This window comes from Oryx dammah, unplaced genomic scaffold, assembly GCF_014754425.2.
Source record: "Oryx dammah isolate SB20612 unplaced genomic scaffold, SCBI_Odam_1.1 HiC_scaffold_12, whole genome shotgun sequence".
Lineage (NCBI taxonomy): Eukaryota > Metazoa > Chordata > Mammalia > Artiodactyla > Bovidae > Oryx > Oryx dammah.
Window position 1 is genome coordinate 238,918 of NW_024070196.1, and position 72,089 is coordinate 311,006.

Genomic DNA, 72,089 nt, shown 5'->3' on the forward strand with positions numbered 1-72,089 from the left:
ACTTATTGTAATAATTAATTAAAATGCATATGAAAAGTATATAAAAGTATAAAAGCACCCTCTGTCCCCCTTCTGATGTCTGTGTCAGAAGTTTTCTCTGTCCTTTTTTACACTTTAATAAAACTCTACTACACAAAAGCTCCTGAGTGATCAAGACTGGCTCCTGGTCCCAAGGCGAAGTTTTCAGAGGTCATGAATCCAGCGTCGTTCACAGTGAGCTGTCAGATGTTCTGTGCCAAATATATACTCCTTAATCACAACTCAAATTCTTAGCCTGTGACTTGAATTGTAGTTAATTTTTACCCAGTTTATTATTTGTCCTAAAACTTTTATCATGATCACCTTACAATTTTTTCCCAAGGGGAAATTTTAATTTCTATGCAGTTAAATATATCAGACTTTTCACTTATGGCTTCTATGCCAACTCTAAAAGTCTTAGACTTCACCTCTCTGAAATGATTGTAAAAACATAACCATTGTTTATTTCTAATATTTTAGTAGTTTCATTTTAATACATTAATCTTTGAATTAGCTGGATTTAGAAGTTATGAATTTTAAGATAGAGATAATAACCTAAGTTTTTTCTTTGGTGTTTTACCCAGTGGTTTTAATATCATTTAGTGATTGAGCTAAATTTTCTGCGGTGATTTTAAGTGTCACTTTTATATATTAAGGCAGTAAAGCGTCTGTCTACAATGCGGGAGACCCGGGTTCGATCCCTGGGTTGGGAAGAGCCCCTGGAGAAGGAAATGGCAATCCACTCCAAGACTATTGCCTGAAAAATCCCATGGACAGAGGAGCCTGGTAGGCTACAGTCCATGGGGTCGCAAAGAGTCGGACACGACAGAGTGACTTCACTTTCACTTTTCTTTTCTTTATATACTAAATTCCCATACACACTTTGGGCTATTTCTTTATTTCCTATTCCATTTCTTTGATCTGATTATTAATGGACAGTATTTAACTGTTGCTGTTATTATAATAATGAGTCAAGTTTTCTATAGCATTAGTCCTCTCATAGATTGCCTGGACAAAAATAAACATGTTTATGGTGTCAAGACTCTGAGGACATGCCATGCCTTTTCAAGTCTTCTTTTAGTAACTTTTAGTAATGTTCTTAAGTTTTCTTCAAAAGGATTTGGATTATTTAATCTTTTTTCATTGTTATTACAGATGAGGTCTGTTCTTGAATTGTATGTTCTAACTGGTACTTATCTGTATAAAGCAATGAATTTTTATGTATTAAGTTTCCAGCTATCTTACTGCATGCTCCTATTTCTATTGTTTTCCAGGAATTCCAAAAGCATATTTATATACTCACAGGTAGCAAAAACATCATAAAATTATTTTTGTGGTTGTCCAGTCACTGTAATTCTTTTCTGTTTCATTAAAGTGAATATTGATTAGAAATTATTATGGGGGGAGAAAAGACAACCATTCAAAGAGAGGGTCTGAACTAGGCAAGATGCATGAAACAAATACCTATTATGGTCCTGTGAAAATATCCTTCCTTAATTTATTTTTGTCTATGTTTTTAATAACAGTTTTCCTAGTAGGATTTTTGGAGTTTTCTTGGTATTCAATCATATTATTCACCCCTAAAAGATGATGTTAAACTGCTGCACTCAATATGCCAGCAAATTTGGAAAACTCAGCAGTGGCCACAGGACTAAAAAAGGTCAGTTTTCACTCCAAAACCAAAGAAAGGCAATGCCAAAGAATGCTCAAACTACTGCACAATTGCACTCATCTAAAATGCCAGCAAAGTAATGTTCAAAATTCTCCAAGTTAGGTTTCAGCAGTGCGTGAACCAAGAACTTCCAGATGTTCAAGCAGGATTCAGAAAAGACAGTGGAACCAGAGATCAAATTGCCAACATCCACTGGATCATAGAAAAAGCAAGAGAATTCCAGAAAACCATCTACTTCTGCTTCATTGACTAGCCTTTGACTAGCTCCAAAGCCTTTGACTGTGTGGATCACAACAAACTGTGGAAAATTCTTAAAGAAATGGGAATACCAGACCACCTGACCTGCCTCCTGAGAAATCTATATGTTGGTCAAGAAGAACTGGACATGGAACAATGGACTGTTTCCAAATTGGGAAAGGAGTACATCAACACTGTATATTGTCACCTTGCTTATTTAGCTTATATTCAGAGTACATCATGCAAAATGCCAGACTGGATGAAGCACAGGCTAGAATCAAGACTGCAGGGAGAAATATCAATAACCTCAGATATGCAGATGACACCACTCTTATGGTAGAAAGTGAAGAGGAACTAAAGAGCCTCTTGATGAAGATGAAAGAGGAGAGTGAAAAAATTAGAACTCAACATTCAAAAAACTAAGATCATGGTGCCTGGTCCCATCATTTCATGGCAAATAGATGGGGAAACAGTGGAAACAGTGAGAGACTTTATTTGGGGGGCTCCAAAATCACTGCAGATGGTGACTGCAGCCATAAAATCAAAAGATGCATGCTCCTTGGAAGAAAAGCTATGACCAACCTAGACACCGTATTAAAAAGGAGAAACATTACTTTGCTGACGAAGATCCATCTAGTCAAAGCTATGGTTTTTCCAGTAGTCATGCATGGATGTGAGAGTTGAACCATAAATAAAGCTGAGCATCAAAGAATTGATGCTTTTGAACTGTGGTGTTTGAGAAGGCTCTTGAGAGTCCCTTGGACTACAAGGAGATCAAACCAGTCCATTCTGAAGGAAATCAATCCTGAATATTCATTGGAAGAACTGATGCTGAAGCTGAAACTCCAATACTTTGGCCACTTGATGTGAAGAACTGACTCATTGGAAAAGACCATGACACTTCGAAAGATTGAAGGCAGAGGAGAAGGGGACAACAGAGGATGAGATGGTTGGATGGCATCACCGACTCAATGGACATGAGTTTGAGCAAGATCCAGGAGTTTGTGATGGACAGGGAAGACTGGCATGCTGCAGTTGATAGGGTCACAAAGAGTCAGACACGACTGAGCAACTGAACTGAACTGAATCATATAGTCTGGAAGTAATGGTAAGTTTCATTACTTTTTCCATCTATAAAGATCCATATACTTTTTCTCATCTGAATATTTTGTTGGAAACTCCAGAATGATAATGTGTGGACATTGTCTTAATTTTAATGTTAATGGGAACATCTGAGGTTTTCTACTACCCTTGTCTGTTTTCTGTTGCATCCTTTTCAAAATGAAAATGTTAAATAAGCACGTTTGACTCTTACATTGTAAATATTTTCCCCACATATTTTTAATTTTATATATGGCACCAGGATCTTCTATATCAGGGTATATCTGTATATATATATATATAAAACATTATGTTTATATATATATATATACTTAATCCCCTGAAACTATTTCAGTGTATTATGAAATTTTTCACTCATAATCATTACTGCCATGATTTTACATGTCTTTGTGCACTTGTGAATAATGTAGGAAAATGGTTGTTGTTGCTTTTTTTACTTTTATATCTTTGTAACATCTTAAATTAATATGTTACATTCCAGTCAGGGGAGAGAAAAAGTAAGCAAGTAAATTACATAATATGGAAGATGGGAAGTGCAATGGGAGGAAAACAAACAAGCTATAGGGGAAGAAAAATCTTCTCTCTTTCCCTCTTTGTTTTTTTTGACTGGTTTAATAATATAATGGCTATAAGGCCATTAGATGAACAGGAGAAAAAAAATTTAATTGTGTACACACGGGAGCCTCATAAAAACATGACTTGTAAAGAAGTGACCAAGCTACTCTTTTTAAAGAAACATTTACATTTATAAATGAAATCTCTATTTGTAAGGGTATTTCCTTCTCTGTGCCAGGATGAGGCAGATAGTTCTACATCTTATAATCTGACCAATGGAGGAGACAAAGAGCTAAATCTACATAACAATCATACTCTTGTTAGCTGTGCCTTTCTTGTTAGCTGTAGCTTCCAATAACTGGCTTCCCCACCCTTCAACATGTTCATTGGTCCTTTGCTAGAGGTATTTAAGGTGGTAGCTTGAGGCTTCCCTTGTGGCTCAGTTGGTAAAGCATCTGTCTGCATGTGGAGACCTGGGTTCGATCTCTGGGTTGGGAAGATCCCCTGGAGAAGGGAAAGGCTACCCACGCCAGTATTTTGGCATGGAGAATTCCATGGAGTCCATGGGGTTGCAAAGAGTCAGACACGACAGAACGATTTTCACTCTGTGTCACTCTTGGGCCGTTTGGGGATATTACTTAATATTCCTGGGTATCTCCCATGTACACAGAAGGTATACATGCTGATAAAGTTTGGGTTTTTTGGTCTCCTGTTTACTATCTTTTATTACAGTGAGTTCCCAGGAAAGAACCTAATAGGGCAGAGGGAAAATTATTTTTCCTTCCCTAAACAAGGTTTGTTTATTTAGAGCCTTCTTGGCTCCAAATTCCATCTGGTGATAAATATGACTTCTGCTCTCTTGGTGTTACCAGATCAATCCTGGGTCTGCTTGCCCACCATGCTGCAAAGCCAATCTAATGATACCAAGTTGTGGTGAAGAAAGTATAGCATTTATTTCAGGTCCAAGTAAGAATAATGGGTGGCTCATGCTCAAAAGACCCCCAGACGGCTTTCAGGGAAGGATGTTTAAAGGCAACAATTGGGATGAGGGTTGCAGGGTACATGGCTTTCTTCTGATTGTTTGGTAGTCAGGTAACCAGGTGGTTTCAAGACTCTTAATTATCAGCCTACTGGTTCCAACCAGCCTTGGCCTACATACTCATCCTTAGCTTGTAGTTATCATCCTACATGTGGGTGCAGTCTTAGTTCCTGCAGAAAAACTCAAAGATATGCATCAGATTGCTATGTATGTCACTTGGGAAGGAACCAGGACTTTTTTTTATCTCTGCACTATTATTTCTTGGGGCTTCCCTGGTGGCTCAGACAGCCAATAATCTGCCTGCAATGCAGGAGACCCTGGTTTGATCCCTGGGTCAGGAAGATCCTCTGGAGAAGGAAATGGCAATCCTCTCCAGTACTCTTGCCTGGGAAATCCCCTGGACAGAGGAACCTGTTGGGCTAAAGTCCATGGGTCACAGAGTCGGACACAACTGAGTGACTAACACTGATGATGATGATTGTTTCTTGACTGCTTTTCGTGTCTGTATTCCCTCTCTCCACTAACTAGTAACTTCTTGTGCCTGCTCTTTGGAACGCAGGGAAGGGTTAGGAGACTAAAGCATTTTTTCTACATAAACAAGAAACAGGGGACACAGAGGGTCTTTTGAATCCAGGAGGGCCATACAGGGTCCTACTGTTTCACTGCTGAGGGGACGATACCTTTCACATGGCAGTTTTATCTCCTGCTTTCACAGGGACAAAGGAGAGTAAGAGCTTACTTCTTTTTTTTTTTAAGTGACTCTTTTATGAGTGGTGGGTTTTCTCTTGTGGGTTCTTTCCTGCAGGGGTTCTTTTTTTGCTGGGCCATGCAGCATGTAGGATCTTAGTTCCCCATCCAGGGTTCAAACCCATGCCCCCTGTAGTAGAAGGTAGAGTATAAACTACTCAACTGACCACTTGGTCAGTCCCAAGAGTTTACTTTTTTGTAAGTGATTGTTTCTTGATAACTTTAGTTCAAAATAACCAATATGCCAAACTGACAATTTCAAGGGGAAATATATTCAGAACTCCTACAACATAAGGGAGATGGAGGGGCTGAGTGTGAGCGAGAGGCCTTAATAAACAAGAGACGTGAACACAGACTTGAAGGAGGTAAAGTTCCATAGGAGTCGATCTTTCCGGACAGAGGGAACAGGGGTGCAAAGTCCTGAGTTGAGGATGTGTCTCACAGTCCAGAAACAACATGACCGGAGCAGAGAAAGTGAAGGAAAAGCTGAGGTGGGTGGGAGCTAATTTTCTAGAGCCCTGAAGGTCACTGCCTGGGGCTTGGATTTTTATTGAACATTTAGGACTCCCCTGGTGGTTCAGCAGTAAAGAATCTGCCTGCAATGCAGGAGACCTGGGTTCGACCCGTGAGTCAGAAAGATCCCCTGGAGAAGGGCATGGCAACCCACTCTAGTATTCTTGCCTGGAGAATCCCCTGGACAGAGGAGCCTGGCAGGCTACAGTCAATAGGGTCACAAAAAGTTAGAGGAATGAAGCAACTAAGCAGCAGGGAAACATCAGAGTTGCATGGTATATGTGTGCTTTAGCATGACCTCTTTGGCTGCTACACTAAATGTTGATGTTTGGGGTGGGGATATGTGGGGGAAGAGCATTGGTTAGAAGCTGAAAGGCAATGTAAAGAGAATATTTCAACAATCCATGTGAAGGTGATGGATTCTGGCTCTATTTTAAAGGAAAAGCCAGCAAGGTTTGCTGATAGATTCTATGGGCATGTGAGAGGAAGAGGAGTTACCCTGGTGGAGATAGAGAAGGCTGTGTTGGAGGGCTTAGTTTTGCAAAATGCCTTTCAGGCAGTGCAGTGGGGATCTAGACGAGCAGCTGGGGATATGCATCTGGAGGTCAGGGAGGACACATCTGGAAGTGGCCAGCTTGTACACTCTGCTATAGCCATGAAGTCAGCAAGAGCAAGAACATGGAGATGAAAGAGGACCAGGAGACACTAACATCAAGAAAAGTAGCCTGCAAAGGAGATAGGACAGGCCAGTGAAAAGGAAAATTAGGAGGTTGCAGTGTCCTGGAAGCCAGAGTAAAGAAAATCAAGTGAGGAGAGAGCAGAGAACTGAGAGGACCACGGCAGGCAGGTCGAGGAGGTATACTCAGTCCCAGGTAAGAGATATCCTACCCTTTGCCTTGATAAGAAGTTCCAGTAGAGTAGCTGGGTAAAAAGCTGGGTCAGAACAGAAAGAATGGGAAGGGACAATTTAGAGACATGTTTACTACAGTCTTATTTAGGAAACCTAGGAAATGTCTTGAGATTTTTGTGATTTGTGATTGTCGTATATTTGAGGTTTGTTTCCTCAAGAATTCAAGAGGCTGCCAGATGGGAGTTTTGTATCCAAGGCTCACAAGAGCATTTCTGATCAGGCTGTAAGACCACGAAATACTGGTGTCTTCTGTAAAAAGTATCAAGCAGACATAAAGTTCATTTTCTCTGCCATTCAGTTTTCTGAATGTTTATAGGATACTGAAGCTAAATTCTTTCCATAAGTCATATTAACATTAAAATCTCCATGAGGCCTGATTTACAGAAAAAGAATTGTATTCTTCAAACCAGATACTGGCTTGTTTGTCTATGCATTCACTTCCACCCTCCCTCTATCTTACTCCTCCCAACCCCACCCCAGAATGTAGATTCCATGACAACAGAAACCATCTCTGTCTGACTGACCCCTGTTGCAAACACCTACAACACGTCCTGGTGCACATCAGCTCCCACAGAATGTAAGTATGAAATGAAATGAAATGCCTGTGTATAGACATTACAGAATCACAAGTCCATGTGCCTGATACACAGTAAGACCCATCAATACTAAAACATTAGAGTTTGGAACCGAGAAAGGTTTATTACACATTCATACAGGGAAATGGGTGGCTCACGTCCTAAGAACCCCAAAATTACTGAAAGCTTTCCGCAAGCCCCTTTAAAAGCAAAAGGTGAGGAAATGTTGTGGTGAGTTGTTGCAAACTTCTTGGTATCAGAATCTTTGTGGTCAGGTCATGGTTTAGTAACGACTTTCCTGTAAAGCTCTACCAAACGAATGTTATTTGTTTATTGTTAACAGAATAATGTTACTCTGTCCTGACAAGAAAGGGCAAAGTCCCAAGGCACAACTTTCACCCTCCGAGGTCCCAGTCCTGGCTAAGAGGAGGCAGAGCTCAGCTACAGCTCCTGAGGGCCAGGTTCCCCACACTCTGCCTACCTTCACCCCTGAGAGAGCTGGGCATCCAACCCAACTGGCCCTCAGTCTCCTCAGGCTGCCCAAGTAGGGGATACCAGGTCTCACAGACTGTGACCCAGACAAACGGACACTGCTATTAGGTCACAGATAGGTTCACTGCTGCCTCAAGGCCAGGGCCTCAGCATGGAGGGCCTGAGTAAGGGCTCTGGAGCCCAGCAGGACAGAGTGTACAGCCTGCTCCCTGGGCCTGCCAGCTTACCAGTTGGCCCAAGGCTGGGTAAGCTGGAGGGCCTCCAGGAGAAGGCCTGAATCTGCCTCTTACCTCACTCTCCACCTGATGACCACCACACCACTGACCCTGGCTGAATCGCTTCCCTAATGGTCTCTCACTGACAGTTCCTTGTGGGCAGGGCCCACTGTGGTGCTGACCAATAGCTGGGCAGGGCAACTAACAGCCGCTCATTGATGCTTGCTTGTGGGCAGGACCTACTGAGGTACCAACCAACACCTGTTGCCTAGTAACAGGGTATGGAATAATAAGGCACAGCAGTGGCTGCCTGCTAAGGGCTGTGCTCATCCTGCTGTTACATGGAGACATTTTTGGTTGTTACAACTAGAGGTTGCTACAGGCATCCCAGTAGTCATACTGCTAAACACCCTATGATACACAGGGTGAAACAAAGATTTAAAACAAAGAAACAATCCCTGAAACAAAGATTATATAACTTAAAATGTCCATAGCGCCAAGGATGGAGAACCCTGTCTAAGAGAAAAAAGGAAAAAGAATTAACTCAATTCATATAAGACCTCTATTTGAATCTCTGGATGAAGACAAAGGCCTTCAGCAGAAGCCTGTGTGTGTGTGTATACATATACATTTGGCCTTGCTGTGCAGCTTGTGGGATCTTCATTCCCTGATCAGGGATTAAACCTGGGCTCTCAGTAGTGAAAGCATAGAGCCCTAATCATTGGATCTCTAGGGAATTCCTAAGTCTGGGTATATTAAAATTCCCTCAAGATACTCTTGGCTTTCACCCAATGTACTTTAGGGATCTATTTGTGTCAGTCCCACCAAGGCTGCAGGGACAGAATCCAGCCTGTAGTTGAAGAGTACATGGCAAAAGTACCCCAAACAAATTAGAAAATATTCCCAACAAATATAAACTGAAGACTATCCTGATATAGAAAGGAAGATCATGTTTGTTAAGAAAAAGAACATCCAAAAAAAGAAAAAGAAAAAGAATATCCTAGGAGAATAATAAGCAAAAGACTTACACATATATATCACAAAAGATTTGTAAAAGGACAAAGAATGAAAAAAAAAAAGTCAACCTCATTAACATTCAAAGAAATGCAGTAAGTCATGATGCTACTGTCATTTGAAATACAATTTTCAAATTAACAATATAGAAATACATCACAGATATAAACACACACACATGATAAAATGTTACTCCACCTGCCTTTGTTCATTCAGCACCATGTACTCTGCCACCCATTTTCCCATTTCATGCTGACAGTCTGATCCTCCTGAAACTAAAACCAACTGCCACTTCCTTGCCTAGAACTCTTCAGCTGGACCCATGCCAGCACAGGCCCCTTGGCCTACAGGGTCAGGGTGCCCAGAATCTTGGTTGTTCCTCCTCCCAGTCCTGCCTCACACTTTGCGCTCAAGTTATACACAGCACTATGGTCATCAGTAGCTGTCGCACTTCTTCTTTGCTCATGAATTTCCCTGGAATTCCTAAAGCTTTGTCCTCCCCCGTCCCCGCCAGAGAATCCTCTGACCTGGAGCCCCTATGGTATCTTGGGGCTGCTGCCATCATCTCACATAGCACAGAGCCTGGAAATCCTAGTCCTCTCCTTAGAGTGTAAGTTTTAAACTAGGACTGTCTCACTAATTTTTGTATCCATGGTGCTAGCACAGGGTCTCTGGTGCATAGAATGATTAATATTTAAACTGTTTTGTTCATTCTTTTTAAAATTTATTTTATTGTTTGAAATGTTCAGCATTCTGTTTAGAAAAGTGTGTTGGTGATTATACAGATATCTCATCAGAACTTGAGTGTTTTAACTTTTAAACTATACTTTTCTCTGTAAAGCAAAGTTCATCTCATAACCTTAGAAATTGATGAGAGATACAAATTGAATTTTAAAAATAAATGAGCATTAATCACCTACCACCAGTGCTTTCCTTAAGGAAAACAGCTAAAGGCAAAAGCTCTCCAGGGCACAGAGACAAATTTCCACATAATGCAATGGCTTTGAGACATACAAAAAGGAAGGGAAAAAGAAAAAAAGGAAGGAAGAGAAAGTCAGGAAACCTGGATTCAATTTTAACTTTAAAAATACAATTTTGGCTTTAGTTTGTGAATGCTGTCATTTTGGGGGACTCAATGGGGTTGACTGCAAGTGACAAGCAGTCAATCACCTGTCCTCAACAGAAAATTCTTGAGTGCTCTGAAAGGGCTGTATCTTAAGAAAACAGACATTTGCCATTTCATAAGTATGGTATAATCCACTGAAGACATTCCTTGTCAAACAGTTATGCATAGCTCAAAGATTTTTAAATCAAATATTCATTATTCAGCTAAATACAAAAAAGATTTTTAGCAGCATACCAAATCACATACCTCTCTCATGTTAAGCATTCAACAAAGAAATTTGCTGAGGCAGCATGGAACGGTGCCAAAAGCAAACTGATAAATGACAAGGGCAAAGTAGGAAAAATGGAGAAAAAAATGCCATTTACACATAAAAATGCTTCATTTTATCTGAAGAATTAGATATGTTTAATATCTGTATATAAACAGTTAATACATTTTTTCCCATCATAATTTTTAAGTATAATCCAAGACTAAAAAAAAGTTCTTTTTTTTCTTTCAGACAAACTTAAAGCCACAGAAGACTCCTTTTAAATCAGTAAACTTATTGATTCAATGACAACTGGTCAATACTGAAACAGCAATCTCTCAAAGAAGGGTCAAAGTAAAGAAAGAGAAAGCCTAAAGTCCTCTCCATTTCAGCTGCTGCCAATCACAGGCCCTGCTGCTGCCACAGGCAGCACTGGTTGGCCTAACACTGGTCCAGGTAAACTTCAAATCTTACTTCTGGAGGATGGAAAACTGTAAGGTTTGGAAGGTAAATCACCTAGTGGAAAATTCTTTATAAAAACAATAAGGGCCAAGGATATCCAATACCACAGAAGCATATAAATGCATAGGCTCCATGGAAAAAACCACTAACCATGAGAAATGATGACTTCTCTCACCTGTGTAAAAGTCGGAAAAACTCATTTGATCAAAACCCCATTTTAAGTAGGTTGTCATGTCAGACTTTCTTTACAAAAGACAAATTATCACCAGGTTTCAAAGAGTATGGAAGAAGTGTTGGTCAAGGAGATGTTTAAACTACACTTTGACCTAGGATAAACCAAGTGGTTAAATAATTTCAAAAACGTGCAAAAGATACATTTTCCATGAGTTATCAAGGCTCTTCAAAGTGCCTTTCAAATGATCCATGAGTCTTACTTATTAAACAGTCACACAGGTGAGAATCAGATTCAGGTTTCCAACAGAAACTGTAGAATGTTACTTAGCAAAGCTTCAATCTCCTATGACACCTTGTCAGGGAGTTGATCAGTCTTAAGTGACTCTGGTTCCTCTGGAATTGCTGTCAAATCCCACTTGGCTGCGAGCCGAGGTCAGAGGACGAGAAGGCCAGCAGCCGCTGACTGAGGAGCGCGTTGTGCCGCTTCAAGTACACTATGATGTCTCCCTGCTTCTCCACAAGCTCCTCCAGGCTCGAGAGAGGCCTGCATAGAACCAAGGTGGCCATGGTTACACACGTTCACCAACAGTCTCTTTGCTAGTGGAGCCCTACTACTTTTTAGTAAAGCATATTACATTTGTTATTTTTCTTAGACATCATAAGCCAAAGCAATATCCCCAAATGAGATTCTTTCTTTAGACTTAGTTTCACCACAGCTGAGAGGAAAGAAACAAATCACACACAGTTGTAAACATATTCTAACATATGCAGAGTCCTAAACTCCAAGCATCAGAATGGTCTCTAGGTTTTTAGATGAAAAAACTTTTAATTTTCTTTCTCTACTCTTTCACTCTGCACATACCTGAATCCAGTCTCCGAGGTAATATTGTTGGAGTAAGCATAGATTTTTTCTTCTTCAAGTACATCAGGCTTTGGCTTGGCTTTATTAAATTTTTGAATTTTCACTAAAATAAGAAAGTCATTATTATCAGGTTATCCAATCACAAAAAATTTTCTAATTCCATTTATTCAAATTACATTAGGAATTGCCTATTCTTTTCAAATAAAATGTAAAAAAAAAAAAAGCACTTCATAAAGTAAATAAACAAAAATGGGAAAAATTGACTAAAAGGGAATGGAAATGCTGATGCAGAGAGGCAGGAGTAGAATCAGGAAACAGCCATCAGTGGTCACTGCCAGGAGGTGAAGACACCTATATAGAGGAGCCAGAGTTTGATGACCTGGAGGCCACTGATGAACTTGAAGCCCTAATCCCAACATGACTGTCCTTGGAGACAGCACCTTTGGTGAAGTAATCAAGGTAAAAACAAATGGGATTGCTGATCTGATACATGAAGAGACACCAGGGATACACATACACAGAGCCAAGGCCACATGAGAACACAGTGAGAGGGCAGCCACCTACATCCCAAGGGAGAGGCCTCAGGAAAGTCATCCTTGCCCCCGTTAATCTCAGATGTCCAGTCTCCAGAACTGAATAACTAAGTTTGTGTGTCTTAGTCATCCAGTTCTAGAAGCCCGAGAAGACTAATGCCACGGGAAGAAGTCAGCTGCAAAGACAAGACTGCTGCCCCCAACCTCAGATCTGTCTACACATCTGCATGTCTGAATAACAGCCACTGTCCAGGCACTTACTCCAACTGTATAACAACCCCGGGACATGGCTGGAATGAGTACTCCCACCAGAGATGGTACAAGGAGACAGAGGCTGAGGCAGGTCTCTGTGACAGGCAGTGATTGCCCTTGAGAATTAGTTCTGCAGCTCGAAATGGGTGGAATATTCAGCATGTGTGGAGGGCAGAGGAGGTGAGTTAGGCCCTGGCACAATTTTTAAAAACTCCATAGGATTCTTTCCTTTCCTGTAACAACCCTTGAGATATAATTTACATATGATTGCCTGGAGAATCCCAGGGACAGGGGAGCCTGGTGGGCTGCAGTCTATGGGGTCACACAGAGTCGCATACGACTGAAGTGACTTAGCAGTAGCAGTAGCAATAGCAGTTCACATGTAATTCCTTTACTGTGTACAATTCAATGGTTCAATACATTTAAAGAGTTGTGCAACTATCCCCACCATCAATTTTAGAACATCTTACCACCCCAAAAAGAAGCTTGGGTTCCTTGAACAGTCATTCTTCATGTAGCCCAACCTCTAGGACTAGGCAACACTTACACATTCTCTTTCTCTATAGATGTGCCTGTTCTGGTCATTTCAAGTATTATAGAATCATATAATATTTATGACTGTTTTTTCCTGTGGGCATAATATTTTCAAGCTTCATTCCATGTACTCCTTTTTTTGTGCCTGAACACTATCCTCTGTATAGACAGACTATCTTTTGTTGGTCTAGTCATCACTTTATGCCTTTTGGGTTGTTTCTACTTCTGTGTGTGTGTGTGTGTTAGTTGCTCAGTGGTATCTGACTCTTTGCAACCCCAGGGGCTGTAGCCTGCCAGGTTCTTCTGTCCATTGAATTCTCCAGGCAAGAATACTGGAGTGGGTTGCCATTCCCTTCTCCAAAGGATCTTCCCAATCCATACTATAAATAATGCCACTTGGAACACAAAGTGTAGAAGTAGGCAGATACCCAGAAGTGCATGTGCTGAGTCATATGTTCAATCTGTCATGGAACCACCAGGACCCATAGATGATTTTCATGTGACTCTCAGCTGAGAACAAGGCAAAAGAAGCTTAAGCAATGAAGTTAAAGAGAAATGTGGGAAGGTTAGGAGATATGCAGAGGGTTCACCAGAAAGGACCAGAAGGAAGTGAGATGCCAAAAGAACGACGTGAGGGAATGTAACGAGAAGCCCTTGACTTTCAGGAGATGGTCAAGAGAATTAGAAATGAGAAGCCTCTCACACAAAAACAGACACATAGATCAATGTAGCAGGATAGAGAGCCCAGAAATAAACCTACACACTTATGATCAATTAATCTATGACAAAGGAGGCAAGAGAATACAATGGAGAAAAGAAAGTTTGAACTTCAATAAGAGGGGCTGGGAAAATTGGACAGCTACATGTAAAAAATGAAATTATAACATTCTCTAAAACCATATGCAAAAATAAACTCAAAATGGATTAAAGATCTAAATGTAAGGCTGGAGACTATAAAACTCCTAGAGGGAAACATAGGTAGCATGCTGCTAAGCTGCTAAGTCACTTCAGTCGTGTCCGACCCTGTGCGACCCCACAGACGGCAGCCCACCAGGCTTCCCCGTCCCTGAGATTCTCCAGGCAAGAACACTGGAGTGGGTTGCCATTTCCTTCTCCAATGCATGAAAGTGAAAAGTGAAAGTGAAGTCACTCAGCTGTATCCAACTCCCCACGACCCCATGGACTGCAGCCTACCAGGCTCCTCCATCCATAGGATTTTCCAGGCAAGAGTACTGGAGTGGGGTGCCATTCACAACAATTGTGGGGGGATCTATCTCTTACAGTAATGGAAATAAAAACAAAAATAAACAAGTGGAACATAATTAAACTTAAAAGCTTTTGCACAGCAAAGGAAATGATAAACAAAACAAAAAGAAAACCTAAAGAATAGGAGAAAATATTTCCAAACCAAACGATGACACCAAGAGGGATTAATTTCAGTTCATACAGTTCAATATCAAGAAAACAAACAACCCAAACAAAAATAGGCAAAATTCCTAAATAGACATGCCTCCAAGAAGACATCAAAATGATCAACAGACATGAAAAGATACTTAGCATCACTAATTAGAGAAATGCAAATCAAAACTATAATGAAGTATTGCCTTACACCAGTCAGAACAGCCATCATCAAAAAGGCTACAAATAATAAATGCTGGAGAGGGTGTGGAGAAAAGGGAACCCTCTCACACTATTGGTGGGAATGTAAATTGGTACAGACACTATGGGAAACAGTATGCTGCTGCTGCTGCTAAGTCGCTTCAGTCGTGTCTGACTCTGTGCAACCCCAGAGACGGCAGCCTACCAGGCTCCCCCGTCCCTGGGATTCTCCAGGCAGGAACACTGGAGTGGGTTGCCATTTCCTTCTCCAATGCATGAAAGTGAAAAGTGAAAGTTAAGTCGCTCAGTTGTGTTTGACTCCTAGCGACCCCATCCATGGGGTCCTCTGTCCATAGCATTTTCCAGGCAAGAGTACTGGAGTGGGTTGCCATTGCCTTCTCCAATGGGAAACAATATGGAAGTTTATTAAAAAACTAAACAGTTAGCATATGACCCAAAAATCCCATTCCTAGGCATATATCTAGAAGGAAAACATGGTTTGAAAGGGTACATCCACCTCAATGTTCATTGCAGCACTGTTTACAATAGACAAGACATGGAAGCAACCTACATCTTCACTGACGGAGGAAAAGATGTGATACATATATACAATGGAATACTGCTGCTGCTGCTGCTAAGATGTATCAGTCGTGTCTGACTCTGTGCAACCCCCCAGACTGCAGCCCACCAGGCTCCTCCATCCCTGGGATTCTCCAGGCAAGAATATTGGAGTGGGTTGCCATTTCCTTCTCCAATGGAATACTAGTCAGTCATTAAAAAGAATGAAATAATGCCATTTGTGGCAACATGGATGGATCTAGTGATTATCATACTGAGTGAAATAAGTCAGAGAAAGACAAATATATGATATCACTTATATATGGAAACTAAAATATGATGCAAATGAACTTATTTACAAAACAGAAATAGACTCACAGACACAGAAAACAAACTAGGATTTCCGAAGGGGAAATGGGGTGCAAAGGGAGGGATAAATTAGGAGTTTGGAATTAACAGATATACACTACCATACATAAAATAGATAAACAATGAAGACTTACTATATGGCATAAGGAACTATATTCAATATCTTATAATAACTTATAATGGAAGAGAATCTTAAAAAGAATATATATATCTGAATCACTTTGCTGTACACCTGAAACTAACACAACATTGTGAATCACCTACACTTCAGTGAAAAAAAAAAAGATGTGAATAGTCCCTTGGCTTCCAATGGCACAACCACAGCACCCTCATCCAAGAGCAGATAGGGACTGAGCACTGGGCTCCACCATGAAGGCTGGGAGAGTTCAGCGAAAAGATGAGGCCACCAAGGGGGCAGGCAGGATCCCAAGAAGCCAGGGTCCCAGGGGAAGTAAAGAATACATCTCGAGGAGGGAGCAAACCACCATGTCCAGTGCCACTTTGGAGATGAAGAATGAGACCTGACTGTCCCAGGAGGTTTGCTTCTGAATTGGAGTTATGTTCATATGGCATCTCCTTATAATGTTGTCTTCCACATAATAACTCCTAGATAAATGGAGAAACTTGGAACAAGTTTCTTGAATTTGGGAACAGAAATTACACTTAACAGGGTACTAAAATAAAAGTTAAGAGGCAGAAATAAAACATGTAGCTCGACAATATAAAGATGTCCAACTATCAAACTCATCTTTGTAGGTTTTTTTTTTTCCTGAAGATGTTCCACTTTTTAAATTGAAGTATAGTTGATTTACAATGTTGTGATAGTTTCTGCTGTTTGTAGTTTTTAAAATAAGCTGCATGCAGTCAGCATTTTACAGATCGCAGGCCAGGAAACACCATGAGTGCGATCTACATAGAACAAGAAATCTTGTACTCTTTCTTTCTGCTACAATAAGCCCAGGAGAGCTCTCACTAAACTGCAGGACATGGGACATGGGCCTGCAGCCCTTACACTCCTTTCCTCCCGAGCTGAAGCCAGAACATCAGGACTGCTAGAAGACTGGTAACTGAGTAGCATTTTTCAAAGCTTGGATTGTTTTTAAACAAATGGTGAGCTAATCAAATTACAAAGCTTTTAAGTTTCATGTTCCTAATTTTTTCCTACAGAGACAGTCCAGTGCTCAGTGAAAAAGTCCATCTGTATTTCCAGAGATTAACTACTTTACTACAGACAAGTCAGTCAAGTTTAGGTTAGAATTAGTGTATCAAAGAATTATGTCATGAAGAGTTACTATCCACATTACCAAAACTAGGTATCTTTTAAATCTTTTTAATATAGGGAGGAAAAATGCATGTATCAGGAAATTAACCTTAAATTTTTTGTGATACACTTCAGTGTATCATAACAAAAGCAATATTTGCCCTAGAAGTCTCAATCAGAGGCACAAAATAGTAAAACGGAACATGAGTTTTGGTCCATGTGACTTTTCCTTCATAACTGAAGAATTATCTGTTTCAAATAGGACAGATAGGGTATTTTATTGTCACAAAACAACTGTTGATCAATAATACCAAATTAGCTGTATTACAGATTTTGGTGCATGTCAATATTGCAACAGGAATGAAATCTTGATTTCTACCAGCTTTGGATTTTTTTTTTTCTTCAAGAATCCTTCCAGCTATTTTTCCTGTTAACATACTTGAAGCTTACTTAATTTTACCCCTCAGACTTTTGAGAGACAGCTGTACAGAGCAATCCTTAGACAATTCTAAATTTAGAAAGAAGTAGATTCTTAAATGGTTTATCAAAAACAAGTTTGGTTTAAATACAGTTTTCATGTACTAACTTATTTACTTTCATTTTTTATTACGATTTTGACCCCACCAGCACCTGGGATCTTAATTTCTGGATGAGGGATAGAACCCATGCCTCTGCAGTGGAAGTTAAAGAGTCTTAACCAACATGACTGCCAGACAAGTCCTACATTTTGTTATTTTCTAATTTAAAGCCAGATTTACATCTCAGTTGCCTTTGAGGACACAGAATTTATGGATTTACCATTTCTGTTTTTTAATGAAAAGCCTTCATTCTGTTTAATAAGAATTTGTTGATGACACAAATCTAGAAATATGACTCACTGGTATGTTCCTAGTGGTTTGAAATTAGAGGAGTTTGGATGTGGTCAGCAATGAGACATGGGTGCCCAATAGGTTTTCTCAGCCACATAGAAAAGCTTTCCTGCCAGAAAGGTAAACAGGCTGGATGGACTTCAGGTGGGGATGCGACCTGTAGTTAAAGACCTTTCTCAGTACGAACAGGCTCACTGTCATGCTCACCTGTGTACACAAGCAGGCACGTCAGGGAACAGATCAGCTCCAGGGCCAGGGTGGCCAAAATGAGGTTCAGGAACCACGTGCTGGGCTCAGGGAAGGAGTGCTGCAGGCAGAGGAGAAGGAGGAGTGCCGTGCTGCCTGCGGGGAGGAGATGTACACAGGTGGGGTCACAGCCGGGGTCCAGGCACCCCGGCCACCACCACGGCAGGGGCACGCACCCCCAGTAATTCGGCAAGAAGGAAGTTAGAGGGTGGAAATCAAACACACGTAAACAACACTGCCAAAAGTAAATGATGTCCATAACACAAACAGAGAAGAATTTGGACTTTCTTAAAACTCAAGGAGTAAGTTTCTACAAGGACCCAGTGGCCCCTTCTGGTCATGCACCACAGTCAAGGGCAGGGCAAGGGTCCAGAAAAACCCAGGGCCCGCTGCGGACCTTGGACAGATGATCCAACAGCTCTACTTACTGTGACATATGGGATGACGGTACCTTCCTCACAGAGCTGCTGTGAGGAGTAGATAAGTTTGTGTGTGAAAAACACTTAGAATGATGCCTAGCCTGTGAGTATTCAATAAATATGAGCTGTTTCCCCATGCTCAGATATCCATTATTTATTTTTGAAGATCATTTTAACTTCATCCTATACTTTTATTTTAAAGACTGTCAAAGAAAAGTTTGGGCTTCCCAGGTGGCTCAGTGGTAAAGAATCGGCCTGCCAGTTCAGGAGCTGGAGGAGTTGTGAGTTTGATCTTCAAGTGGGGAAGATCCCCTGGTAAAGGAACTGGTAACCCACTCCAGTATTCTTGTCTGGAGGATTCTGTGGACAGAGGAGCCTGGAGGGCTGCAGTCCACGGGGTCACCAAGAGTTGCATGTGACTGAGCATGCAGATGCATCAAAGAAAAGTTTAGGGGCAGAAATCATTCCTGTAGTGTTTTATCTTAGAATTTCCTAAAACTAACACATTTATCTAAATCTGATCATGGCTGGGGACATGCTTATTTGACTTACCTTCTATTTCTTGGTACAATGGGATGATTTTGAGCCATGATTTTAAATAACCTATCAGAAGTCTCTCTACACAAAGCAATAGTCTAGCACAAATCCCTAAGGCCTCTCCTTACACTCACAAATGTCAGTGTCTTAGCATGTTGACCAAGAGCTCAACTTATAAATTAGCTTTATGTACAAGGAAAAGTTAACTTTACAGCTTTAGGAAGAGGAAAAAACTAGGGGAAAACCTCTGCAGGGAAAGTGAACACAGTTTCCAAAGGATTTTTGATGTCCTGAGAAGGCCTATGTCAGCAAGGTGGCAGGACATGGGGCAAACTTGCAGGCAGCAGCAGAGACTACTGAAGTAAGCCATTCTCCTGATAACAAACAGTGTAGACATGAGAGCACCCCACCCACTCTGCCCATGTTTCAGTGAAGGGTTAAGTTTTCAAATCAATGAAAAAAACAACTAAACATGCAACTTGTTATGTAGCTAGTAATATTTGAAAGAGTTCAAGATTAAGGAAGCAGAAGAGAAAAATCAGATAAATACTTTCAGCTTACTGGAAGGAAACCAAAGCCCTTTTTCCCATCTCCACAAAATAAAGTCAAATCAATTTATTTTTCTCTCTGCAGAGAAAAACAAGTGTCAAGATGAAGCTAAACAATACCCAGAAATACTATCATAGGCAAAAAAAAAAAAAAAAGAATGGTTACACCCTTCAGATTAACTGGAAGTTCTATATCCTCATAGATTTATGTTCTTTTTCTTCAAATTAGAAAAAATATATATTTAAAGAAAATAGAAACAAAGTAAACATCTGCCCCAATCTCTCGGATTTTCTGGGTCCTTATATAAGCAACTTGAAAGTGAAGCCTTCTGTGATTGTTTAGAAACAGGTTGTGATTAAGGGTCATACATGTAGCAATAATTTCAAAGTCAAAAGAAAGGTAAAAGATGGCTAGAAAATGGAAGCAACCTAGATGTCCATCAGCAGATGAATGGATAAGAAAGCTGTGGTACATATACACAATGGAATATTACTCAGCTATTAAAAAGAAGGCATTTCAATCAGTTCTAATGAGGTGGATGAAACTGGAGCCTATTATACAGAGTGAAGTAAGTCAGAAAGAAAAATACCAATACAGTATATTAACACATGTATATGAAATTTAGAAAGATGGTAATGATAACCCTATATGTGAGACAGCAAAAGAGACACAGATGTAAAGAACAGACTTTTGGACTCTGTGGGAGAAGGGGAGGGTGAGATGATTTGAGAAAACAGCATTGAAACATGTATATTATCATATATGAAATAGATCACCAGTCCAAGTTTGATGCATGAGACAGCTGCTCAGGGCTGGTGCACTGGGATGACCCAGAAGGATGGGATGGTGAGGGAGGAGGCAGAAGCGTTCAGGATGGGGGACATATGTACACCCATGGCTGATTCATGTCAATGTATGGCCAAAACCACCACAATATTGTAAAGTAATTCGCCTTCAATTAAAATAAATTAATTAATTAAAAAAAAAAGATTAGACAATCTCTTGGTAATTTCAATACTATTTCCAGACCAGCACTGGAGAAACTGAGCATACAGTCAGTATACAGGTCAGTATACAGACAGGATTCCACTTTTGCTTTGTCACAGGCACAGAGTATAAGTGACATCTTCTGGCCAAAAACAAGCACTGCACATTAGCCATGAAGTGAAAGTGAAGGTCACTCAGCCCTGTCCAATTCTTCGGGACCCCATGGACTATACAATCCACGGAATTTCCAGGCCAGAATACTGGAGTGGGTAGCCTTTCCCTTCTCAAGGGGACCTTCTCCCCCAGGGATCAAATCCAGGTCTCCTGCATTGCAGGCAGAATCTTTACCAGCTGAGCCACAAGGGAAGCCAAAGAATACTAGAATGGGTAGCCTATCTCCTCTCCAGGGGATCTTCCCAACCCAGGGATTAAACCAGGGTCTCCTGCATTGCAGGAGGATTCTTTACTGAGCTATCAGGGAAGCCCGCACATTAGCAGTAGAAAGCAGAAACAGCTCTTCCTCTGGAGGCAGTTAAGGCCACCCCCTTGGAGATGTGTCAGGACTAGTCATCCCACTACAATGCTTCTTTCTCTGCAATCCCTGGGCCCTCCACCCGCACTGAGAACCTCACTGAGCAGATGAACTTGCAGCCTGACTTTTAAGAAAAGGCACTACAGAATACAGAAGAAAAAAATAAATAAATTCTATAGAGCTGTTTTTCTGTAAAAAGATTAATTTCTAATTTGGCTTCAAAATGTTTAATCATTTATTCTGGACTCAAATTGAAACAGAGGGCTTTTTTTTAAGAAAAGGTAGAAACTTTGACAATTAGGCAAAAATACATGAGAGTGCAAATTAATTCCATTAAGCCTTTAAAATGTCTGCAGCAATAAAGAAAAGCAGGTAGGCATATGTTCAAAGTCCTCGATGGACTTTCTGATCTTGCATTCATAAACTGCTTTCCATATTTCTGTTTTAAATAATACATCTTATTATAAAACAGTCTCTCTCTTACTGCAAGAAAAGCACTATGCTGTTGTTTAGTCACGAAGTCGTGTCCAACTCTTTGTGATGCTATGGAGCCTCTGCCCATGGGCTTTCCCAGGAAAGGATACTGCAATGGGTAAGAAAAGCATGAAGCTTCATGTAAAATAAAACAACTCTCTCTTATCCTACAAGTATAAACTAGCATCAGCTTTATATCTCCTTGAGATAAACAAGCCTGCTAGTAGCAAGAGGAATGAGGGGAGTCACATTTCACCCAGGGCTTCCTTGCTCACAATTAAGTGGACAGACAGTGCCACAGTAAAATATGCCTTTTTGTTATAAAGGTTGTTTTAAGCTGATTAGTTTTAAGAAATGGTAGACAAAGATGAAGTTCTGAAAACCAACTAGGGGTTAGCTTTCATGAGAGGCATTTACATTTATAAAGGAAATCTCCACTTATAAGGTTATATCTCTCTAAATACCAGGATGAGATAAGAGAGCCTTCCTAAGTGAACAAAGCAAAGAAATAGAGGAAAATAATAGAATGGGAAAGACTAGAGATCTCTTCAAGAAAATTAGAGATATCAAGGGAACATTTCATGCAAAGATGGGTACAATAAAGGACAGAAACAGTATGGACCTAAAAGAAGCAGAAGATATTAAGAAGAGGTGGGAAGAATACACAGAAGAACTATACAAAAAAGATCGTAATAACCCAGACAACCATGCTGGTGTGATCACTCACCAGGAGACAAATATCCTGGAATGTGAAGTAAAGTGGGGCTTAGAAAACATCACTACAAACAAGGCTACTGAAGGTGATGGAATTCCAGCTGAGCTATTTCAAATCCTAAAAGATGATGCTGTTAAAGTGCTGCCCTCAATATGCCAGCAAATTTTGGAAAACTCAGCAGTGGCGACAGGACTAGAAAAGGTCAGTTTTCGTTCTAATCCTGAAGAAGGGCAATGCTAAAGAATGCTCAAACTACTGCATAATTGCACTCACTTCACATGCTAGCAAGGTCATGCTCAAAATTCTCCAAGCTGGGCTTCAACAGTATGTGAACCAAAAACTTCCAGATGTACAAGCTGGATTTAGAAAAGACAGTGGAACCAGACATCAAATTGACAACATCCGCTGGATCATAGGAAAAGCAAGAGAATTCCAGAAAAACATCTACTTCTGCTTCATTTTGTACTCTAAAGCCTTTGACTGTGTGGATCACAACAAACTGTGGAAAATTCTTAAAGAGATGAGGATACCAGACCACCTTACCTGCCTCCTGAGGAACCTGTATGCAGGTCAAGAAGCAACAGTTGAACCGCACATGGAACAACAGACTGGTTCCAAATTGGGAAAAGAGTATACAAGGCTGTATATTGTCACCTTGCTTATTTAATTTATATGCAGAGCACATCATATGAAATGCCAGGCTGGATGAAGCACAAGCTGGAATCAAGATTGCAGGGAGAAATATCAGTAACCTCAGATATGCAGATGATACCACCCTTATGGCAGAGAGTGAAGAGGAACTAAAGAGCTCTTGATGAAAGTGAAAGAGGAGAGTGAAAAAGCTGGCTTAAAACTCAACATTCAAAAAACTAAGATCATGGTGTCCAGTCCCATCACTTCATGACAAATAGATGGGGGAAAAATGGAAACAGTGAGAGATTTTATTTTCTTGGGCTCCAAAATCACTGCAGATGGTGACTGCAGCCATAAAATTAAAAGATGCTTGCTCCTTGGAAGTAAAGCTATGACAAACCTAGATAGTATATTAAAAAGCAGAGACATCACTTTGTCAACAAATGTCTGTATAGTCAAAGCTATGGTTCTTCCAGTAGTCACGTATGGATGTGAGAGTTGGAACATAAAGAATACTGAGCACCAAAGAATTGATGCTTTTGAACTGTGGTGTTTGAGAAGACTCTTGAGAATCCTTTGGACAGCAAGGAGAGCCAACCAATAAATCCTAAAGGAAATCAACCTTGAATATTCATTGGAAGGACTGATGCTCAAACTGAAGCTCCAATACTTTGGCCACCTGATGTGAAAAGCCGACTCATCAGAAAAGACCTTGATGCTAGAAAAGATAGTAAGTAGGCAGAGAATGGGATAACAGAGGACAAGATGGTTAGATGGCATCACTGACTCATTGGACATGAGTTGGAGCAAGCTCTGGGAGACAGTGAAGGACAGGGAAGCCTAGTGTGCTGCAGTCCATGGGGTCGTAAAGAGTTGGACACGACTGAGGGACTGAACAATAACAAATACCACAATGACTCTAATTCTCTAGAAACGCTAATCGTGGAGAAGGCAAGAAATCAATGGAAATCTGCTTAACAACCTTACCATTGCTTATTGTGCTTTTCCTGGTCACCTCTCAGAATTACTGCCCCCTGCAATCTTTCCCATCTTCTTTGGTCTTTAGCTGCAGATGTTATTGAAGTGGGTGGCTTAGGCCATTTTCGAGTCACTCAGTTCTCTTGGGTCTCTCTCTTGTATATTGTTGTTTAGTTGCTAACTGTGTCTGACTCTTTTGTAACCCCAGGGACTATAGCCCACCAGACTCTTCTATAAATGGGATTTCCCAGACAATCATACTGGAATGGGTTGCCATTTCCTTCTCCAGGCATCTTCCAACCCAAGGATTGATTGCATCTCCTGCATTGGTAAACAAGTTCTTTACCACTGAGACACCAGGGAAGCATCTCCCTTGTATACAGGAGGTATAATGTTATTAAACTTGTTTGGTTTTTTTCTCCTGTTAACCTGTCTTTTTTGTGTGTGGATTCTCAGCTAAAAACCTAGCAGGGAAGAGGAAATATTTTTCCTCCTCTATATAACAAATACAGATTTCTAAGGGAAATACAAGAAAAATTTCAAGACATTAAGGTGATATGAATTTTAGTGGCCACATCACTCTCACAGAAATAACAGCATATATTTGATTATAAAACCAAACTTAACACTTTATTCTGCTGTCATTTACGCCACTCAAGCAAGCTGCCAAAGAACTGAGTGAGACAACTGAACTTACCAGTGGAGTGTATCATCAGTGGAAGTCTTTTCAGATGTCTTGTTGACCGGTAGATCTTGTTATAGCCTCGGTTTCTTACTTTGCAATGGTGATACTGGATGTATCGTTCAAGAAGGAAATACAGAATCCACAAAATAACTTTTCCAAGGATTATGACTGTCTGAACTTTCAATGGGTTGGTATAGTTTCCTGGGCACTTGTCCTCCATTGGATTGGGGTAAGAACAAAGCACACCTGTTAAAAATGCTAAAATAACAAACACAAGCTGGTAGAAAAGAAAACAGTAGGATTAACATTCAATATTTGGATTTAAGAAACAATAAGGTCCATGCTCAGCACATACTCTTATACCTATGACTTTCACTATCCTATTTTTTATGAATTTAAAAATGGATTTTTGCTATTTTTACAAACTTTTTAAACAGATAACCTGGAGAAAACTTTGCAGAAAATTTGGGGAACAGACAAAATCACAAATAAGAAAATAAAAACCACCCTAAATCCCATCTGCTAGAGATGAGTACTTCAATGTTAAATGCAGTTTCCTGTCCACTTCTTTTATTAAAAAGAGTAAAATCAATTACTTCAGCACCTCAAAAGTAACTAATAAACATCATGCATTAAAGTTTATTTCTAATTTCAATTTTAAGAGAACTAAAATAATCATCCAATTAGATTGACAAAATTTTAAAGACTGGTATCAAAATATGGGCAAACAGTCTTACAAAATGCTGACTGGTCTGGGATGTGTTGTTGAAAATAATTTGGAAATATCTTGACTGAGAAATTCTATCTTAAGGACCCAGTCACTCAGAAGTAAAAGCAGAAGTAAAAGATATTTTACTGCAGTTTTCTCTGTATTTGAAAACAAAAAAATGTAAACTGCCCAAGTATATGTGTGTATCCATAGCAGAATATTTGAATAAATTAAGGTGTACCCACTCATATAAAAGAATGTTATTCAGCTGTAAAAGAATTAACTAAAGTTCTATCTATTAGTTTGGGTTGATATCTATGACATACTAAGATTTAAAAACACTAAGATATAAAGTAGTAGTTGAAAGTGTGGTCTCCAGACCAGTTAAAAATGCAAATTCTCAAGCCCGAAATCATCACCTCTTGGGGAGCAGCCAGCAGCCTGTGGTGTAATAAGCCTGTCAGGGGGTCTGACGTATGTTCAAGTTTGAGAAATATTGTTTAGAAATAAATACCATAGTACCCATTTTTTTTCCTTGGAAATGGGAGACCTCTTTTTACAATGTGGTAATCTTTTTGTATATATTTGTATGAACTTAGATCATGGCATGCAGTCCCATCACTTCATGGGAAATAGATGGGGAAACAGTGGAAACGGTGTCAGACCTTATTTTTTTGGGCTCCAAAATCACTGCAGATGGTAACTGCAGCCATGAAATTAAAAGACGCTTATTCCTTGGAAGAAAAGTTATGACCAACCTAGATAGCATATTCAAAAGCAGAGACATTACTTTGCCGACTAAGGTCCGTCTAGTCAAGGCTATGGTTTTTCCTGTGGTCATGTATGGATGTAAGAGTTGGACTGTGAAGAAGGCTAAGCACCAAAGAATTGATGCTTTTGAACTGTGGTGTTGGAGAAGACTCTTGAGAGTCCCTTGGACTGTAAGGAGATCTAACCAGTCCATTCTGAAGATCAGCCCTGGGATTTCTTTGGAAGGAATGATGCTAAAGCTGAAACTCCAGTACTTTGGCCACCTCATGCAAAGAGTTGACTCACTGGAAAAGACTTTGATGCTGGGAGAGATTGGGGGCAGGAGAAGAAGGGGACTACCAAGGATGAGATGGCTGGATGGCATCACTGACTTGATGGACGCAAGTCCGAGTGAACTCCGGGAGTTGGTGATGGACAGGGAGGCCTGGCGTGCTGCGATTCATGGGGTCGCAAAGAGTCGGACACGACCAAGCGACTGAACTGAACTGAACTGAACTGATACTGTGTTTTACTTGTTATAAAAGGAAGTATTATTCTGTAATATTTAAAAAAATCAAATTAAAGAAAATTTTAAATGTTGTCATTAGCATCCATCACCAAGCAGGCACCTATCACCAAGCAGGAAATCTTATCATGTAATAAATCTATTTAAAATGTATGTGATTTGTCAAGAGCAGTAATATCTGCTATATTATACACATCCTCATAAAGCAAACGTGGAAAAGTCAACATACTCCCTCTACTGTAATGTACTGTACATTGAACCTAACTGAACCATTTTATACAAAGTAGCATATAAAGGGGGCATCCCTGGTGGTACAGAGGTTAAAGCGTCTGCTTGCAACGTGGGAGACCTGGGTTTGATCCCTGGGTCGGGAAGATCCCCTGGAGAAGGAAATGGCAACCTACTCCAGTACTCTTGCCTGCAGAATCCCATGGACGGAGGAGCTTGGTAGGCTACAGTCCAGGGGTCGCAAAGAGTCGGATACGACGGAGTGATTCTTGTTCTTTAACACAAGATTATCTTAGTCCTAAAATTAGGGCAATCAGTGCCATAATAGCAAAGGCAGGCAATTTTTTTAAGTGTTGTGTGCATGTGTGTATATGTATGTATCACATACATAAAAAGTATGTAATACAAAATACACAAAAAGGCACCAGGAAAGAAATGCTCCAGCTGCTGTCTGGAAATTAGGAAGTCATGGCAGAACCAGGCCACTTGCTAGATGTATAGAGGAGCACACGCGTACCTCTGTCCTCAATGCAGTCAGTTCTCTCACAGCGCACCTCACCGGAGCAGTAGCTGGGCCAGTCTTCAACCACATCCACTCTCCTCGTGAACACCCAAGAAGTGGCAAGATTTTGCCCTCTTTTGATTTTTCACATTTCAGCAAAGAGCAACTGCAGCCCCTACTGCTTGAGACTGCAGTCATCAAAATGAGGAAGAGACTTGGAACAGAGCCCCCAGTGAGCCTCCAAGACCATCCATACATGTGTCTTGTTTTTATGATGTTGAACTTTACTTATTTCTTTTTATTAAGGAATATAACTGACATAACATTGTGTAACTTTAATGTGTGCAATGTGTTTATTTGAAAGAGTCATATGTTGCAAAATGATGGCAACTATAGCTTTAGCCAATACCTGTATCATATCATATAATTACCATTTCTTTTTCGTGGTAAGAGCAATTATTTAGTCTCCGAGCAACTTTGAAATTTATAATATTCTAGTGTTGACTATAATCTCTATGCTATGCATTAGATCTCCAGGATTTATTTATCTTGTGGTTGACATGTTTTAAAAATCCCCAGACATTTGTAATTTTATCATATAAAACATGGGAAAACATTATACTGATTTCTCTGTTTAACATTATTTCCTAGGTGAAATAAATTGATAAATGTCTGTCAACGTATAAATTTATCTATATCTTTTTTGTTGTTTTTATAACTGAAAAAGTAATACATGAATACATGATATGGTAAAAAAAAATTTCAAATAGTACAAAAGGTAAATATTAAAACATATTAGATGTCCCTTCCATTGAGGTGCTCAGTGCAACTAGTATTAAAAGGATGTCTGCTACTGGAAATACTCTATTACAGAATACAAAATAAATGTTAAATGTTTCCAGTACCAATTCCAAGGGGGTGGGTGGGCAGGAGGCGTGCAAGCCTTTAACACCAGCTTTAACACCAGCTGCATGTACTACTGCTGCAACTAAGTTGCTTCAGTCATGTCCAACTCTGTGAGACCCCATTGCTCACCAGGCTCCCCCGTCCCTGGGATTCTCCAGGCAAGAACACTGGAGTGGGTTGCCATTTCCTTCTCCAATGCATGAAAGTGAAAAGTGAAAGTGAAGTCGCTCAGTCGTGTCCAACTCTTAGCGACCTCATGGACTGGTGCCTACCAGGCTCCTCCGTCCATGGGATTTTCCAGGCAAGAGTACTGGAGTGGGGTGCCATTCAACTCAATTCTGACACTATCCACCTGGTATATCCACTATCCACCTAAAATCACTTCCACTATCCACCGAGGTATCAGATTTCCTTGGTATAGGCTCAGTCCCACAAGACTACCCCCACTTCAGATGCCAATTGCAAGTCTAGCTTGTAACCAGTGTTTCTTACCCACTGGCTACAAATCAAAGATTCCCACCAACTCCCTCTTGGGCTCAATTAGTTTGCTAGACAGGCTCACAGAACACAAGAAACCTATTTACTCTCCAGATTACCAACTTATTACAAAGGATATTAAAGGATACACATCAACAGCCCAATGAAGAGACACACTGGGTGAGGTTCCAAAGGAGCTCCTGTCCTGGTGGAGTTCGGGGCCTGGCAGTATGGCACATCACGAGCGTTCTGGCTCACTAACCTAGAAGTTGTCTGAACCCCTTCCTTTTGAGCTTTTATGGAGGCTTCACTACATAGGCCTGGTTGATTAAATCCCTGGCAGTCAGTGAATGATTCAACCTCCAGCCCCTTTCCCATCCCCAGAAGTCAGAGGGTGGGACTGTATGTTCCAACCCTCTGTCCCTGCTTAGTTTCCATGGCTGTTGCCCCCATCCTTTAGGTGCTTTTCAAAGTCAACTCATCAACATAAACAGAAATGGTGGAAAGATGCTTGCTATGAATATCAAGACACCCAGTTCACCTTTATGACATTGAAGTGATTTTAGGAACTGAAGACAAAAGACCAAAAATTGTAACAAAAGATACTCCCATTGCTCTTATTGCTCAGGAAATTCCCAGGGTTTTGGGGAGCTGAGAGCCAGAAACCACGGATGACGACCCAGTGCACCTGAGAACTCTACTCTGATCACCTGAATGACCAAATACATTTCTTATAAGTCACAATATCACTCACATGTCCAAAAGCTCTCTCAACTCCCTTGCAAACATGCAAAAGGAACATTCTGTTCACACCATTGTAAATCTCATTTTTTTCCACTCAACAATGAATCATGAAGAGTAGTTTAAATACATATGCATCTACCCCAAATTTCTAAGTTTCTCTTTTAATATTACATAAGCATTCCTTCATATGGAAAGGACATACAAAACATCTTCTGGGCAGTGGTAGTTTGAAGTTCCTTCATATTGCAGACAACACTGCTATCATAAACAATATCCTTGCATGTGTGAAAATATGTCTACAATAAATTCTTTGAAGTAGAAGCATGAGTAAAAAAGTATGCACACTTTAAATGCTGATAGATACAGCCAAACTGCCCTCTGCCCTCTGAGGAGGTTATAAATTTTTTTTAGAAACATCACCTCTAGAAAAACATCACCTCCAAATGGATCACTTTCCCCCAGCCAACTTACATGTATCAGCAAGAGAAGATTTGCTATGATGACTGTAGGAAGAGGGTGGAATCTGGGCCTAAAATGAGCATGTAAAGGGTGATGTGGAAGCTGCTGGGTGTCCAGAAGAGGGTCATCTTCAATACTCTGGATGAGATCCAAGGAACCCTGGGGTACAGAAAACAGAAGCAAGCAATAAACACCACTTTCTGGATTATGTTTTCAAGAAAACTACTAACTATAAAGCTTTAAAATTCATTACAAAAATTACAGACAAGAAAACACACTCCTTACCTAAAGCCAAATTTGAAAAAAATACCATAAACCTCTTAATAACTACTGTAAATAAACTGGTAAAAATAACAATTATTAAAACAAGTAAAGGAAATATTGATTCTTTATCTCCAAATAAGGTAATACATAATGGGATTAAAGCAAATAATTTTCTTCAAGCCCTAAAAACTTACTGATTTTTAAAATACTTTATTCAACAGCTTTACTGAGATATAATGTATATAATGTAAAATATACTAGCTTAAGTATACAATTCAATAAATGTCTGTATATTTATAGTTATGCAACTATTACAACAATTTTAGAACACTTGCAACATGCTAATCATGCCGATTTATAATCACTCCCCATTTCTGTCCCTAGACCTAGGTAACCTCTAATCTGTCTTTATAGATTGGTTCTTTTTTTTTTTTTTTTTGACATTTCATGTAAATGAAATCATAAAAAATGTGCTGAGTCCTGCTTCTTGTACTGAATATGTTTTAGAGTTCATCTGTGTTGTGGCATGTATCAGTAATTAGTTCATTTTTATTGTTGAATATGGTATTTCATTATACGGATATATCACATTTTGTTTGACCATTATAAATTGATGTATATTAATAATAATGCTGCTTCAAACAACTCAATAGAAAAAACAAAACCAAAAACAATTCAATTAAAACATGGGCAAAGGAAACAAATAGACATTTTTTCAAAGAGGAAATACAGATGGCCAACAGATGCACAAAAAGATGCTTAGATCCCTGATCACCAGGGAGACACAAATCAAAACAGCAATGAGCTATTAACTCACACTTATCAGTATGGCTTTTATCAAAAAAATGAGATAATATGTGCTAGAGAAGATATGGAGAAAAGGGAACCCTTGAGCATTGATGGTGGGAATGTAAATTGGTACAGCCACTGTGGAAAACAGTATGGAGGGGCCTCAAAACATCAAAAATAGAATTATTATATGGCCCAGCAAATCTGCTTCTGGGTATATATCCAAAGGATAAAAAATCTTATCTCAAAGATATATCTGTACTCCCATGTTCATCACAGCATTATTCATAATAGCCAAGACATGGAAACAATCTAATATATTTTTATATAACAAATTATTATTTAGTCATAAAAAAGAATGAAGTCCTGTCATTTGCAACAACATGGATGGATCTTGAAGGAATTATATCAAGTAATATAAATCAAACAGAGAAAGACAGTTACTGTATGATCTCACTTTTATGTGGAATCTATAAAAACTGAAGATAGATACAGAAAATAGATTGGTGGTTGCCACAGGAAGGGGATGGGAGAGCAAGACAAATGAGTGAAGGTGGTCAAAATGTAAAAATCTGATGGCAAATAAGTCCTGGGGAAACATAATTTGTGGCCCAGTGACTACAGTTATCTGTAATGTATACATATTTGAGTGTTGCAAAGCGAGTAGATAATTTTTTTCATAATAGTAAAAGATGCTTATCAGTTTCCACATTTAATAGTCATACACACAAAAAAAGATATTTACAATTGCAAGTCATAACGGAAACATGATTAACCTAACAGTATAAAATAACTGCATACAATTTGGGGAGTTAAGTAGAGTGATGTGGTAAGTGGAAGTGCATACATGCATATGTTTTCATCTACTTAGCCAGTTTATGTCTTTTGGTGTGCATTTAATCCTTTTATATTTAACGTAATTATCAATATGTGTGATCCTATTACCATTTTCTTCATTGTTTTGCGTTACTTCTTTGTAGGTCTTTTCCTTCTCTTGTGTTTCCTGCCAAGAGAAGTTCCTTTAAAATTTATTGTAAAGCTGGTTTGGTGATGCTGAATTCTCTTAACTTTTGCTTGTCTGGAAAGCTTTTGATTTCTCCATCAAATCTGAACAAGAGTCTTGCTGGGTAGAGTATTCTTGTTTGTAGATTCTTCCCCTTCATCATTTTAAATATATCACGCCATTCTTTTCTGTTGAAGGGAATGTCTGTTGAGTTTCTGTTGAGAAATCAGCTAAAAATCTTATGGGAATTCTCTTGTATGTGGTCATTTTCCCCATTACTTTTTCATATTTTATCTTTGTTTTTGTCAGTTTGATTACACTGTGTCTTGGTGTATTCCTCCTCAGGTTTATCCTGCCTGGGACTCTCTGCACTTCCTGGATTGGTTGACTATTTCTTTTCCCATATTAGGTAAGTTTTCAACTAAAACTATCTCTTCAAATATTTTCTCAGATCCTTTCTCTCTCTCTTCTCCTTCTGAGACCCCTATAATGCAAATGTTGGTACACTTAACGTTGTCCCAGAGGACTCTTAGGCTGACTTCAGTTTTTTTCATTTTTTTTTTTCTATATTCTGTTTTATAGCAGTGATCTCCACATTCTGTCTTCCAGGTCACTTATCTGTTCCTCTGCCTCAGTTATTCTTCTACTTATTCATTCTAGTGTATTGTTCATCTCTGTTTTGTTTGTTTAGTTCTTCTAGGTCTTTCGTAAACATTTCTTACATCTGCTTCATTTTTTTCCCCAAGATTCTGAATCATCTACACTATCATTATTTTGAATTCTTTTCCTGGACCTAGCTCCACTTCATTTAGTTATTTTTCTGGGGTTTTATCTTGTTCTTTCATCTGGGAGATAATTCTTTGCCTTTTCATTTAACTTTTGTGGTTGTGGTTTTCATTCAAGAGGCTTCGGGATTGTAGTTCTTCCTGCTTCTTCCTTCTGCCCTCAGGTGAATGAGACTGATGTGAGGGACTGGTGGTGGGAAAAACTGGGTCTTATTCTTGTGGGCTGGGTAAAATTTTAATCCAATTATCAGCTGATAGGACAGATGGGGCTAGTATTTTGGCCTGGGGCAACCCAGCCTTGGAGTCTACAGGCTCTATGGTAGGTCTAATGCCTCTTCCAAGAGGGCTCACTTGCCAAGGAGCACCTCCCAGGACTGCTGCCACCAGTGCCCCTGTCCCCACAGTGAGCCACTGACAAGCTACACCTCCACAGGAGACCCTCCAACACTAGCAGGTAGGTCTGGTTCTGTCTCCTATAGGGTCACTGCTCTTTTCCCCTGAGTCCTGGTGTATGCAAGAGTTTGCTTGTGCCCTCTAAGAGTGGAGTATCTATTTCTTCCAGTCCTGTCGAAATTCTGTAATCAAATCCTGCTGGCCTGCAAAGTCAGATTCCCTGTGGATTCCTAGTCCCTTTCCTGGATTCCCATATTGGGAAAACTGACATACAGCTCAGAACCCTCACAACAGAGGGAGAACTTCTTAGGTATTATTCTTCTCCAGTTTGTGGGTCACCCATCCAGAAGGTATGTGATTTGATTTTATCATGATTGTATCCCCTTCTATTGTCTCACTGCAGCCTCTCTTTTGTCTTTGAACATGGGGTATCTTTTTTGGTGGGTTCTAGCATCCTCCTGTTAATGGCTGTACAACAGCTAGTTGTGATCTTGGTGTTCTTACAGGAGGAGATGAGCACATGTCCTTCTACTCCACCATCTTGATTTGATCTCCTGATTTAACATTATGCATATATGTATACATCAGTTCAGTCACTCAGTCGTGTCCGACTCTTTGCAACCTCATGAATCACAGCACGCCAGGCCTCCCTGCCCATCACCAACTCCCGGAGTTCACTCAGACTCACGTCCATCGAGTCAGTGATGCCATCCAGCCATCTCATCCTCTGTCGTCCCTTTCTCCTCCTGCCCCCAATCCCTCCCACCATCACAGTCTTTTCCAATGAGTCAACTCTTCTCATGAGGTGGCCAAAGTACTGGAATTTCAGCTTTAGAATCATTCCTTCCAAAGAAATCCCAGGGCTGATCTCCTTCAGAATGGACTGGTTAGATCTCCCTTGCAGTCCAAGGGACTCTCAAGAGTCTTCTCCAACACCACAGTTCAAAAGCATCAATTAATTGATATGTATACATATATATATATATAAATACTGTTGTTGTCATTCGGTCACCCAGTCATGTTCAACTCTTCGCTACCCCGTGGACCACAATGCACCAGGCCTCTCTGTTCCTCACTATCTCCCAAAGTTTGCCCAAGTTCATACCCATTAAATCAGTGATTCCTTCCATCCATCTCATCCTCTGACACCCTCTTCTCCTTCTCCCCTCAGTCTTTCCCAGCATCAGGGACTTTTCCAATGAATCGGCTGTTAGCATCAGCCATTCACATATATACATATGTATATATATAAATATATAGGGCTTCTCATGTGGTTCTAGTGGTAAAGAAACTACCTGCCATGCAGAACACAGAAGAGACAGGCTGGATCCCTGGGTCTGGAAGACCCCCTGCAGGAGGGCACGGCAACCCACTTGCCTGGAGAATCCTATGCACAGAGGAGCCTAGTGGGCTACAGTACATAGGGTCTCCAAGAGTCTGATGCGACTGAAGTGACTTAGCACCAGCACCATACACACACACACGTGTGCATATATACATACATACATGTGTGTGTGTGTGTGTGTGTGTGTGTGTGTGTGTGTGTGTGAGGCTTCCCAGGTGGTTCAGTGGTAAAGAATTCATCTGCCAAGCAGGAGATGCAGGTTCAATCCCTGAGTCAGCAAGATCCCCTGGTAAAGGAAACAGCAACCTACTCCAGTATTCTTGCCTGGGAAATCCCAAGGACAGAGGAGCCTGGTGGCTACAGTCCATGGGGTTGTGAAGAGCTGGACATGGGTTAGTGACTTAACTTATATATTTACTTCCAAAGTAAATATATGTATAATGTATAAATACATATATTATATATTTAATATAATTTAATTGTAGTTATTATTAATAATTGACTGTTGTTAGTTGATATTAATATACATTTAGTATATATATTAAAAGACTTCCCTGGTGGCTCAGACAGTAAAGCGTCTGTCTACAATGTGAGAGACCTGGGATCGATCCATGGGTTGGGAAGATTCCCTGGAGAAGGAAACGGCAACCCTCTCCAATACTCTTGCCTTGAAAATCCCATGGACGGAGGAGCTTGGTGCAGGCTACTATCCATGGGGTCACAAAGAGTCGGGCATGACTCATATATATATATATATTATATATATAGCATTTATATATTATATTATATATATATATATATATTTACTTTGGAAGGGGTAGAGAGGGGGACAAATGGTGTAAGGGTGGGCTCTGGGCACCGAAATTATAAAGATAACACAGAAGTCTGGGACATGACCAGATCTGGGATGGGCTTCTCGATTTCCACTAGCAGGCATTCAACACTACTACATTTTTTTTTTTTTTAATTCAGTGCCTAGATAGCTTCCTGATTAGTTTGCCATAACTCAAGGGGCAATTCTGATGATATCTGTTTTCTTCATGACTTCTATTCTTCTAGCTGCCTCAGCAGCTGTCTCACCTCCCTGGGTATTCCCTTAGCTAATGTTCATGCACACCTCCAGGGGCCATTTTTCCAATCTCTGTGACTCTTCATCCCTCCCCAACTGTCAAATGGCTGTCTTGCAAACATGCCACCTTCCCTGATGCCTCAATGCTGTTCCCTCTGCCCTTTTTTCATTTTGACACTGTAGTTTTTATTTCTACAAGTTTAAGTGGGTCTATTTTATATCTCTCATATCGTTTTAACCTTTGGAACATATAGAAAAGTTATAGTTTTTTTTTAAATGTCCTTGTTTGCTATTTCATGTCATTTTTTAATCAGTTTTAATTGATTTATTATGTCATATTTCCCTGCCTCTTTGCATGCCTGGTCATTTTTTCCACTTTATTGAGATATAATTAACATGTCACATTGTGTAATTTTGTGTATCATGAGTTGATTTGATACACTTATATACTGCAAAATGATTACCACGATAGCATTACTTAACATCACCATTATATCACATAATTAGCAATGCCTGGTAATTTTGAATTGGATGCCAGACACTGCAAAAAAATTTAACTCTTTGTGTGCTGGATTCTTTTGTATTCCTGTAAATATTCTTGAGCTTTTTTCTGGATTCAGTTAAGTCACTGGAAACAATTTGATCTCTTTACTCTTTTAAGGTGCTTCTTAGGTGGGACCACACCGTGTTTGGTCTAGTGCTAAGTATTCCCTACAAGTGAAGTAAGACCTTTCTGAATACTCAATACCCGGTGATTACGCGGTTTCCAGTCCAGCTGGAAGAACAAGCACTAGTCCTGGTCCTGTGTAAGCGTACTGCTCCTTCTAGTCCTTCTGGGTCATTTTTGTTTTTTTTTTTCCCCTCAGTCGTCAGGACATTACCTCAGAGGCATACAGAACAGGACTTAGCTGACTAGGGATTCTGCACTCTTTGGAGCTCTCCCTCTGTACAGGGATCTGCTCTCTGGGTTCTCTGTCTGGTGAACCCAAGCCGCTTCAGTATCCCCAGATTCAGCTCCACCTCCTCAACTCAGGGTCTACTGAAGCCCACCTGGTGCTCCTACCTCTGCCATAGCCTGCAAACTCTCTTAAGGCAGTGAGCTGGCAATCACACAGCTCGTGTTGTTTCCTACCACTCAGAGATCACTCTAGTTCATTGCTTGATATCTATTATCTCAAAACAATGTCCTTTCATATACAGATATTTTGTTCTTCCAGGCAGAAAGAAGCACAAGGTATAAGTGGTTGGAATAGGTGTGCTTCACAGGGCAGGACTCTACATTATACTTTATTCTTTGCACCTTTAGTACCTGACACACAGCAGATGCTCAATATGTGTGTAGAGTGAATGAAAGATGGCCCAACTTCTTGAACAGTTGGGATCTAGGAATTTTTTAAAAGATAGCACTGAAACCCTGGCGGTAAGATAGCAGTCTACTTTATCTCTCTCTTGGTCCCTTTCATGGACTTTCTCCTCTGGTCTGCATGAGCTTTTTGGAGTGCCCACAAATACCCTCTTTTATCTTTTTCAGCATCCAACTCATCTTTCAAGGTCCAACAAAATTTCCATTCTCTGTAAAACTTGTCTTGCCAAGTGTTTTCTTTCTACTTTAAAACCAAAAAAGGTATTGCATTTCATGCACTGCCTTGTATTGTTTCATTTATGTGTATGCCTTTTGTTCACCCTCACTACACTGAAGGGGTCAAGGACAATACGGTTTTTGTCACTTATTCAATGTTCATGAAATACTATGTGTTTGGTGACTATATCAAATACACTGTCCTTTGGATCCTATAAGAAATGTAGGAAAACTATACAAACAGCATCCTGTCTCTTTCTGTAACTTGTCATCTGCAAGAGGAAGGTGAAGGGAATAAGACTCTTGATCCAAATAATCTCTGTGATTAATGATCACACTGCTACCTGGAAAAGACACCTGCTGTTTGTCCACATCATATCCTCCCTCTTTTGTCACAATTACCACTTCCCCTTTGGGGACCCAAAGTCTACCTCTGCAATCTCAAGGGGAACATCCTTCAGTGCTCTTCACCTTCCTCTGGTCTAAGGATGGTCATGAAACCAAAGAGGGTTAGGCCAATCTAACTCTCTCAGAGTAACAAAGCAAACAAAAAGCCATGGTTGAGATAGATCCATCCCAGAACAGATTCTGAAAGGACTCATGTCACTGGATCCCTTAAGCAGCCCTGGTTTGAATCCTTTCAGAGGATTAGGTGTTCATCTACCCTATATCCTTTCAAATAAATCCCTTTCTTCCTTAAAGTAGCCAAAATTGGTTTGCCCGCTTGCAAACAAAGAACCCAAACTAAAAAGTTTTTGCCTCTTAATTCATTTAGGTGTCTGGGCCTAGGACATAGCACATAGTTTTTAGCTTTCTCTTAGGTGGGAGAAATCATATCCACAAATACCAAAGGAAGGCAATTGTTCATACCTAAAGTGACCTAGCTATGTAGCTATTGGTGAAACATTACTCTCCAATCATTCGGTGAAACAAATTTCTAGGATTGTACTAATCCTAAAGCTAAAAGTTACAGATCCAAGAACCTGGAGGCAGCTTAGCACCAAGCAAGAAGCATTTACTGCACACACTTTTATGAGTCTCATTTTCCATTTAGATACTCATTTTCTCCACATACTTTCAATTTATGAATCTCACCCTTTAAAAATTCAAAAACGATCCATTTTTCTTTAAATATATGAATCTCAAATCTACTTGCAGGTGTTACAGTTAGCTTTCCACTTTCTCATAGTGTAAAAAACGTGGGTTTTAGTCCTATCATTAGAAATTGTTTGGTTTTTATTGAGTCAAGATAATTGAACTATGGTCACTATTTGCACAAGAATCTAAGGGATTGTAGGGCTGGAACTGTATTTCAAGTGTCTTGCGTGATGCATCTCATTCAGTGGCAGGATCACTGTAATATGCCTATTAATTTATTAACTCAAATCAGTGCTTTAATATAACTATCAACTTTGCATTTTCTCAAGAGCAAGAATTTTGTGTCAATGGGTAATCTAGTTAATTCTGGGCACAAATACATGCTTTTCCTAAAAATGTTTTAATACACTCAAGCAAAGACTTTTACAGTTACGCTGCACTCTGTAACGCTGCACTCTGTACACTGTAACTAGTGCAATGGCTTCTTAATAATCCTGTTTGGATCCACTTAAGTAAGATTTTAAAATCCCTTCACTCCTACCAGGCCTCCATTCAAAACATCATATTGTTTGTCTCCAATGTGGGTTTCCGTGTGATGATAGCGACAGATCTGTCCTCAGAGCCAAGGCCGGAGGCCAAGAGGAGGTGGACTCGCTCCTGCGCCCGAGGCCATGCGCGCATCGCTGGCCTCCCCAGATCCGGGACCCGACACGCGACCGCAAGGGCTGGGCGCCCCTCCTGCCTCCTGTGCCGAGAAAAAATAAGCCCAGAGCCAGCAAGGCGCGGACCCCGCCGGCGCCTCTGTGCCTCCTCCCACAAACCGCAGCCCGGTAGCCCCGCGCAGAAGGATCCCCTCCGCCAAGGCTGTACCCAACCCCGTCTCTGCCCAGGGCGCCCAGCATCAGAGGAGGGGGTTGCGGGCCGGTCGCTCGCCACCTGCCACTGAGCACTCACGTCCTCCATACTGCCGGCCTCCGGAGGCCGCAGCCGGGCCGCCGAGCCTCCGCGCCTCCGCACCTGAGCCCTCGCAGCCTTCCGGGACACGCCCTGGGACCCACCCTTTGCTTTCAATTGGCCGAAGCGTAGAGGCGGGCCCCTCCTCCTCGCTCCAGGGCCCTGCTTCCGGCGGCCGTCTCAGGCCCGCCCCTCGCCCTCGATTGGCAGAGGGGCAGGAGTGATTGGTCCCGCCTCTCGCTTACTATTGGTAGACTCTCAGGGGGCTGACCCGATACCTCGATCCCGAATGGCCAAGGAGAAAGGGGGAGTGACCCTTCCTGAAGTCCATCCCCGGGAGGTCGCTGGCTCTGGGAACGCTGCGGTGCCTACGGACTGCGAAACCTGTGCTGGTGTCCTAGGTTGGCCAGAGATTTGGGCGCTAATGGATGCGTTCTAAGTCCAAGAATTGAACTATTTTTGGCCGTCAGCTGCCTCTTTGTAAAGCGTTATTTTTTCTCGGCTCTCCTTAGTTATTGTTTGCAGCGTAGGTCTGTGCATAGGACCAGAGGTATAATCCCAGGTTTTCATTGATAGCACAAAACTCCACCATCAGAGGAACACAAACAGAATAAAAACTGGTTTCGAGGACACAGTTAATGATTTCACCAGTGGGAAAGGAGGAAATAAGGGGTTTTGGCGGGGGGGCGGGGGTGGACTTTTTATTCCAAGTGAAATTGAACAAGAAATTTTATGGCATTTTTCTGAGACTACACTATCGTTTGTTAAAACGTGAAAGTGAAGTTGCTCAGTCGTGTCTGACTCTTTGCGACCCAGTCGACTGTAGCCTACCAGGCTCCTTCGACCATGGGATTCTCCAGGCAAGAATACTGGAGTGGGTTGCCATTTCCTTCTCCAGGGGAACTCCCAACCCAGGGATCAAACCCAGGTCTCCCGCATTGGAGGCAGACGCTTTAACCTCTGAGCCACCAGGGAAGCCTGGTTAAAGTGTAAAGAAAGTTAAAAATTTTGTCACTATCAGTCCCCATTCTATTGTGATATTGTAGTAATACACTTTCATACTTTTTAATGCTTACGTCTACACTGTGTATGGTGTAATCTTGTTTATACCATTGTTGAAATAAAATTATTTAAGTATCAGCCATGAAAAAGATGGAAGAGCAAGCAGATCAAGCCAGTCAATCCTAAAGGAAATCAACCTAAATATTCATTGGAAAGACTGATGCTGAAGCTGAAGCTCCAACAGTTTGGTCACCTGGTGTGAAGAGCCAACTCATTAGAAAAGATTCTGATGCTGGAAAAGATTGAGAGCAGGAGGAGAAGGGGGCAACAGAGGGTGAGATGGTTGGATGGCATCACCGACTTGATAGCAATGAGTTTGAACAAATTCGGGGATGTAGTGAAGGACAGGGTAGCCTGGCTTTCTGCTGTCCATGAGGTCACAGACAGTTGAACTTAGCAACTGAGCAACAACAAAATAAAAGATGAAGTTTTGATCTTTAAAATCTCAAGGCAACTTTAAATTTTTAAAATTTTCTGAAACTCTATGAATTATATCTCAAGAGCTTTGTCTAGATGTGCATTTCCCCTCAACATTTTATTTTAAAAGTTTTCAAACCTGGGAAACTTTAAAAAACTAGTACAGAGAACATCTATGTACCTCTCACATTGATTCAACAGTGGTTAGCACTATCTCAACAGTTAGTTGCTTTGTGTGAGGATTCGTGCTTATGTGTTTGTCACATGTTTTTAAATTGAACCATTTGAAAGTAGATTGAGTCCAAAATAAAGCTGTTTCTAGATAGTTCATTGCCTAAAAGGAAGGATATTTTCATGTTAACTGCAGGTTTCCCTGGTGGCTTAGATGGTAAAGAATCCACCTGCAAGAGACCTGGGTTCCATCTCTGGTTGGAAAGATCTCCAGGAGAAGGAAACAGCAACCCACTCCACTATTCTTACCTGGAGAATTCCATGGACAGAGGAGCCTGGCAGGCTCCAGACCATGGGGTCACAAAGAGTTGATCACAACTGAGTGACTTTCACTTTCCTTCTTAACTATAATAATGTGATTATACTTAAGGAAACCAATAGTAATTCCATATTTGCAAATCCACGGCAAAAATTTCCAAATTGTCCTGAAAATGTATGTTTTGCTGCTTCCCTTCACCCAACCACATAGGATCCAATTGTCGGGAAAGAGCATAATTTCCTAAGTTCTGTCTCACCACAGCAAAGGTTTGAACAGTGGACCAGTGTTACAGCTCCATTACCGCTCAGAGTTTTATCCCACAAACAAAGGATAGTACACCCTCGAGGTGTGAGGGGAGATGGAACCCAAAGGAGAAGCCCCAGCCCGTCTTAGCTCCCTCTTTTTAAATGTTTTGTTTCCTCACCCTCTGAGCCTGTGCTATGCAAATTAGGGCTAGCCAGGAAGGGGGTGTGTTTGTTTCACCTGAAGTTCTCATTCTGGTCTGCATATTTTTCCTTTGTTCCCTTTGCGTGGGCTCTTCCCTTTCTTTGTCTTTTTGCCACCACCGCTTTAGACTCCTTTTTCCTATTCTAACTACCTAAAATTTCCCCCTCAAGAGAGGGGAGGCCCAATTCTTTGGGAATAGGGGCACCGAGGTCGTTCTGGCTACTTCCTGCTAAGCTGGGTCGGCAAAGGGCATTGGACCGCCCCTCTTGCTAGTCTCAAGCCTCAGAGTCCTTGTAGTGGTATCCATCTAAGAGTGAGTGATAGATGTTTTCTGCGGTTGGTGTAATTTTATATATCCTTATTGAATAGCACTGCATTTTGTAGCTTGTTGACCTGATCAGAGACAAAATGAGTTAAATAATTGATACTACATGGAACAATTATAAGCAGTATCAATATGGTGCTAACAGGGGTTAGTAGGGATATTAGTCAACTCCAAATCCCCCCTCACCAGGAGAAAGATCCCCAAGGAGAGATTATAGACACCCTGAGGACTCTCCAGCTCGTTCTTTGAGATCCTGTAGGATCTGAATATTTTTCTTGAGGATTGTGAGACTTTCTTCAACTTGGCTGGAGGAGTTTATCCAGAAACAACACATCTCATTCAAGATGGCCCAAGTTATCTCTTTTTGGAACCACCCCATATTATCTTCTTGAAAACCCTTACTCTTAGCTTTAAGAGTTTCACCTTCAGTATAAGGAATTTCTGGTAAATTAATCTGTGGAACTAGGGTGGCAACCCCTATTAGGTCATTGTTCTGTAATGCTGCTCTTTCAGCCACCTAATCGGCTGCTTGATTCCCTTGTGCCACTTCCATGCTCCCTTTTTGGTGACGGCGGAGCCTGGTGGGCTGCTGTCTATGGGGTCACACAGAGTCGGACACGACTGAAGTGACGCAGCAGCAGCAGCAGCATAGTGGGAGACTGAAACCTCAGCAGGCAGATGGACTGCCTCCGAAAGCATAAAGATTTGATCACCATGCTTGATTGAGGACCCTCTGGTGGTCAAATGGCCTCTTCCTTTCCAAATAACAGCATGTGCATGTAGCACCAGAAAGGCATACTTGGAGTCAGTGTAAATGGCTACTCTTTTTCCTTTTCCCAGCTTTAAAGCTCGAGTCAGAGCTATGAGATCAGCCAGTTGGGCTGAAGTACCTTGTGGCAACAGTTAGCCTCTATGGTGTTGAAACTGGAGACTACTGCATATCCGGCTCTTCTTTTTCCATCTAAGACAAAGCTGCTTCTATCAATGTATCAGACTTCCTCAGGATTAGTCAGAGGATCTTCAGTCAATCCCTTTCAGAGTTTTGTCCAATGGTCCAAAGTTTCTAGGCAACAGTGAAAGGTGAGAGAGCCCTCAGGAGTAGGCAGGAGGGTAGCTGGGTTAAGAGCCTCACAAGGGGATATAGTCAGGCATGGATTTTCATCAGCACTACTTGATATCTGAGGATCCTTTGATCAGACTTCCATAAATGGCCTTTCCCATTCAGGAGTTGTTTCACTTGGTGGCTGTAAAAATAGTTTTCTCCCAAGAGAGAGTTTTAAAGCATCTTCTATCAGGACTGCAGTAGCTGCAAGATTTCAAAGGCATGGAAGCCAGCCTCAGTGGTTGGGTCAAACCTCTTGGATAAGTAAGCTACTGGCTGGGGCTCAGGTCCCAACCTTTGACTTAACACTTCCAAGCCTTTTCCATCCTTTTCATGGACATATAGTTGGAATGCTTTTTCTGGCTCTGGCAACCTCAAGGTGGGTGCTTGAGTTAAGGCTTGTACACTAAAGTAGCCTCTACCTCCTTTTGAGGAGTTCCCCTCATCAATGGGATTGAATCATCCAGTTCCTTTAAGCTGTCCTATAAGGGCTGGGCAATAGACCATAGTTGGGTATCCAGATTCTACAATATCTGGTTAGCTCACAATTATTTTAGAGTTGTGAGGGAAGGCAACTGCAGGATTATTTGTTCTCAGTGGGTGGACAGCCCCCTGGACCCATGCATAATCTGAACTCCCAAGTGAGTAACCCTTGTCTGGACCATCTATGCCTTAGTACAAGAGACTTTATATCCCCTCTTTGCCAAAAAGTTTAGAATTTGAATCACATTTTATTGGGCATTTCCCTCATCTACAGATTAGTAGGTCATCTACATATTGTAATATTTTCCTATTTGGTCCCAGATCCAGATCTAGGAAATCACAGCTAAGAGCCTATGCAAACAGTTGGGGACTATCTCTGAACCGCTGATGTAATAATGTTCAGGTTATTTGTTGTTTTTCTCCTGGAGCCTCCCATTGTTTTTGGTCCTTCCTTATTGGAGAGGGAGTAACGGGTTCCTCAGTAGTAACCAGAAGCTGTAGGGCTCTAGGGGCTGAAAATCTTCCCATCACAAGGGTGGTTCCCAGCTTAGTGAGTATATCTCTTCCCAATAAGGGAGTAGGACACTCAGGGATCACCAGAAACTGGTGGGAAAATATTTGTCTATCCCAGTAAGAAAGAAGTGCTCAGGTGAATTTTTTTGTAATTATTTTCCTGTAGCACCCAAAATGGTATAGGTTTGGGGGGAGAAGGCTCTGGAGTAGGAAGTCAGGATAGAGTGGGTAGCCCCTGTGTCAACCAAAAGAATTCTTAGATGTACCTGCCACATCTAGTTGTACCCTTGGCTCCAGCCCTGTAATGGTTATCTGTGACAGGCAGGCTGGCTTGAACAGGCCACTTCAGACCTGTTGAACCATCGTGAGGGAAGGCCTGGCACTTGACCTTGAGACTGTACTGCCCAGTGTCCCAATTGACAGCATTTGTAGCAAGTTGTTTTAGGAAGCTTACCATGATTAGGACAATCTTTGGCCCAATGTCCCGCCTGTCTACAGATTAGGTATTCATATAGTGCCTTGTCTTTCAAAGACTTGGGGTTTGCCATAGCACTTCCCTGGAGGGCAGCCAACATCTGGGCATGCCTAGTCTCTCTTTCTCTCCCTTTCCTGGGCCTTGGCCTCCCTCTTATGTTCTGTTATAAAAGGTATTGGTGGCCATCTGGACCATCTTGTCTAAAATGGCAGCAGGGTTCTCCTGCTGTAGCTGTTGAAACTTTATCCTTATATCTGATGCATATTAGGACAGGAATTTGTCCTTTAAAATCACCTGTCTCTTGTAACAGTGTCAGTCCAGATTGGTAAACTTTTGGAGGGCCTCTTTTAGCCTTTCCAGAAAGGCAATCAGGTTCTTGTTGGGCTCCTGAGTTGTTGCTGAGACTGGGCACAGCACCACAACTAATATGCTTCCTACTATTTCTATGGGTGGACTTCCTTAGGGGTGAGTCTTTCTGAAGCTTATCCTACCCAGTTCTGTTGCAACCTGGGAGCCGGGCATCCCTGGCTCAGGGTGCAGATCCCCAGGCAGGTTGAGGCATGTCAACCTCCTGGAGATCGAACCCCCGGGCAGGTCAAGGCATATTGGCCTCTGAGGGTCAACCTCCTGGGAACCCTGGATGGGCAGATCCCCAGTGACAACCTTCTGGGGCCCAGATCTCTAGGCAGGTCGAGACAGGTCGGCCTCTTGGGCCCCCTGGATTGGAGTTGGGTGTCTCCAACGTGTTCAGCATAACTAGTGCTGGGTAGGATTAAGGGGTTGAAATCTTAACTCATTGTCAGTTTGTCCACCATGATATAAAGCAATCTAAGCCTGTGCCCTGAGACTGGGAACCTGGCAAAACAGCCACAAGGCTAATTCTCTTAAGCCTTGTGTGGGAATGTAAGTCCCTGATTCCCTCCTCTAGTCTTCCATAAGAGAAATATTTATTGTCATAGATCCACTCTAGGTAATAACAGAAGTAATGATAAAGGAGTGGGTTATTGGCTGGGTGGAGTGATGTTGCCTACAGAAGGGGCAGATTTGTGGTTGTAGCAGTTGGGGCAAAGTGGCCTAAGGACAAAATGACAAGAGGCAACTGACTGACTGTGGAGTGGAGATTTAATCCAGGGAGTACATTCACAGCTTGAAGAGAAGTGTGGTAAGGGTTTGGGCCCAAATGGCCTTCATGGCTAACTCCCAAAGTGGCAAACATTGTCCCTGGTAGCCCAATTGCCCTTGAAGGGATGCCACCAAAAGATGGACTTCTAGCAGGCATTGTGTGCCTGTCACCCCCACCCCCCAAGTGCATCCACTGAAAGGTGCTGTTGTTGTTGCACATGTTGTAGGAAACATGGAAGATGAAGGCCTGAATCTCTACAGGGATTGCCTATTATACCATCTTTCCCACACAAGTGCCAGCTATTTTCTTTTATTTATTTTTTTATTTTATTGAAGGATAGTTGCTTTACAGAATTTTGCTGTTTTCTGTCAAACCTCAACATGAATCAACCATCAGTTCAGTTCAGTTCAGTTCAGTTCAGTCACTCAGTCGTGTCTGACCCTTTGCGACCCCATGAATTGCAGCACGTCAGGCCTCCCTGTCCATCACCAACCCCCAGAGCTCACCCAGACTCACGTCCATCGAGTCAGTGATGCCATCCAGCCATCTCATCCTCTGTCGTCCCTTTCTCCTCCTGCCCCCAATCCCTCCCACCATCAAAGTCTTTTCCAATGAGTCAACACTTCGCATGAGGTGGCCAAAGTACTGGAGTTTCAGCTTCAGCATCATTCCCTCCAAAGAAATCCCAGGGCTGATCTCCTTTAGAATGGATTGGTTGGATCTCCTTGCAGTCCAAGGGACTCTCAAGAGTCTTCTCCAACACCACAGTTCAAAAGCATCAATTCTTCAGTGCTCAGCCTTCTTCACAGTCCAACTCTCACATCCATACATGACTACTGGAAAAACCATAGCCTTGACTAGATGCACCTTTGTTGGCAAAGTAATGTCTCTGCTTTTGAATATGCTATCTAGGTTGGTCATAACTTTTCTTCCAGGGAATAAGCATCTTTTAATTTCATGGCTGCAGTCACCATCTGCAGTGATTTTGAAGCCCCCAAAAATAAAGTCTGATACTGTTTCCACTGTTTCCCCATCTATTTCCCATGAAGTGATGGGACCAGATGCCATGATCTTTGTTTTCTGAATGTGGAGCTTTAACCCAACTTTTTCACTCTCCACTTTCACTTTCATCAAGAGGCTTTTAGTTCCTCTTCACTTTCTGCCATAAGGGTGGTGTCATTTGCATATCTGAGGTTATTGATATTTCTCCCAGCAAGCTTGATTCCAGCTTGTGCTTCTTCCAGCCCAGCGTTTCTCATGATGTACTCTGCATATAAGCTAAATAAGCAGGGTGACAATATACAGCCTTGACGTACTCCTTTTCCTAGGTATATATATAACCCCTCCCTTTTGGAACTCCTTATTTTCTGATTGTCCTGCCAGAAGATTGTAGCGGCAACACTGTGGTCCCAGACAGGGCTCACAAACAGAGCATGAGACAGGAGGGAAGGGGGCAGGGCACAACTGTTGAGAGAATGACATAACCCAAGAACATAACATAAACCAAATAATTAAATGAGTCTAAGATGGCAGACAAGTTGACTTCAACTAAGCCTTGATCCTCAATCTTCCAGTTAAAATGACACACCCAGAGGTGCCAGGACAGTTCCAAGGCATTTATCAAAAGACAAAGAGTGGGCAGTTCCCTAATAGTTGGAATGATCTTCCCACTTATTAGCATATGAAATTACCCAGCCCTTAAAAACTAACCACACCACATTTCACAGCCACCGCACTCGCCCTCTGGGATTGCTCACACTCTGTGGAGTGTGTTTCTCTCTGATTCCGAACAAATCTACAATGAGACATCAAGAACCTGAGCTTCATTAGGCCCTGAACCAGGCACCATGGGTTTTGGCCAGGCTGGAATCCTGGTAGGACATGACTGAGCAACTAAGCACAACACAGCACAGAGTCCCGGTCACATGGATTCGAGTGATGTGATTCCAGTCTTAGGTAAATGGTTTCAAGCACAACTTTTGGAAATGGAAAGATGATGACCTGCCAAATACTTTGTAAACAGTGCTATAGATGAAGAGAGAAGCTGATGGGAAGAAAAAGCAGTGAGAAGAACGTGTCAAAGAATCCCCTTCATAACCTGCTGGAAAAACTGCTAGATGCCTGACTTGTGCCCACAGCTTTCATTGGCCTGATCCTTGGGACAAAGGAGATTAAGGAGAGAAGAACTCTCACTTGCTTGGGCAACAGTTACTAGGGCACAGCAGATAGTGGAGCCTTCAGGACACACTGTGTTGTAGCCCCTACCAGAGTCCCTCAATTGTGCCCACTGTTTGCACAAGATTCGAGGAAACAAAAAATGAGAGATTGTAAAAGAATTGATTTTGTTAGCCATATGTCCTTGCAGCCATAGGGGTGAGGACTTCTTACCTTAACTGGAGGTCTTCTGGAATCTGAGACTGAGCCGTATGAGCTTTCTGCTGAGTTTGTTTGCTGTCCTGGTTTCCAGCATGCTGGGCTTCTTGTCACTTCCCCTGCACTAGGTTTCTTTTTCTGCAATTTCCACAGCATCAACTTTTGCCAAGTTGGGCTTCTGCTGTGCTTGGTTTCTGCCTCACTGGAGCCAAGCCAAGGTTACTACAGCTAGATAACATCCAGGTCATAGCACCAGATATGTAGGGAGAGTGTATAATTTCCTCAGTTCTGTCTCATCGCAGCAAAGATCTGAAACAGTGGACCAGTGGTACAGCTTGGTTACAGCTCAGAGTTTTATTCCACAGGCAAAGTACACCCTCAAGATGTGAGTGCAGGGTGACCCCAAAAGAGAGCCAAGACCCCAACCCAGCTTGACTTCCTCATTTTATACATTTTGTCTCCTCCCCCCTGAGCCTTCCTTATGCAAATCAGGGCTAGCCAGGAAGAGGGAGTGTTTGTTTCACCTGAGGTTCTCACTCCAATCTGTGGATTTTTTCTTTGTTCCCTTTGCGTGGGCTTTTCCCCTTTGTTTTTTAGCCACCACCATTTTGGACTCTTTTTTTCTATTCTAACTACTTAACACAATCAAGGTTCACATATAACATTTAGTTATTATGTCAACATGTACAGTATATTGCCTTTAAGATGGTAGAGTAGGACATGTGCTCATCTTCTTCCATGAGAACTCCAAAAGGGCAAGTAGCTGCTGAACAAACATCAGCAGGAAAATATTGGATCCCACCAAAAAAAAAAAGATACCCCATGCCCAAGGGGAAAGGAGAAGCCCCAACAAGATGGTAGAAGGGGTGAAATCATATTTAGATTCAAACCTCATGCTTGCCAGAGACACTCAGAGGGTGCAGACAAAACCTTGTGCACCAGGACCCAGGGACCCCACAAGAGATTGAACCAGACCTTCCTTTAAGTGTCTGAGTGTCTCCTGCAGAGGCATGGGTCAGCAGCAGCCTGTCAGGGGGACAGGGGCTCTGGCTGCAGCAGACCTGGGAGGCATGGCATGTGGCATACGTCTTCTTGGAGGAGGTGGTCATTAGCCCCACCATAAAGCCTCTGAGCAGAATGCCCACAAACTGGAGAACAATTATACAAAGAAGTTCTTGGAATGTTGCAAAAGTTCTAGGGCCCACAGTAGATTTCCCAACATGGAAATCTGGCAAAAGGACTGAGAACCCCAGGGAATTTGACCTTGAAGGCCAGTGGGATTTGATTACAGAACTTCCATAGGACTGTGGAAACAGACTCTTGAAAGGCACAAACAAAACCTTATGAGCACCAGGACCCAGGAAAAAAAAAAGCAATGACCCTACAAAAGACTGAGTCAGACTTTCCTGTGAGTGTCCAGGAGTCTCCAGCAGAGGTGTGGGTGACAGTGGTCTGCCACGGGGTCAGGGGCACTGAATACGACAGTCCTGAGAGCCACACATGCTGGTATAAGTCCTTTTGAAAGAGGTTACCATTATCACCATTACCCCTATCATAATTGGCTTCATGCTAAACTACAGAGAAGGAACACAGCACCTCCACTTCAGCAGAAAATTTGGATTAAAGGTCTACTGAGCATGGTCCCACCCATCAGAGCGAGACTCAGTTTGCCCCACAGCGAGTCTCTCCCATCAGGAAGCTTTCTCAAGCCTCTTATCCTTATCCATCAGAAGGCAGACAAAACGAAAACCACAATTACAGAAAGCTAACCAAACTGAGCTTGAGCAAGCTTCAGGAGATGGTAAAGCACAAGGAAGCCTGGTGTGCTGCAGTCCATGGGATCACAAAGAGTTAGACATGACTGAGCAACTGAACAACAACAACCAAACTGAACACATGGATCACAGCCTTGTGTAACTCAATGAAACTATGAGCCATGCCATGCAGGGCCACCCAAGATGGATGGGTCATGGTGGAGAGTTCTGATGAAACCTGGCCCACTGGAGAAGAGAATGACAAACCCCTTCAGTATTGTTGACTTGAGAACCCCACGAACAGTATGAAAAGGCAAAAAGTTATGAAACTGGGTAATGAGCCTGCTAGGTTGTTAGGTGTTCATTATGTCACTGGAGAAGAGCAGAGAATTAGCTCCAGAAAGAATGAAGAGGTTGAGCCACAGTGGAAATGACGGGGCCAGTCATGGATGTGTCTGGTGGTGACAGTAAATGGGGAAACAATGGAAACAGTACAGGCTTTTATTTTCTTGGGCTGCAAAATCACTGTGGATGGTGACTGCATCCATGAAATTAAAAGACCTTGCTCCTTGGAAGAAAAGAAATGACAAACCTAGACAGCATATTATAAACAGAGACATTACTTTGCTGACAGAAGTCCATACAGTCAAAGCTATGGTTCTTCCAGTAGTCACGTATGGATGTGAGAGTTGGACCATAAAGAAGGCTGAGTGCCAAAGAACTGATGCTTTTGAAATCAACCCTCTAGGGTTCAATCAACGAATATTCATTGGAAGGACGTGGGATGATGATAGTGTACTCGGTAGGCTAAAGGACTTACACTTTAGGGTAGAAATCATCTGTGATTACACTTCACCTTTGTCTCCCTATAATAGAGAAGAGGGCTTCCCAGGTGGCACTAGAGGTAAAGAACCTGCCTGCAAATGCAGGAGACAAGTCCCAGGTTGGGAAGATCTCCTGGAGACAGGGATGGCAATGCACTACGGTATTCTTTCCTGGAGAATCCCATGGACAGAGGAGCCTGGTGGGCTACCGTCCATAGGGTTTCAGAGTGGGACATAACTGAAGCAACTTACCACACATGCAATAGGAACCTTTGTATTCAACAGAAGTCAAACTTTAATGACAAGTTAGTCATTAAAATGATTTGCCTGTAAGCTCAATTATACATAATGGCCCATCCATGGGAATCCTACCTCCCAGATAATGAGCATTTAGCTTTGTTTTACTCATAGGAAACATCCAGACCAGACCCACCTGTGAAAACTGCAGGAATGAAGAAATTAACATGTCCCCTTTGAAGGCTGATTGCAGCCAGGAAATGTTTGACTTTACTCCCTCTCATTTTGTTATCAAAGAAGCCTGAATTCTAACTCAGAGAAAATGGTTCTTTGGACATGAATCCACCATCTTCTTGGTCTGCTGGTTTTCTGAATAAAGTTGGTATTCCTTGCCCCAACAACTTGTCTCTCAATTTATTGTCCTGTTGTGCAGTGAGCAGTACAAGCTTAAACTTGGTAATACCATCAACTTTTTGTTTGAAAAAAAGAGGTGCAGGTTCAGCTCCAATGGTAGAGCTAATGGTGATCTCCTCCAAGAGGACTTAGGCCAACAATCCATGTCTCCACAAACTGCTGTTGCCAGTACCCCTGTACCTGCAGCCAGCCACTGTTAACCCACGCCTCTGCAGGAGACCTTCAAACACTTATAAGCAGGTCTGGCTCAGTCTTCTGGGGGGGGGGGGGGGGTCACTGTTCCTTTCCCCTGGTCCTGGTTTTATTTGTGCCCTCCAAGAGACTCTGGCGGGTATGAGGTTTGAATTTAACATGATTGTGTGCCCCTCCTATCGCCTTGTTGAGGCCTTTCCTTTGTCCTTGGATGTGGGGTATCTTTTTTCTCGGTGGATTTCAATATTCTCCTCTTGATGGTTGTTCTGCAGCTAGTTGCGATTTTGGTGTTCTTGCAGGAAAAGATCAGCACATGTCCTTCTACTCTTCCATCTTAACTCCCTACAGGTGCAAACAATATGTGCCTACTTAATATTTATCATTGATTTTAAAGTGAGATCTCTTTATTCACTCTCATTCACTTTAGCTACTGATACTGGAGATTGTTTGGGGCTTCCCTGGTAGCTCAGACAATAAAGAATTTGCCTGCAATGCAGAAGACCCGAGTTTGATCCCTGGGTCCAGAAGACCCCCTGAGAAGGGAATGGCTACCCACTTTAGTATTCTTGCCTGGAAAATTCCATGGGAAGAGGAGCCTGGCAGGTGGGCTACAGTCCATGGGGTTGCAAAGTGTTGGACACGACTAAGCAGATAACAATTTCATTGATAGTTTTTAAAAATGTATTTATTTTTGTCTGCATTTGGTCTTTATTGCTGTGTATGGGCTTTCTTTAGTTGTGGAGAGAAGGGTCTACTCTCTAGTTACTGTGTTCTGGCTTCCCATCGTGGTGGCTTCTTTTGTTGTGGAGCATAGGTTCTAGGGCTCACAGGCTTCAGTGGTTGTGGCACATGGGCTCAGTACTTGCGGCTCCTGGGCTTAAGAGCTCAGGCTCAATAGTTGTGGTGCACGGGCTTAGTTGCTCCACAGCATGTGGACTCATTCCCGATCAGAGAATCTGCATTAGCAGGTGGGTTCTTTATAACTGAGGCACCAGGAAAGCCAATACTGATTTCTAACTTGGCTTTAAATCAAATTTCAAATTTGACCTTTTTACAAATCTCTTAAGTTTCCCTGAAACTTTATCAGGAATGTATATATTCCAAATTCAAGCTTTGAAATAAAGCTTTGTAGCTAAATCTCTCTTAGATCCCCAGAGATGGGTCACCGAAATTTTTCCTTTCAATCAACAGTCATAAAAAGTAAGTCAACAGTTATTTTAGTGTGTCAAATTATTTTTGGCTCATAAACTTTTTCTAGAAAGAAATTTAAGGATATTGTAAGCAATTGGAAATATTTTGCAGTATCCATTTATTTGTTCCATAAATGTTTGTATCTTTCAGAGCACTGTGTACCACAAATAGAATCCAACTGTAACAAAACTTTTCAAATTTGGGTGAAAGTGTTCTATTCGAGGTCCTCAGGACCTATGAAATTTCAGACTTTATCCAGCACTTTCTCCCAAGTTATTGGTTTGTGTTATCCAGGAGTTCTTGTGCCTGACATTTAAAAACACACTTGTTTTTGAAGACAGAAAATTTTTATATCTGTTTCGCTGACTAATTCAGAGTGGGAGAACAAATTCGCTAAAACTTCCAAATATAATTTTTCACTGGATAGACACCAAAATGTGAAGATTTAGACCAAAAGCAAAATTTCTCTGAAAGTTTAGAAAAACCATTTACAGAAACTCAGGATGAAATGAATTTTGTACACTTCATGGAAATCATGGCTGCTGGTGGTGCTGCTGCTAAGTCGCTTTAGTCGTGTCCGATTCTGTGCAACCCCATAGATGGCAGCCCACCAGGCTCCCCTGTCCCTGGGATTCTCCAGGCAAGAACACTGGAGTGGGCTGCCATTTCCTTCTCGCTCAGTCGTGTCTGACTCTTTGCGACCCCATAGACTGGGGCCTACCAGGCTCCTCTGTCCATGGGATTTTCTAGGCAATAGTACTAGAGTGGATTGCCATTTCCTTCTCCAGGAGATCTTCCCAACCCAGGGCTCGAACCCAGGTCTCCCGCATTGTAGACAGATGCTTTACCGTCTGAGCCACTAGGGAAGTCCCCCAAATCATGGCTGCTACTTAGTAATTTAGAGTTGGTCTCATCTGATCTCTGCTCCTGCCTGATTCAACTCTAAAGCTAAGTCCCAGGCCCTGAAATCCAGCCAGGTTAGTTCTTACTATTTCCATGGAGGATTTCCTTATTTCACAAATAACCAGAAGATGGGGCTTTCGGCTTTCAGCAGTGATATCTCATTTAATTACGTTCTAGGCTTTAAGAAGGAAAATTTTTCTTTTAAAATATAATTCATAATTTTGTGTGCTGAGGTTTAAAAGACATTTGAAAGTATCTTCCAACAACTTATAAAATAATTATTTTGATTTTCCAATATTGAGAAAAGTTTGTAGTTTCAGTCTCTGAAGTTGTTTGTACAAAGGTAACATAAAACAGGACATGTGATGATTTGCTGTTAATGGCATTCTTGTTAATATAAGCTAGAGATGAATTTATTCTTTAAAATAAATGAAAATTAAGTTACTTAGAATGTTATAAAGGAGGAAAAACAGAAGACACAAAGGAATAACATGTACATTTATACATGGACATGTGTACATCCTGCCTCTCTCTAAGAAGGATCCTATGTACAGCTTTTATGTGGGCGTGACAATTTACAAAGCTTTTACACATTTTTAAGCAACATTTCTATTTTGGTCTTGATAACAATCCTCAGAGTTGGGCTTGTAAAATACTATTGCTTGCATTTTACAGTTCAGAAAACTGGTAAGAGTGTTTAAATGACTTTCCCAAGATCATAGGGAAACTAGAGTTTGAGTGTATGTTTAGCACTCCCTCACTCATTCATTTATTCATTCATCAATAATTATTTGCTAAAGTCCTCCAATGTGGGACACTGGTAGGAAATATGGGAAACTAAAATAAAATCACCTATGTTTCCTTGTTTCTATTCCTTTGTTGTTGTTGTTTAGCCACTCAGCCATGTCTGACTCTTTGCAACCCCATGAACTGCAGCACTCCAGGCTTCCCTGTCTAACCATCTCCCAGAGCTTGCTTAAACTCATGTCTATTGAGTCAGTGATCCCATCCAAGCATCTCATTCTCTGTTTTCCCCTTCTCCTCCTGCCTTCAATCTTTCCCAGCATCAGGGTCTTTTCCAAGGAGTCAGTTCTTCACATCAGGTGGCCAAAGATTGGAGCTTCAGCTTCAGTATCAATCCTTCCAATGAATATTCCTTGTAGTCCAAGGGACTCACAGGCATCTTCACAGTTCAAAAGCATCAATTTTTTGGCACTCAGCTTTCCTTATGGTCCAACTCTCACATTCATACATGACTACTGGAAAAACCACAGCTTTGACTATACTGACCATTGTTGTTAGCAAAGTAATGTCTTTGCTTTTTAGTATGCTGTCTAGGTTTGTCATGGCTCTTCTTCCAAGGAGGAAGCATCTTTTAATTTCATGGCTGCAGCCACCACCCACAATAATTTTGGAGCCCAAGAAAATAAAGTCTCTCACTGTTGCAATTTTTTCCTCATCTATTTGCCATGAAGTGATGGGACTGGATGCCATGATCTTAGACTTCTGAATGTTGAGTTTTAATCCAGCTGTTTCACTCTCCTCTTTCACCCTCACCAAGAGGCTCTTTAGTTTCTCTTCGATTTCTGCCATAAGGGTGATGTCATCTGCATATCTGAGGTTATTGATATTTCTCCTGGCAATCTGATTCCAGTTTGTGTTTCTTCCAGCCTGACATTTTGCATGATATACTCTGTATATAAGTTAAATAAGCAGAGTGACAAAATACAGCCTTGATGTTCTATTCCTTGTCTCTTGGCTAATCATTATAAAGTCTGCTCTAAGATTTGTCCTCAGACTCCTGTTTTTAGGCTTAATCTCTACATGCACTGAGTACACTAGACTCACAAATGTCCATAACTCTCCCAATTATTTTCTCACATGATGTTCTAGTTTCCAGCATAAGCCCAATTCTCTGGTCTCCTTTCAACCCTTTCCCATTTTCAGCTTTCTGTTCTCAGCTGACAGTTGAAAATGATTCCTGGATGTTCTGATATGTGTGTTTGAAATGGAGTAGGAGAAAAGACAGAAACTTTTGGAGAACTTATAAATATTTCATTATGGTTGAGGTAGCAACTGAGTTAGATTTCACAGAGAAAAGTAGAAAGAGAGGGATATTTGAATTAAAGGGAAGGAGCAAAGAACCCAAATTAGAAACCATAGTATCACACACTGGGCTGGCAGTAGTTCCCTAATCTGCCTCCAATTCAGTTCTGAAGGATAAGTAGTTTTCTGTCACGAGACTCATGCTTTAGACTAAACCTTTTAAACCTTCTGGGAGTAAAAATGCCCTATTCATTTTTTAACTTGAACTTTATATTTCTTTTATAAGTACCTCCCAGTTGATAGATTATTTAATGAATGATGTTGGGAAAAACAGATAGTCATTTAGAAGAAAATGAAACTGATCACTCCCACATTCCTTAAGACAGAATAAGTTCCTAAACTTCTAAAGATTTAAACATATAAGATAAATCGATAAGTGCTCTAGAACAAAGAATTATTTTAACATATATTTATATTAGTTTTATTTTATGCTAAGTTATATAAAGAAAGATTTTCCATGTATAACCCCAAACCCAGAAGCACCAAAGGAAAAAAAATGTAATGAATTGGAATACATAAAAGGTTTGAGACTACTGCATAAGAAAAAATAAAATAGAGTTAAAATATAAATGCCACATAATTGGAAATAACCTAAATACCCATTATTTGTGAAATGGTTAAATAAAGTACGGTATCTATAATTAAAATACTATCTAAAATTTTTTAAAATGAGTTAGATCTATACAGATTAGACTGAAAAAAGAAGCAGCTCTATAGCATGTTGCTATTGTTGTTGTTCAGTTACCCAGTCATGTCCAACTCTGCAATCCCATGGCCTACAGCATATCAGGCCTCCTTGTCCCACATCATCTGAAGTTTGCCCAAGTTCATGAATATTGTATCAGTGATATCATCCAGTCATCTCATGTTCTGACACCCTCTTTTCCTTCTGCCCTCAATCTTTCCCAGCATCACAGATTTTTCAATGAGTTGGCTCTTCATATAACATGACCAAAATACTAGAACTTCAGCTTTAGCATCAGCCCTTCCAACAAGTATTCAGGGTTGATTTTCCTTAAGATTGACTGTTTGATCTCCTTACTGTTCCAAGGGATTTTCGGGAGTCTTCTCCAGCACCACAGTTTGAAAGCATCAATTCTTTGTTGTTCTGCCTTCTTTATGGTCCCCTCTCCCAACTGTATGTGGCCATTAGGAAGATCATAGACTTGGCTATATGGACCTTTTTCGGCAGAGTAGTGTCTCTGCTTTTCAACACACTGTCTAAGTTTGTTATAGCTTTCCTCCCAAGAAGCAATCATCTTCTGATTTCATGGCTGGAGGCACGTGATCCACTGGAGGAGGGAATGGCAAACCATGCCAGTACCCTTGCCGTGAGAACCTCATGAACTGTATAAAAGGACAAAAAGATATGACACTGAAAGATAAGTCCTCCAGGTCAGAAATTGTCCAATATGTTACTGGGGAAGAGCAGAGGACAACTACTAATAGCCCGAGGAAGAATGAAGCGACTGGACCAAAGCAGAACGATGCTAAGTTATGGATGTCTCTGATGATGAAAGTAAAATCTGATGCAGTAAATAACAGTATTGCATAGGAACATGGAATGTTAGGTCCATGAATGAAGGTAAATTGGATGTAATCAAGCAGGAGCTGATAAGAATAAACATCGACATCTTAGGAATCGGTGAACTAAAATGGACAGAAGGGAGAATTTAATTCAGATGAGCATTATATCTATTACTGTGGGCAAGAATCCCATAGAAGAAATGGAGTAGCCCTCATAATCAACAAAAGAGTCAGAAATGCAGTACTTGGGTGTAACCTCAAAGATAACAGAATGGTCTTGGTTCATTTCCAAGGTAAGCCATTCAACATCACAGTAATTCAAGCATATGCCCCTACCACTGAAGCCAAAGAAACTGAAGTTTCTTTGAATTTTCTTCACAGTTCTGTGAAGACCTGGAAGACCTCACCTAGAAAAATTAACACCAAAATAGATGTTCTATTCATCATTGGGAATTGGAATGCAAAAGTAAGAAGTCAAGAGATACCTAGAATAACAGGCAAGTTTGGCGTTGGAGAACAAAATGAAGCAAAGACTGACTGAATTCTGCCCACAGAATGCACTGGTCATAGCAAATACCCTTTTTGAACAACAAAAGAGACGACTTTATACATGGACATCACCAAATGGTCAACACCAAAAGCAAATTGATTACATTCTTTGTAGCCAAAGATGGAGGAGTTGTGTACAGGCAGCAAAAAAAGACCTGGAGCTGACTGTGATTCAGATCATCAGCTTCTCATTGCAAAATCCAGGCTTAAACTAAAGAACATGGGGAAAACCATTAGGCCAGCCAGGCACCACTTATATCAAATCGCCAGTGAATATGCAGTGGAGGTAATGAATAGATTCAAGGGATTAGATCTAGTTAACAGTGTGCTTGAAGAACTATGGACCGAGGTCAGTAATATTGTACAGGAGGCAGTGAACACTGCCACATGTATACTTAAAAATCATTAATAAATGTGTCTCACAGCTTAAAAAAAAAAAAAAAAAAAGGAGGCAGTGAACAAAACCACCCCAAAGAAAAAGAAAAATGAGAAGGCAAAGTGGTTGCTTGAGGAGGCTTTACAAGTAGCTGAAGAAAGAAGAGAAGCAAAAAGCAAGGGATAAAGGGAAAGGTATATCCAACTAAATGCAGAGTTCCAAAGAATAGCATGGAGAGACAAGAAGGCCTTCTTCAATGAACAGTGCATAAAACTAGAAGAAAATAACAGAATGTGGAAGACTAGAGATCTCTTCAGGAAAATTGGAAATATCAAGGGAATATTTCACCCAAAGATGGGCACATTAAAGGACAGAAACAGTAGGAAACTAGTACACACTGAAGAGATCGGGAAGAGATGGAAAGAATACATGGAAGAACTGTACAAAAAATATCTTAATGAACCGAGTTACTACAGTGTGGTCAGCCACCCAGAACCAGACATTCTGGAGTGTGAAGTCAAGTGGGCATTAGGAAGCCCTGTTGCTAATAGAGCTAGTGGATGCAATGGAATTCCAGTAGAGCTATTCAAAACCCTAAAGGATGATGCCATCAAGGCATTACATTCAATATGTCAGCAAAGCTGGGAGACCCAGCAGTGGCCACAGGACTGGAAAAGGTCAATCCTCATCCCAATTCCCAAGAAGGGTAGTACTAAAGAAAGTGCTAGCCATCAGACAATTACACTCATCTCCCATGCTAGTAAAGTCATGGTTAAAATCTTGCATCCAAACTTCAGCATGATGCGAACCAACAACTTCCAGGTGTCCATAGGGAATGCATAAATACACCACTTGAGCTAATAAACAGATTTAGCAAAGTCTAAGGATACACAACTACTCACAAAATGATTTGCAGTTCTAAACATTAGCAACAAACGAGTGTTTGTTCTGGAGTCAGAATAAAAGAAATTCCGAAAATAATTACAATAGCATCAAAAGAATACAATACCTAGGAATAAATTTAACCAATAAAGAGCAAGACTTGTACACTGAAAACTGAAGAACATTGCTGAAAAAAATTAAACAAGACCTAAATAAATGGGAAGACATCTTATGTTCTTTGACTGCAAGACAATATTGCTAAGATTACAATACTATCCAAAGTGACAGTTTCAATGCAATCACTATGAAAATCCTAACAGTATTTTTTCAGAAATGGAAACCCTCATCCTAAAAATTGTATGGAACTTTAGGTGACCCAGAATAGCCAAAATAATCTTGAAGTAGAACAAATTTGGAAGACTCATATTTTTCCTGATTTGAAAACTTGCTACAAAGCTATAGTAATCAAAATAGTATGATACCAGTATACAGCTAGGCTTTAGACCAGTAAAGATAGAACTGAAATCCCAGCAATAACCCACACATTAATAATCACTTGATTTTCAACAAAGATTCCAAGATCATTCAATGAAAGAAAAAATTACAGAAAATGGATTAAAATTTAAATTTAAGAACTAAAACTGTAAAACTATTAGAAGAAAATGTAGAGTCAAACCTACATGACCTTGAATCTGGCAGTTTTTAAAAATATATCAAAAGCACAGAGAACAAAAGAATGAAAAGATAAAATTTACTTGATTAAAATGAAAACCTTTGTTCATCAAAAGATGCTATCAAGAAAGTGAAAAGAGAGAATAAAAAATATTTGATGCTCACATATGTAATAAGGGTTTAATATCCAGAATATATAAAGAACTCCTATAACTCAACAGATCCCTGGGTTGGGAAGATCCCCTGGAGAAGGAAATGGCAACTCACTCCAGTTTTCTTGCCTGGAGAATCCCATGGATGGAGGAACCTGGGTGACTACAGTCCATGGGGTCACAAAGAGTCAGACACGACTGAGTGACTTCACTTTCACTTTCACAGCTCAAAAACGTTAAAAATTAAAAAAAAATGTATAAAGAATTTCAAAAGACATTTCTCCACAGAAAACATACAAATAGACAACAAGTACATGAAAAAGTGCTCAACATCATTAGTCATCAGAGAAATGCAAATCAAAAAACCTCAATGAAATGCCACATCATATCTATTATATTCAGAAAAAGAAAACAGCAAATAACAATGTGGGAAAATTGGAATCCAAAACATTGCTTGTGGAAATATAAAATAATGTAGCTGAAATCAGTTGGGCAGTTCCTCAAAAAGTTAAACAGAATTACTATAAGACACAGCTATTCCTCTTGTAGGTACACAACCAAGAAGATTGAAAGCAGGCACTGAGACAGGTACTTACCTGACAATGTCCACTGCAGAATTGTTAACAATAGTCAAAATGTGGAACACTCCTTTTTCTTTTTGTTTTGTTACTGTTGTTTTGCACGTCTCCATGTTTATTGTGGAATTACAGGTAGGAAATATAAACATTATTAAATAGGATGAGTAGCATTCTGGTTAAAGGCAAAAATGGTTATACACACACACAGTGTATATATATATATATATATATATATATATATATATATAATTGTAGTATATACAAGTCTGTATATTGTCACTCTGCTTATTTAACTTATATGCAGGGAACATCATGTGAAATGCTGGGTTGGATGAAGCCCAAGCTAGAATCAAGATTGCCAGGAGAAATATCAATAACCTCAGATACACAGATGACACCACCCTTATGGCAGAAAGTGAAGAGGAACTAAAGAGCTCTTGATGAAAGTGAAAGAGGAGAGTGAAAAAGCTAGCTTAAAACCCAACATTCAAAAAACTAAGATCATGGCATCTGGTCCCATCACTTCATGGCAAATAGATGGGGAAACAATGGAAACAGTGACAGGCTTTTCTTGGGCTCCTAAATCACTGCAGATGGTGACTGCAGCCATGAAATTAAAAGGCGCTTGCTCTTTGGAAGAAAAGCTATGACACTCCTAGATTGCATATTAAAAAGCAGAGACATTACTTTGCCGACAAAGGTCCATCTAGTCAAAGCTGTGGTTTTTCCAGTAGTCATGTATGGATGTGAAAGTTGGACTATAAAGAAAGCTGAACACCAAAGAATTGATGCTTTTGAACTGTGGTGTTCAAAAGACTCTTGAGAGTCCCTTGGACTGCAAACAGATCAAACCAGTAAACCCTAAAGGAAATTTGTCCTGAATATTCACTGGAAGGACTGACGCTGAAGCTGAAGCTCCATTACTTTGACCACCTGACACGAAGAGCTGACTCATTTGAAAAGACTCTGATGCTGGGAAACATTGAAGGCAAGAAAAGGGATGACAGAGAATGAGATGATTGGATGGCATCACTGACTCGATGGACTTGAGTTTTAGCAAGCTCTGGGAGTTGGTAATGGACAGGGAACTCTGGAGTGCTGCAGCCCATGGGGTTGAAAAAAGTTGGACATGACTAAGTGACTGAACTGTACTGATACATACTGTATACATGGGCTTCCCAGGTGGTGCTATGTAAGAGACACAGGTTCAGTCCCTGGGTGGGGAAGATCCCATGGAGGAGAGCACGGCAACCCACTCCTGTCTTCTTGCCTAGAAAATCCCATGGGCAGAGGAGCCTGGCAGGCTAGAGTCCATAGGGTCACAAAGAGTCAGACACAATTGAGCAATTGAGTATGCATGCACACATACACATACATAGGATTGATATTACATATTTACATATGAAATGAGTCAGGGGACTTAAATGTCTGTAATTTGCAGTGGGAGTTATGATTTCCTGCCACTGAAATTTAAGAAAATAGACAGGTGAGGCTCTAAAAGCACCACAAATGTAAACCAATGGAACCAAGAGCTTCAGAGCTGAGCTGTTCCTCACAGGCTATGGAGAGACACACAGGGAAGTCATATCATGCACATAATTACCCACCAAGTCCACTGTTTACAACTCCATTTTTAGCAATTACTGTACCAGTCTGCAGAGAAGGCGATGGCACCCCACTCCAGTACTCTTGCCTGGAAAATCCCATGGATGGAGGAGCCTGGTGGGGTGCAGTCCATGGGGTCGCTAAGAGTCAGACACGACTGAGTGGCTTCATTTTCACTTTTCACATTCATGCATTAGAGAAGGAAATGGCAACCCACTCCAGTGTTCTTGCCCGGAGAATCCCAGGGATGGGGTCACACAGAGTCGGACACGACTGAAGCAACTTAGCAGTAGCAGCAGCAGTGCCAGTCTGGTCCATAGCAAATGGCCTGAACTCTTTGGGCATCTTGGGGTCACAAGCCTCTCTCTGCAGGGGTGAGGATGTGAAGGCCAGGCCTCTCCATTCCAGCACCTCCCTTCACTCACCACTCCAGTGTCCATCAATAGATGACTGGATAAATAAGTTTGGTCTCCATCTAGTCAAGGCTGTTTTTTCCAGTGGTCATGTATGGATGTGAGAGTTGGACTGTGAAGAAAGCTGAGTGCAGAAGAATTGATGCTTTTGAACTGTGGTGCCAGAAAAGACACTTGTGAGTCCTTTGGACTGCAAGGAGACCCAACCAGTCCATCCTAAAGGAGACCAGTCCTGGGTGTTCATTGGAAGGACTGATGCTGAGGCTGAAACTGCAATACCTTGGCCACCTCATATGAAGAGCTGACTCATTGGAAAAGACTCTGATGCTGGGAGGGATTGGGGGCAGGAGGAGAAGGGGATGACAGAGGATGAGATGGCTGGATGGCATCACCAACTCGATGGACGTGAGTTTCAGTGAACTCCAGGAGTTGGTGATGGATAGGGGGGCCTGGCGTGCTGCAATTCATGGGGCTGCGAAGAGTCAGACATGGCTGAGTGACTGAACTGAACTGAACTGATGAAATATTATCAAATACAATGAAATACAATGAAATATTATCCAGCTATTTAAAGAAATAAAGTTCTGATACATGCTACAACATGGATGAACCTTGAAACATGCTAAGGGAAATAAATCTGATTAAAAGTACAAATCATAAGATTCCACTTATATGAAACATCTAGAATAAGCAAATTCATGGAGATAGAAAATAGATCAGAGGTTACCAGTTCAGTTCAGTTCAGTTGCTCAGTCACGTCAAACTCTTTGTGACCCCATTGACTGCAACACTCCAGGCTTCCCTGCCCATCACCAACTCAGAGCTTGCTCAAACTGATGTCCATAGAGTCGGTGATGCCATTCAACCATCTCATCCTCTGTCGTCCCCTTCTCCTCCTGCCTTCAATCTTTCCCAACGTCAGGGTCTTTTCAAATGAGTCAGTTCTTTACATCACGTGGCTAAAGTATCGGTATTGAAGCTTTAGTTTCAGCATCAGTTCTTCTGATGATTATTCAGGACTGATTTCCTTTAGGATGGACTGGTTTAACCTCCTTGTAGTGCAAGGGGCTCTCAAGAGTCTTCTCCAACACCACAGGTCAAAAGCATTGATTCTTCAGTGCTCAGCTTCTTTTATAGTTCAACTTTCACATCCATACATGACTACTGGAAAAACTATAGCTTTGACTAGACAGACCTTTGTTGGCAAAGTAATATCTCTGCTTTGTCATCTAGGTTTGTCATTGTTTTTCTTCCAAGGAGCAAGCATCTTTTAATTTCATGGCTACAGTCACCATCTGCAGTGATTTTGGAGCCCAAGAAAATGAAGTCTGTCACTGTTTCCATTGTTTCCCCATCTATTTTCCATGAAGTGATGGGACCAGATGCCATGATCTTACCAGGTCAGATCAAGTTGCCATGAGGTTACCAGGGGTCTGGAGAAAGGACGAAGTAGGGAAATATTGTTTAATGGGTAAAGATTTCTGTTTTTGGAAATAAATAGTAGTGATCGTTGCATAATGTGAATATAATTAATTCCACTGAATTGTACACTTAAAAATGGGGAACATGGCAAATGATATGCTATAAATATTTTACCAAAATAAGAATATAGTTAATAAAAAATCTGGAATACACACACAGAGCTGTTTACTCAATTATGGATCATTGCAGGATTCTTATTTTGATTCATAATAAAAAGTTAATTTCCTTATTATACAAAGAGTGCTTCAAGTCACTGTTAAACAAATATATTGGGGAAAAAAAGGGGGGTACAAATGATAATAGCAGTGGTTCACTGAAACAGAAATACAAACAGCATAGGAAAAATATGGTCAGTTTCGTCCATAATTTTTAAAACGCAAATTAAAACAAGAAATGATGTCATCTTATGTATCAGACTGATGAAGTTGAACAGTCTGGTTGAGAGTGTGGGAAATATTCACACCCTGTTAGAGACAACATGCAATACCACACCGTTCTGAGAAAAATTTGGCCAAATCTGTCTAACTTGCCAAATCAAATCCAAGTTTTAAATGTTTATCCTTTGACTCTAGGGGTTTTTCCTGATGTTATGGGAGAAAAGGTAAAAAAGATATTTGTTTATGGATATTTGTTGGAACATTGTTTCTAAATTCTCCTCTTTATTAAAAACAGTAACAATCTGAATGTCCACCAGTAGGAGACTAGTTAAATAAAATACTGCGCCAATGAAACTTACCATTAAAAAGCATAGGAGTAGGTCTAAATCCGCTGATCTACAAATGCTCTAGAATGGTGTATCTAAGGAAAAAGTCTCCAATTTGCAATTATATATATTACATATATGTTTGTCAAGTTACCTCTACTGAATTAAGAGTAAAGGTGTTAAAGAATGTTTTCTTTTCAGGTCAAATTTTTCCACAGTGTAAAATGTTTACTATATTTGACTTTTAACATTTTAACTTTTAAATGTTTCATTAATCAGGTAATTCATAACTACATCATGAGCAGTTTGGCATGTGTATTCTTGCAGATATTTTTATGTATAGTTTTATAGCATATATTTGGGTTTGATTTTTCTATTATATATACATTTTTCATGAATGAAATTATATAATAATTATTTTTTATACATTGTAGAACTGATTTTTTTGGTTAATGTATTATTATTTAAAAAGTGTTGAGTAGTAATTTAATTATGAATATCATAGTCTATTTAACCTCAAATAATATATATCCTCACATATTATATAAATTCAAATAATATATATCCTCAAATGATGGATATTTAGCTTGTTTCATTTGATATTTCAAACAATGCAAAAAATGAATGTTTTTCCACTTCCTTCTTAAAAGACATGTGTGCCTCTTAATGAATTTTCTGGAACAGATATGTATATTGTTTTTACAATTAAAAATATTTTGAAAAGAATTATGCTTTGGAAAGCTAGAAGACACAAATTTGGAAAGTTCAGGCATAAATATCCAGCAAAATAAATAGATGATATATTTAAAGGATGTAGATGTCTTTTTATGTATCATTGGAAAGCATTCAAGAGAAATAAAACGGGTGGGTGTGACTTAAAAACCTACCTCATAGTCTACATATCTGAAAGACAGTTTGAATTAAGTATTTTGAGTCAAGAATGGAAACTGTAACCAAAGAAATTTAAAAAACAAACAAACAAACAAAAATAATGTAACAAAAACAAACATCCACAGGAATGGGGGTAGGAGTCCTCCAGGATTACAGACAAGGAGAAGGAGAGTAAGATTTTCCTGAGTCAGGATCAGGTGGATTTAGGCAGAAAGATGCACTGATGCTCTTCAGCTCCCTGATGCTCCTTTATGCGTGGATCCTCTTCTTTCTGTAGCAGATTTTCTCCAGCCACTTGAAAGTAATAAACCTGAATTTATTTATTAAATGTATCCTTTTCTTACACATTATAACATACATTTTATATGTTTTTCTGTATATTTTTATAGCATACAGTTGCATTTTATTTTCCATTGTGTATTATATATATATGTAATTTATATATATGTATATATAAACTGACTTTATCCTTTAATAAGTGAGAAATTAGCAAATTTCAAGTCAGATATTTAGAGTTTAGAAGGTTAAAAAAGAAGACCAAAGCTTTTCTAATACTTTAGATCCCAGTTCACACCATGTTTCTGAATTCCATTAAGAGTTTCCTGTAATCATTGAGTTTCATGGTTATGACCCCCAACCCCATGCCACCACCACCCTGCCCCATGCCCTGCAAACATCAGATACTCTGAAATGTGATCCACACACATAGCCCAGAACTGAATATGCAACAAATGGAGGTTGAAATGAACTCAAAGAGAAATGAGTGGAAAGAAGTACAAAACAAAATGGAGCTGGAAGTTCAGAGTGGGAAAAATATGATCAAGAAGGATGGGTTAGAAGGAGAGTTGTGGGAAGGAGGAGGAGAGAAAGGGACGGTGGAGGAACAGAAAAGAACACTCATGGCAGCTGAGCAGAGGTGCAGTAAAGCGGTGGGGAGAGTCCTGAGGGGCGCTGACCTGGGAGCCACCACACCCCTCATTAATCAGTTCAAGGTATGGAGAAGATCTACTGAAACACCAAGGGCTGGTAGGGGCACAGGAAGATGAGTCATGTAGGTTCCAGAGGCAAGGTAAGAGAGGCACCAGCACTCGGACACTCTGTGCTCACAGTGATGGCAGACTGATACCAGGCCACAAGAGAATGGCTAGAGGTCCTGACCTGCCACTGATCGCTGCAGTTTCTTCACTGTTTTTTGGATCCTGCCATAGCCTTGCAGCCTTACTCTCAAAAGGCACCTCAATCTGTGGCCGATTGACTGTCCAGAACCATTAAATACCAGGGGCAATCTTCAAATCTCCTAGGACACTTCTAAGACTCAGGGTCAAATAAAGTTTGACTAAATATGACCATGATGTCCTTCCACATCAAGTCAAAGACCAAGGTAATATGTTGGGATGTATCTGTGTATTTCCTGGGTCATCTGTATACCTTCCCAGGTTTTGTCTAATCTGTCTTAGTTCTCAGAAGGAGAAGGGCTTATGGTCCTGGGTTAGTCCAAATTTTCCTCGTTTCAACTTAGAGACATACTCAAGTTGGTTTTTGTGGAGGGGGTACTCCTGGATATGGGGGCACATTTGGATATGAGGAAGGTGCACTGGGCAATTCGGGAGCCATGGGAGGTGAGCCTTCATGTCAGGGTTCCTTCTCTTGGTTGTCTGTGCCTAACACCATTTGCCTACTAGGCTCCCTTTTAGGGCATACAACAATCCCATACCTAAGACAAAGTTCCTTCATATCTCTTAGTAAGAAGAAAGTTTGCACACAGGGGGTCTCTGTCCATTTCCCTTGGTTTTTACAGAATAAGTCTAGCTGCAGGATGGTATTGTAATTTAAACTCCCATCCTCAGGCCAGTGGTCCTTGTCTCCCAGAGGATACTGTGGCCATGCAATGGCACAAAAGGATCTTAAGTGACTTCTCCTTAGAGTTAGGGGATCAAACAGCTTCCAGTTATCAAGAATGTATCTCAAGGGCATCTGTCAGGAAATGGATTGGTTATTTCCCATCTGAAAGACAGTGACAGCAGGGAGAAAAAAACAAAAGTAATAGGCCCCCTATTTCTCAGAGTGGACCTCCGTAGGGCTGAGTCTTTCTGAAATTTACCCTACCCAGTACTGTTGCAACCTGAGAACTGGGTGTCCCTGAGTCTAGGTGCAGATTCCCCAGGCAGTCTGACGTATGACATCCTCCAAGAGATCGAATCCTGGGCAGGATGAGGCATGGTGCCTTCCAGAGAATTGGGCCCCTGGACAGGTCAGGGCATGTTGACCTCCTGAGATCCATGGACTGGTGGATCCCTGAGTAGACTGAGGCATGACAACCTCCTGGAGACCAGATCCCTAGGTAGGTCAAGGCAGGTTGATCTCCTGGGATCCCCAGACTGGAGTTAGGCATCCCCAAGTTCTCCAGCACAACTTGTGCTGGGTAGGATTAGAGGGTTGTAATCTTAACTCGAGTACATCATGAGAAACTCTGGACTGGAAGAAACACAAGCTGGAATCAAGATTGTCGGGAGAAATATCAATAACCTCAGATACACAGATGACACCATCTTTATGGCAGAAAGTGAAGAGGAACTAAAAAGCCTCTTGATGAAAGTGAAAGAGGAGAGTGAAAAAGTTGGCTTAAAGCTCCACATTAAGAAAACGAAGATCATGGCATCTGGTCCCATCACTCCATGGGAAATAGATGGGGAAACAGTGGAAACAGTGTCAGATTTTATTTTGGGGGCTCCAAAATCACTGCAGATGGTGACTGCAGCCATGAAATTAAAAGACGCTTACTCCTTGGAAGAAAAGTTATGACCAACCTAGATATCATATTCAAAAGCAGAGACATTACTTTGCCGACTAAGGTCCGTCTAGTCAAGGCTATGGTTTTTCCAGTAGTCATGTATGGATGTGAGAGTTGGACTGTGAAGAAGGCTGAGTGCCAAAGAATTGATGCTTTTGAACTGTGGTGTTGGAGAAGACTCTTGAGGGTCCCTTGGACTGCAAGGAGATGGAACCAGTCCATTCTGAAGGAGATCAGCCCTGGGATTTCTTTGGAAGAAATGATGCTAAAGCTGAAGCTCCAGTACTTTGGCCACCTCATGTGAAGAGTTGACTCATTGGAAAAGACTTTGATGCTGGGAGGGATTGGGGGCAGGAGGAGAAGGGGACAACAGAGGATGAGGTGGCTGGATGACATCACTGACTCGATGGACGCGACTCTGAGTGAACTCCGGGAGCTGGTGATGAACAGGGAGGCCTGGCGTGCTGCAATTCATGGGGTCGCAAGGAGTCAGACACGATTGAGCGACTGAAACGAACTGAACTGAACTGAACTGAACTGAATCTTAACTCGAAAGTGAAAGTCACTCAGTAGTGTCCGAGTCTTTGCGACCCCATGGACTATGCTGTCCATGGAATTTTCCAGACCAGAATACTGGAGTGGGTAGCCTTTCCCTTCTCCAGGGGGATCTTCCCAACCCAGGGATTGAATTCAGGTCTCCCACATTGTGGGCGGATTCTTTACCAGCTGAGCCACAAGGGAGTAGCCATCATGGTCAACAAAAGAGTCTGAAATTCAGTACTTGGATGCAATCTCAAAAACGACAGAATGATCTCTGTTCGTCTCCAAGGCAAACCATTGAATATCACAGTTATCCAAGTCTATGCCCCAATGAGTAACGCTGAAGAAACTGAAGTTGAATGGTTTTATGAAGACCTACAAGACCTTTTAGAACTAACACCCAAAAAAGATGTCCTTTTCCTTATAGGGGACTGGAATGCAAAAGTAGGAAGTCAAGAAACACCTGGAGTAACAGGCAAATTTGGCCTTGGATTGCGGAATGAAGCAGGGCAAAGACTAATAGAGTTTTGCCAAGAAAATGCACTGGTCAGAGCAAACACCCTGTTCCAACAACACAAGAGAAGACTCTACACATGGACATCACCAAATGGTCAACACCAAAATCAGATTGATTATATTATTTGCAGGCAAAGTTGGAGAAGCTCTATACAGTCAACAAAAACAAGACCAGGACCTGACTGTGGCTCAGATCATGAACTCCTTATTGCCAAATTCAGACTCAAATTGAAGAAAATAGGGAAAACCGCTAGACCATTCAGGTATGACCTAAAACAAATCCCTTATGATTATACAGTGGAAGTGAGAAATAGATTTAAGGGCCTAGATCTGATAGATAGAGTGCCTGATGAACTATGGAATGAGGTCCATGACATTGTACAGGAGACAGGGATTAATACCATCCCCATGGAAAAGAAATGCAAAAAAGCAAAATGGCAGTCTGGGGAGGCCTTACAAATAGCTGTGAGAAGAAGAGAGGTGAAAAGCAAAGGAGAAGAAGAAAGATATAAGCATCTGAAGGCAGAGTTCCAAAGAATAGCAAGAAGAGATAAGAAAGCCTTCTTCAGCAATCAATGCAAAGAAATAGAGGAAAAGAACAGAATGGGAAAGACTAGAGATCTCTTCAAGAAAATTAGAGATATCAAGGGAACATTTCATGCAAAGATGGGCTCGATAAAGGACAGAAATGGTATGGACCTAACAGAAGCAGAAGATATTAAGAAGAGGTGGCAAGAATACACGGAAGAACTGTACAAAAAAGATCTTCACGACCCAGATAGTCATGATGATGTGATCACTAATCTAGAGCCAGACATCTTGGAATGTGAAGTCAAGTGGGCCTTAGAAAGCATCAGTACGAACAAAGCTAGTGAAGGAGATGGAATTCCAGTTGAGCTGTTTCAAATCCTGAAAGATGATGCTGTGAAAGTGCTGCACTCAATATGCTAGCAAATTTGGAAAACTCAGCAGTGGCCACAGGACTGGAAAAGGTCAGTTTTCATTCCAATCCCAAAGAAAGGCAACGCCAAGGAATGCTCAAACTATGGCACAATTGCACTCATCTCACATGCTAGTAAAATAATGCTCAAAATTCTTCAAGCCAGGCTTCAGCAATACGTGAACTGTGAACTCCCTGATGTTCAAGTTGGTTTTAGAAAAGGCAGAGGAACCAGAGATTAAATTGCCAACATCAGCTGGATCATAGAAAAAGCAAGAGAGTTCCAGAAAAACATCTATTTCTGCTTTATTGACTATGCCAAAGCCTTTGACTGTGTGGATCACAATCAACTGTGGAAAACTCTGAAAGAGATGGGAATACCAGACCACCTAACCTGCCTCTGGAGAAATCTGTATTTAGGTCAGGAAGCAACAGTTAGAACTGGACATGGAACAACAGACTGGTTTCAAACAGGAAAAGGAGTACATCGAGGCTGTATATTGTCACCTGCTTATTTAACTTATATGCAGAGTACATCATGAGAAACGCTGAGCTGGAAGAAACACAAGCTGGAATCAAGATTGCTGGGAGAAATATCAATAACCTCAGATATGCAGATGACACCACCCTTATGGCAGAAAGTGAAGAGGAACTAAAAAGCCTCTTGATGAAAGTGAAAGAGGAGAGTGAAAAAGTTGGCTTAAAGCTCCACATTAAGAAGACGAAGATCATGGCAACTGGTCCCATCACTTCATGGGAAATAGATGGGGAAACAGTGGAAACAGTGTCAGACTTTATTTTGGGGGGCTCCAAAATCACTGCAGATAGTGACTGCAGCCATGAAATTAAAAGACGCTTACTCCTTGGAAGAAAAGTTATGACCAACCTAGATAGTATATTCAAAAGCAGAGACATTACTTTGCTGACTAAGGTCCGTGTAATCAAGGCTATGGTTTTTCCAGTAGTCATGTATGGATGTGAGAGTTGGACTGTGAAGAAGGCTGAGTGCTGAAGAATTGATGCTTTTGAACTGTGGTGTTGGAGAAGTCTCTTGAGAGTCCCTTGGACTGCAAGGCGATGGAACCAGTCTATTCTGAAGGAGATCAGCCCTGGGATTTCTTTGGAAGGAATGATGCTAAAGCTGAAACTCCAGTACTTTGGCCACCTCATGTGAAGAGTTGACCCATTGGAAAAGACTCTGATGCTGGGAGAGATTGGGGGCAGGAGGAGAAGGGGACGACTGAGGATGAGATGGCTGGATGGCATCACGGACTTGATGGACGTGAGTCTGAGTGAACTCCAGGAGACAGTGTAGGACAGGGAGGCCTGGCGTGCTGCGATTCATGGGGTCGCAAAGAGTCAGACACGACTGAGCGACTGAACTAACTGAACTGAATCTTAACTCATTGCTCATTTGTCCACCATGGATGGGAATAGATACCATGACATAAAGCAATCCAAGCCTGTGCCCTGAACCTGAGAACCTGGAGAAATAGCCATAAAAGCCTTATCCACTTATTGCTCTGACTTTATTTTTGGGTGCTCCAAAATCACTGCAGATGGTGACTACAGCCATGAAATTAAACGACACTTACTCCTTGGAAGAAAAGTTATGACCAACCTAGACAGCATATTAAAAAGCAGACACGTTACTTTGCCAACAAAGGTCCATCTAGTCAAGGCTATGGTTTTTAAAGTAATCGTGTATGGATGAGATTTGGACTATAAAGAAAAATGAGCACTGAAGGATT

The 72,089-nt window shown here is 41.1% G+C and overlaps 1 protein-coding gene across 2 annotated transcripts; it reads right to left on the reverse strand.

Annotated features, from left to right (window-relative positions):
* Positions 1–7,489: 7,489 nt before the first annotated feature.
* On the reverse strand, positions 7,490–39,378 carry TMEM192 (transmembrane protein 192). Of its 2 annotated transcripts, XM_040251318.1 has the most exons (6): positions 39,291–39,378; positions 30,024–30,170; positions 24,723–24,987; positions 18,163–18,297; positions 11,981–12,083; positions 7,490–11,662 (listed from the first exon to the last, which is right to left on the reverse strand). In XM_040251318.1, the coding sequence occupies exons 1-6, from the start codon at positions 39,297–39,299 to the stop codon at positions 11,524–11,526; spliced, it is 798 nt and encodes a 265-aa protein (XP_040107252.1). In that variant the 5' UTR covers positions 39,300–39,378; the 3' UTR covers positions 7,490–11,523. The 2 variants fall into 2 exon arrangements, with proteins under 2 accessions (XP_040107252.1, XP_040107253.1); XM_040251319.1 differs by lacking the exon at positions 18,163–18,297 and having other exon boundaries at positions 39,291–39,374.
* Positions 39,379–72,089: the final 32,711 nt, after the last annotated feature.

Bases quoted from the DNA above. Each gene is read 5' to 3' on its own strand.
- TMEM192 (XM_040251318.1), bottom strand. The intron at 24,988-30,023 runs GTAAGTTGGCTG...CTTTTCTACCAG, and splicing joins ATCTTCTCTTGCTGATACAT to CTTGTGTTTGTTATTTTAGC. The intron at 11,663-11,980 runs GTATGTGCAGAG...GGTTCTATGCAG, and splicing joins ACCTCGGAGACTGGATTCAG to GCCTCTCTCGAGCCTGGAGG.